Source organism: Lynx canadensis, chromosome C2 (assembly GCF_007474595.2).
Source record: "Lynx canadensis isolate LIC74 chromosome C2, mLynCan4.pri.v2, whole genome shotgun sequence".
Taxonomy (NCBI): domain Eukaryota; kingdom Metazoa; phylum Chordata; class Mammalia; order Carnivora; family Felidae; genus Lynx; species Lynx canadensis.
The window spans coordinates 68,693,616-68,765,704 of record NC_044311.2 but is presented as its reverse complement, the minus strand read 5'-3'; the positions used below and the strand labels follow the sequence as shown (position 1 = coordinate 68,765,704).

Below are 72,089 nucleotides of genomic sequence, written 5' to 3'. Positions count from 1 at the left end.
CAGGCCTGCATGTGCTTTTGTATGAGGCCACTGTCACTAACATTGCCATCATTCCCAAATTGCAACTAGGCCAATACAAAAGGATATTGAACCCTTCAAGAACTTTTGTCAACTAATCTTTAAATGTCCCAGAAGGAACTGATCATCATAATATTATTTCCAAGACAACATGCCCTCAGGATTTTTTCTTTTCTTCAACCTGCTGAAAGCTCATTTTCTTTGATGGCAGCCATCTCTGTGGCCACGAGAACCCCATGTTTCCACTGACAAAGCATTTCTTAAAGTTGGAATGAGGAAGGAACCCTATGTTTATCTTAGAGATTAGTATGCACCATCAAGATTTCCCATATTTGTGAGTGAGGTAGAGGTGTTATTACTAGTCTTAGTTTGATTATATATTCTGTTAAGAAAAGATATATGTGCCAAAAAAAATCTAAGTTTTAAAACTTGAATTAATCTTTTTAGTGTTATTGGATCATTCAATTATAGTTCATAATTTCAGACTAACATAGGCTGATAACATAAATGATTTACTGCTGGAATTTCATTTAAGATGGTATTTCAAATCACTATTGGAAAGAGAAATACTCATGTAACATTCTAATTTTTCTATAAACTTAATAAAAGAGAGCATAAAAATTACATGAAAAATAAAAATTCTAGTTTTATTTAATAGCATTTTGGAAATATTATATTTAGTTTAAATATTTATTTTTTTAAATGTGAACTATATTTCAACTTAATATTTGAAAATACATTGTCATGGCCTGCTGAGTTAAATGAAACACATATTAATATAGATTTTAGCTGAAAGTCACCATACCAAAACCCTGTTATAACAATATGTAGTATAATATAGATGTGCTCTGTTTCATGCTTCTAAGAATACATGGTACCAGGAATATTAACAGAAAATAATGATATAATACACAGTAAATGTTTTAGGTAGGTTTAGCCATATACCTGGTCCTAGACTACCATGACTGATTAACTGAAACATTGTGATAATTTTTAATATATGAATTCTGAAATATTGAAATATTTCTTTTTATTAACAGCTCATTATAGTGTCTATCAACTAAAAATGGCTACTCAGAAGCATAAATTAATAACAGTTTAAGAAAATATTGCTGACTTGGAAAAATAAAACTGAATATTGCCTTATCTCTCAACCTGAACTACACCTTGTAGTGCTAGTACATGGGTGGGTGCCTTCAGAGGCCAATTAATAAAGATTTTCTGGGGACTGGGGCTCAAGCATTGATACTTTGTATGCCCCCACCAGTAACGAATGTGCATCCAAGGTGGACAAACTTACTAAGCCTTAGAGAAACACATCATACTCTTTCACAAATGTTTTGAATGGAATAGAGAGGATTTCCATACTGAGATTCTTTTCTCTTGCTAAAGACTGGAATTGACTTGAGTTGCAAATGAACCAATTGCAGAGATTGGTCCTCTTAGTAACCACAGAATGTGAGATGTCACTTTTTCTGTGCCTACCATTCTTGATCTTTGAAATGAAAAGTTTATTCTAGGTAAAACATGAAATCTGTTCTGCTCTGAATTTCTAGATTTTTAAGCCATTAAAGGAAGAAGCTACTCTGTAACTCAGAAATCTTGAACTGATTAATCTATGCAATCAATTGCCTCATCATAATAATAAACTAAATTATTTGTGGTGGTATTATTAAATAATTCTATGTGGTAAGCTTAAGTCTTCTGCTTACATATTTTTGTCATGTTAAAAAACACAAATAGAAGACTAAAGCAAAAACATGTTATTATCTAGAAAATTTAGATCAAAGTTATTTATTTTCCAAAGGAAATATAACAAAAATAAAACATTTATTGCCTTTAAAATATCTGTAATCTCTTTAAAATATCGAGCTTTCTCAATTTGCCATGTGTGTGAAGCCTGACTATAAGGAATAGAATACCTAGAGATAAAAATTTTACTATGTAAATTTATTCTTTGTATAATGATAAGGTATGGCATATTAAAATTAAAAAAATAATTTTGATCCAGGCATTAATATAAAGGTATCCATATCAAAGGACCTATAAAAGACATTCAGAAATATATTCACAGAATCATTCATTTAACAAATATCTGTGTTGGCACTCTACTGGGCACTGAGGATGAAGAAAGAATGTAGTAATGTAGTACCACTTTCAAGAAATGTAGGACAGATATGTTATATATTTGTATATTCATATGACTCCAACAGAGATATTAACAATATGATTTAGAGCTACAGTGAATATAATGACTGAGTCTGTGTGAATTAGAGAAGATAGAAGAGAAGTAATGCATCAAGGGAAAAGGGGAAAACAAGTATTTTGGGCTGAAGTCAGTAATGGTATAAGAAAGATTTCAACAAATATAAGCAAGCTTGCTAGGTTTAGGGAATTCAGATTTCAGGGTCACTTGGTGCTTTTATAAAAAGAGAGGATTCTGGAAAACAAGGTGAAATGATGATATGAAGATATTTACATGTTAACTATACTTTAAGACTATATACTTGACATTTTTAGAAGATAAAATGGCCACATAAAAATCAACTTTGCATTTGAAATATACATTATCAAGAATATCAGTTTCAATGTTCTTTATCTCTCATTCAAAGACTCTTTTTCCTAAGACTTTGATGCTAGGAAATAGTTTGTCTTTCTCAGCTATCTAATATTGCTTTTTTCTTCTTGCTCAGGTATTAAGATATTATGAGATGTTTACTCATTTGTGCAAATCAAAGTTTCTAGCTGGTATTATTTTCCTTCAGCCTAAAGTGGTTTAAACATATCTTCTAATAGAGGTCTGATGATAATAAATCTTTTTTAGTTTGTCTGAATAAGTTTTAATTTACCTTCATTAGTGAAGGTCATTTTTGCTAGATATAGAATTTTCTCCTGGCTTGCAAAGATTCTGATGAGAAGCCAGGAGTCATTCTTATCTTTGTTCTTATACCCATAATTTGTCTTTGTTGGGTGGATGCTTTTATGATATTTTTATAACTGTTATTCAACAGTTTGATTATGATATACTTTGGTTTAGTTTTCTTTTTACGTATCCTGATTGTGGTTTTACAAATTTCTTAGATCCCTAGTTCACAATTTTCATCAGTGTTGGAAAAAAATTTAGTCATTATTTTTCCAAAAGTTTTTGTCCTCATTTTCAGGAAAATCCAAACACCCATATATTTGACCGCTTGATACTGTCTGGTTAGGTTATATTCATTTTTTCTTCTCAGTGTCTTATTTGCCTTTGCTTTAATTTGGGGCTTCTAGCTGTCTCAACCTTCCTGACCTCTGAACTCTGGTTCCTTAACTCAGTGGCAGCCTTCCTCTTCTCGACATTCCATTCCTTTACTGATAAACCTTCCTGGCGTGTGCTTCTAGGTAGCATGCTTTGGGAAACCATTGGCTCCATCATTATACATTTTGTCCAGTTTACAGCATGAGGGTCCATCCAGTTCCCATTAACAATGTTCAAAATATGAGTCTACTCTTCCTTACATAGTTTTGGTTAAAGTCTGGCTTTCTTTTCTAAACCACATTAAATGCATTTTGGATGAAAAAGAAGATAAAGATAATGATAAAAATTATCTAGCAGTGTGTGAGATAATAGAATATCTATATCTCTGTATAATAATAATATATAATATATGTTAATATAGGGGTGCCTGGGTGGCTCAGTCGGTTGAGTGTCCGACTTCGGCTCAGGTCACGATCTCGCGTCTCGTGAGTTCAAGCCCTGGTTCGGGCTCTGTGCTGACAGCTCAGAGCCTGGAGCCTGCTTCTGATTCTGTGTCTCCCAATATCTCTGCCCCTAACCCATTCGCATTCTGTCCCTGTCTCTCTCAAAAATAAATAAACATTAAAAATTTTTTGAATATATGTTAATATATAATATAATATATAATTTATATTTATATTACATTATATATTATAAATATTTATATTATGTAAAATTTTAATATTTATATTATATATTTATATATTATAAATTATAATTTATATTATAAATGTATATTAATATATAATATAATAATAGCCCCCCTATTCCTGGCATGGGGCTTCTAAAACCCTCATAGCTTTCTAAGTCCATAAGAGCACTAGGGGCATATTTTGTTCTAATATTTGGTCTTTGACCCTGGTTCCTGAATCCCTTGGAATTGCCTGAGTGATAGCAGTATTCTTTGTTCTAATGAGGTGACTCTGGGTGGGCTCCTGGATGGTTCCTGTATGAGAGCAGGTCACCAGGAAAACCAAGCCATGATTAGAAGCCTGGAATTTTCAGTTCTACTTCTCGTTCTCTAGACAGAGGACAGGGCTACACGCCTACATGATGAAGTCTCCATACAAATCCCAAAAGCATGGGGTTTGGAGAGCTTCCAGGTTGGTGAACACTTCATGTACCAGGAGGGTGAGGTACTCTAACTGCACAGGGACAGAAGCTCCAGTGCTTGAGACCCTCCCAGATTCCCCTATGTATCTCTTTATCTAGCTGTTCAACTGTATCCTTTATCATATCCATTATTATGTAATAAACTAATAAACATAAGTAAGTGTTTCCCTGAGTTCTGTGAGCTCTTCTACAAATAATTCAATCTAAAGGGGAAGAGGTCTTGGAAACCTCTAATTTGGAGCTAAGTCTGACAAAAATTTTTGGGTAACCTGGGACCTACTACCTGTGATTGTCATCTGAAGTGAAGGGTAGTCTAAAAAAGACTGAGCCTTAGACCAGTGAGACTTGACACTATCTCTAGGTAGGTAGTGTCAGAATTGAGTTATGTTAGAGGATGCCCAGCTAGTATCACCAAGAATTGCTTGGTGTGGGAAGAACCCCACCCACCTAGTCGGTAATGTGAGTATGGTAGGAGGATGAGAGTAGAGGAGGAACACAGAAAGATTGAGTTTTCCCTACTGACAGACATACTGTCCCTGTGTATTCATAACTCACACAGAGTTAAATGTACACTTAGAATAAGGACTTCTGAGATGAGAAAATCCTTATCATTGTCCAAGAGTATGAGAGGATTCCTAAGTTACCACCTTAATTTGCAACATTGCATAACATCTGAAATAGGCATAAAAGAACTCTGTCATAAGATATATCAAGGATGAATAGTCAAAAAATGAAATACAAATATAAAATGGAAACATCTTCAACTGTCGAGAAGCAGGTCAAATCTAACAAATTTACATTTAACAATCTAACACATTAAAATAGAATAAATGTTAATAATTACAAGTATTGATAATATCTATATTTGTACACTGTCTAGAGATTATAAACAATTTACATACATGATCTCATTTTATTCAAATAATAAGCTGTGAGAAAGGCAAGACAAAGTTATCTCCAGTTTCAGGATTAAATTTGTGATAGTGTCAGAGACATTAGCATATAGGAGAAAAACATAAACCTGGTTTTAGACCTGTATTCAAATATATGTCATGGCAATTTCTGCGTGAGCATCAATTTCACTATCTAAATAAAGTGAAATAGATACAGTTATAAAGCAGGATGTTATGATCCAACTGTTTTAACTCAACATTTTGACTAAGTCCGACATATAATTTATTATGGATGAAAGCTAAATGAAGAAATACATCTTATTGACATAACAGATACCTGAAAAAGTTGTTCTGAATAAAATTAGATTTCGTGGAACAAATAAGCCCAAAACAACACAGGAACTTAAAATGCAGGTTGTAATGAAAATTTATTGAAAAATTCATTTGTTTTTTAGAAAAATTCAGATCAGGAAAATTTTATCCGGGAAAAAATAGACGAGAGAAATAGTAGCCAAGGAAAACTCACAACAGAAGTTGTAGTGGATACAATAAATATGAATCAAAATTTATTTATAGTCTTAATCATTATTGTGAAATTACTAGGTTAGGTAATAAAAATAAACAATAGGGGCACAGTCAGCTCAGTCGGTTAAGAGTCTGACATTGGCTCAGGTCATGATCGCATAGTTGATGAGTTTGAGTCCTGCATTGGGCTCTGTGCTGACAGTGAGGCCTGCTTTGGATTCTCTTTCCCTCTCTCTCTTTCTGCCCCTTGTATTCTCTCTCTCTCTCTCTCTCAAAAATAAATAAGTAAACTTAAAAAATAAATAAACAGTAAATTATGAAGTATGTTCTCTATATAAATTTATTTAAATAATTTAGTGTATCACAATTCTGGAAAATTGTTTCTCAATAAAATGTCACCAATGGTATAATTGTCATTTACTTTTTTTTATATAAACATAAAGACAAAAAACTCTTCTGCTTCATCAGGAGCTCAAGGTGTTTTATACATAAAGACTTCTATCCAGGGTTATTATGAGTAAATAATATAATATGCATAAATGTACGTAGCACAATGGCTGGCACAGGAAGCTATCAATGTGAGATTTAGACCTGACTATCTAGTGTACATTTTGACTCTACCATTTCCATTCCATTTGTGAAAAAATTAATTGACCTGTTCATGTTTACCCCCACAATAAAATGGGAGTAATTTTAGCAGAGATTTTGTAAGGATTGAAGTAGATAGTACATGTATATTATTTAGTATCATTTAAAACTTTTGTTATTGCTACTACTACAACACTATTACTTGAGAGAGACAACTCTGCAATGACTCAACTATCCATGAGTCAGTCCATTTCTAGGCACTTTGATAAAGATATTTGTACATTTTTACACCAACATGATAATTGTGTTAATTACTGTGTTAATTACTCTAGCTTTAGTGTGATCCTATTATTTGGTAGAACAAATATTTCAGTTTTGTTTTTCTCTAGGGATGTCTTGCCTGTTCTTGATCATTTGTGTCACCATAGAAATATAAGATTCAGTTTGACAAGCTGCAAATACATGCAAATGCACACACACACACACACACACACACACACACGCATGCGCACAAGTACACACACATGCACACAAACTCTCCAGGGGTTTTAGATTTGGAATGCACACTCTTTAGGTCAGTTTAGAAGGAACTGATATCTTTAAAATATTTAATCATCTAAGCCATAAACCTGATATATTTAGGTTTTTTTTATTTTACTTCCATAAAAAATTCTGATTTTCTGTTGAGAAGTCATGTGCATCTTTTGTTGGATTCATTCCAAGATATTTACTATTTTATGCTATTATAGATAGTATCATTAAAATTTTTTTCTACTGAAACATTTCTGTTGATATTATATATTGGTTGTCTATATTATCCTGTATCAGGCAAATTTGCTAATTCATTCATTGTAATAACCTAGGGGAAGATTCCTTTGCATTTTCTACATACATAATCACCTCATCTACAAAAAGTTAGGATTTTGTTTCTTTCTTTCCAGTCCTTAAATGTATTATTTGTTTGTCTAGGCTTTGTGAACTAACTAGTGCATCTAGTAAACTGTTAAATAGAAATGGAAGCAGAAATATCATTATCTGGTGCCCGTCAGAGTACATTTTCAGTATTTTACCATTTAGTATAATGTTTGTTGTAAATTTTTGATATTCTTAATCAGATTAAGGAAGTTCCTATCTTTTTCTAGATTGCTAATATCAGACACTATTTCTCGTCATACTGATCATATGATTTGTCTTCTTTCTTCTACATCTATTAAGGTATCAAACTAAAATAATTGATATTCTAATGCTAACTTAATCTTGCATGAAATAAATTCATCTTGGTCTGAGATATTAAGTTTGCTATGCTGTGCTGGATTTTGTTTCCTCATATTTTGTTTAGAATTTTTACATCTAGTTTCATTAATGAGATTGGGTTATAAGTTTTCTTTCCTGTACTGCCCTTGTCAAGTGTATTGAGGTTATATTAGTCACATTGAGTTTGAAAATGTACTATCATTTTCTAGTATACCAAAATTTTGTGTAAAATTGGCATTATTTCTCTATTTCTTTGTTAGAATTTGCCAGTGAGGTCATGTTGACCTGGAATTTTCTGTACAGGAAGATTTTAAATGCAGAATTTAATTTCTTTAATTGTCAAAGGCTATTTTTAGGAGTTTGTTCCTGTATACATTTTTTAATATTATGTTTTTCTAAAAAGTTATGCATTTCATCTAAATTTTAAAAATTATAATTTTTCATAACCATTTATTACATCTTTAACACTTATTATTCTTAATGACAGCATACTTTTACATACTTTTTCTTTTTTTTTTTTTTTGACATGTACTTTTTCATCTCTGTTATGGGCTATGTATCCCTTAAGCCACCCCTCTCCCTTCTTAAAATTATTTGCTTGATTTCTATTATTTGCTGTTAGCCTTTTCAAAGAATTAACATTTCAATCTATTTGGCACCTCTACTATAGGTTTTCAATTTATTATTATCAGCTTTTATCTATATTCTATGCCTCTTCATATTTGGCTGTTTATTTTGTTGTTCTATTTCCAACTTCTTGGGATAGTTATTTGGCTCTTCAACTTTCCAGCCTCCAATGTTGCATAGTACATGCTTTTAAGTCTATAAACTTCCTTCTATTCCTGTTTCAACTGTGTTTTCAGGTTATTATACAAAATATTTTCATTATCATTCAGTGTGAAATTTTTTTCTAATCACTACTGTTGTTTCTTCTTTGATTTAAGGTTAAATTTATTTCTTATTTGGAAAACATCATCATTTTTCTAGTTGTCATTTATTATGGCTGTCCAGTTACTTTGTATTGTGGTCAGAGAACATGTTATTTATTTTGCCAATTCCTTAAAAATTATAGTTTTTTTATGAATGAGAATTTCAGAAATTTTATGAATAATACTTTCTTGCTTGACAAGAAAATTGTCCTAAATATGTTGTGTTCCATGTTCCCATATAAATTTACTTGTTCAGTTTCATTAGTTACATATGCTAACAAAAAAAACCAGATTTCTATAAAAAATAACTATTTTTTAAAACAAAGGAAGTGAGAAAAGTAGTATCATTTGACATTCTTGTAAAACTTTTTACTGTCTCTTAGAATATAACTAAATTTTCATGTTTGTTTCTGCATTCAATATGTTGCAATGTGTTGTTTTCGTTGAAGTATATGAAGAAAGTCTGGCCTCAAACAGACATGCAGTTGGAAAACAGAGAAAGTCATGGAGCCACTGAAAAGGTCTCATGACCAGGGATTATCAGACCACATTTTGATAACTCATCTAGTTTCATTATGTTTTAAATATTGTATAATGTGATTTTCCAATTATATCGTTAGTATTTATGAATCTTTGTATCTTCCAGCCTCCTGGGTCACTCAGTCAGTTGAATGTCTGACTCTTGATTTTGGCTCAGGTCATGATCCCAGAGTTGTGGGATCAAGCCCCATGTCACTGTGCTAAGCATGGAGCCTGATAAAGATTCTCTCTCTGTCTCTCTCTCTCTCTCTCTCTCTCTCTCTCTCTCTGTCTCTCTCCCTCCCACACTCTCTCTGCCCACTTGCATGCTCATGTTTTCTTTCTCTCTCTAAAATAAATAAGATGAAAGAAATAATAAAGATTTTTTTGTATCTTCTTTTAGTGTCTAATTTCTTCTGTTTTTTCTTTGGCTGTATCTATTTCAACAATAGTATGTCTTATCATGTCTGTTTGTTCTTGGTTCTTTCTAATTTAGTCTTTTTTTCTAATTATTACTTCTTTCCAGTTATATCCTGGGATCTTTTATTTCTATTTCATTCTCTCATTTCTGGCCTCTCATTTCTGTCCAGTTTTGATTCATTTTATTCCACCATAGATTCTATTTTTTCCATAATCTTTGTTTATTCTTACAAAAATATTCATTTACAGGTTTGCTCTGCATTTTGGCACGTTTTTCTTGTGTGTCTCAATTTTTGGTAGTTTCTTATTATTCTCTTTTATTCCTACGTATATTACTATGTGTTTGAATGCAATCCAATTCTGTTCTTCCTAAGTGTGTTGAGTTTTATATTTTCAGAAGTTTTAGCCAGGAAAGTGTTTCTAGTTTTACAGTTCCCAAGCTGCCTTTGGGGGTGTGATGTGCAGCCCAGATGCCCAGCAATGAAATGTTGTTACAACTGCTAGTGGTCCTGGTATGAAGAAACCTTCAGCTCTCAGCAATTTTAATTATTTTTTTTTTCAACGTTTATTTATTTTTGGGACAGAGAGAGACAGAGCATGAACGGGGGAGGGGCAGAGAGAGAGGGAGACACAGAATCGGAAACAGGCTCCAGGCTCTGAGCCATCAGCCCAGAGTCTGACGCGAGGCTCGAACTCACGGACCGCGAGATCGCGACCTGGCTGAAGTCGGACGCTTAACCGACTGCGCCACCCAGGCGCCCCAGCTCTCAGCAATTTTAAAGATTAGCTCAGAGGAGTTCCAAAAGGCTGTTCTGGCTCAAGAGCTCCCCTTGTGGTCAACCGAGGCTATGGTTGTGCTTTCACTGGGGGTGTGACCACTATCTGTGCTCAGTCCTCAATTCTTCCCTCTCCCTCCCCACTTTCCGTATGTACTGGCCCCAAAGCCACTGAAAAAGTAGCTAATATGCTAACTTCCCACTTATAGTCTGCTTCCATTGGTTTACGACTGAGAATTGAAAAATTAGTCATAGTCATTTCTCTAGAATTTCTCACATGCATTCTCTCATTCTTTCCATAAATGGCATCAGAACCTTTCCTTCCTTTCATTCCAATTTGATCTATTTCTTAATTAATTTGTGTCTTACTCCCAGTTGTTTTATCTCAGCGTGGGCCAGTATTTTCACTGAATATTTCAATAGCTGCAAAGTCCAACGTCACACTTTATGCTCAGTCCTTCCCAGAGATCCTGTGAACTCACCTACTAAGGCTGACTGTTGTTCTCAGATCCACTGACCAGTTCTTCACTCCATGGGGAGTGATCTTGTTTGCAGTGGGGAGTACTTCTTGGCTGGGTTCCCAGTTCTTAGGACTGCTAAAACCCTCTTCTCTTTTCTCCATTTGCTCCCACGCAGCTGCTATTGAGCTGGCTTGCCCCAATATCCTCACATACCCGGAGTCATAGATGCAGATCCACCTAGTCTTGTTGAAAACTTTATTTTTAGCTTTCTGCTCTGCTATGCTAGTTGCTCCATCTTTGTTTGTTTGTTTAGTGGAGGGGGTGAGAAGATTGTTAAAAAGCATACTGTTGTTATCTTAGCATTTATCAGAGGTGATTTTTTTTTGATGCTTTGCAAATATGGGGAGCTCTTAGGGAGGTGCTTCCTTTCCTTCTTTTATGTAACGTTTGTTTATTTTTGAGAAGAGAGACAGAGTGCAGGTGGGGAAGGGACAGAGAGAGGGAGCAGCCTCCAGGCTCTGAACTGTCAGCACCGAGCCCAGCGTGGGGCTCTAACTTATGGACCATGAGATCATGACCTGAGCCAAAGTCAGACTCTTAACCGACTGAGCCACCCAGCTGCCCCCCAAAGTGCTGGATTTTAAAGTATGTAAATTCTGTATTTGTTAGATAATGCAAGAGTCTTTTCCAAAGTACTTTAAAAATTCTACACTGTTAGCAGCAATGTACAAGAATCCTTTTTCTACAAATATTCTCTTTCACTTGATATTTTCTTATTAAAATGTTTTGTTGTTAAATTAGCACTTTCCTATTTACTTATAACTAAACATCTTTTCCTAGGATTATTGGCCATTTATTTTAGTGAACCAGATTAAACTGCTTTGCTTTAGGTAGGAGAAAATTATAAGGTTTGAGTGACACAGTGGTGGAGGTGGTACCCCTGGAGGGCTCTGTGGTAGTCCCTAAGGTCAGTGAAGCCATCTGGTCTTATATGCTCTATGTTCCCCATGAATCTCCCACCCTTCCTGCAGCATGATTTTGAATATTAAACTTTTATCTTATGAGCAAACTTTTTGGGCTTTCCTTTTCTATTCTACTCTGACATTTTATAAGCATAATCGATACTCCTGTCCTTGAAGTCATCTGATAGACACCCTTCTATGGTGGGGGGCAGTTTCAACCAATTCCCCATGAGAAGTTAGTCATTGTCTTTTAATGGACTATACTGAGTAGTTGTAGTAGGCACATTTCTAGACTAAAACCTGGGAGGTTTCTGTTGAGAAAATTTCTTTGATTTCTGCCAAAAAATCTAGTCTGTGTATATTTTATTTTCCAACATATGTTGTACCGCCTGAGCCTTCAGACAATAAGGGTCAGGTAAGACTGCCTGTGCTGTGGCCCTTTGGAATATTCTAAGCATCCTGTCACTCAGGTTCACATTCCTTTTGTTGACTTTGTTAATTGGACCAACAGGATCTCTGATGAAAAATATGATTTCACCAAAACCCAAAAACCCTACCTGTTTGAGCATCCCAATTTCTGACTTGGTCTGTGACAAATAGTAGGTTATTTCTCACAGTTTAAGGAATGATTTTAAATATTCCAGCTCACACAGTCCTCGGGAATGTTACAAACTGAGCTGAGCTCTGAATTTTAGTTAGAAGTATCAACAACATAGGAGCAACTGTAGCCATAACTCCTCTTGTATATCTTCCTACAAGAAGTCAGCTATCATAGTATCACAAATGCAGTGTCCTTACTTGCTCTGAATTTTTATCAGTTGAAGTCTTACCTTGCTACATTATGGCAAAATAAATACACAACATTCAGATCTCAATAATAATAAAATAAAATAAAATAAAATAAAATAAAATAAAATAAAATAATAAATAAACATCAATAATAAAATAAAAATAAAATAAAATAAACATAATATTTGAACATACACTACACCAAAGAAAATATACTATTGCAAATAAGGGCATGGAAAAATGTTAAACATCTTAGTTTTTTCAGAAATGCAAGTTGAAAGCATCACAAAATACCACTACAAACTTATTAGAATGGCTAAAATTTAAAGTCTGACCATTCAAAGTGTTGACAAGAAAATTGAGCAAGTGGAACCCTCACACACTGTAAGTGAGAATGTAAAATACTGCACCACTTTGGAAATGCATTTGGCATTTTTTTAAAAAAATACACACTGTACTATACAACTCAGTCATCCCAATCCTAGGTACGTACTCAGAGAAATTATAGCATGTATCCATACAAAGGTGTATATATATGTGAATTTCATAATTGTATTTGTAGAAGCCTAAAACTGGGAAGAAACAAACTGAGATATATCTACATAATTAAATACTGTACAGAAATTTTTAAAAATGAACTTTTGATAATTACAACAACATGGATGAATTTCAAAATAATTATGTTGAGTGAAAGTGGCCCAGCAAAAAAAAAAAAAAAGTATGTTGTATAATTTTGTTCATATAAAATTCTAGAAAATGCAACCTAATGAAAGAAAGGTCAGTATTGCTACATATGTGGGGGTGGGGAGAGAGGGAAAGGCGTTGCAAATGAGGAAACTTTGGGAAGTAATGATTATTTTTACTGTCTCAATAATAGTAAATTTAATTTGTATATATATATATATTTATCAAATTGTACATTTCAATATGTATAGTTTATTGCATCTCAAGTACATCTCAATAAACTTGTACTTTTAATGTTTATTTATTTTTTAGAGAGAGAGACAGAGAGACAGAGCACACGAGTGGAGGGGCGGGCAGAGAGACAGAGAGAGAGAGAGAGAGAGAGAGAGAGAGAGAATCTGAAACTGGCTCCAGGCTCTGAGCTGTTAGCAAAGAGCAAGACGCAGAGCTTGAACTCAGTAACCATGAGATCATGACCTGAGTCGAAACCAAGAGTCAGACACTTAACCAACTGAGGCACTCAGGTGCCCCAAGGTCTTTTGGGCACATCATTTGTCTTTTTGTAATTTGCTTTATTTCACTTGGCCTAATCTCACCAATATTCATTCATGTTGTAACGTGTGTCAGAATTCTCATCCTTTTTTAAGGTTGAATAATATTCCATTGTTTGTACATATCACATTTTGTGTATCCATTCATCCTTTGATGAACACTTGGGCTACCTTTTGGCTATTGTGAAAAATTGCTCCTGTGAATTCCAATGTACAAATTACATTTTGAGACTCTGTTTTCAATTTTTTTCTTTAGGTTTACATCCATAAGTAGAATTGCTGGATCATATGGTAATTTTATTTTTAATTTTTTGAGGAAACACCATTCTGTTTCCCATAGTGGCTGCATGATTTCATATTCCCATCGATAGTGCACAAGTGTTCCCTTTTCTCCATATTCTTGCCAACACTTGTTGCTTTCTGTGTTGTTTTTTGTTTTTGATAGTAGTAGATATTCTAACAGATATGAGGTATATCACGTTGTTTTGATGCACTGATTTTGTTTTACATTGGAGAAAATGGAAGCTGAGAAAAATTACAATTTAATCAAGAAAAAAATAACTATGTTGCAGAGCTAAAACGGAAATCTAAATCTGACTCACAGTTTAGTATTTTTTTGTCTATACATTTAATAAGCATATAATATATAAATAGGATCATGTCACTTTCTTGATTAAACCTTCCAGTTTATTCTCTTTCCACAAATAGAACCAAATTCTAGACATGGTCTACAAGGATCTACAAATCTAGAACCTACCTTTCTCATTGAATTTTCTTTACTTCCTTCACTCATCATTCTCAGAAGTTGCCTCTATTCCTCTTTCCTCAGTACACACAAACTCATCAGGGCCTCATCAAGAATGGTGAAGGCTCTGAGACTTTACCTGACTTATGGTTGTACACGTTAGTCTGCTGCACTTTTATGAATGTTGGCAGAAGGTAAGAGATTCTTGATTTAGACTACAAGGATTTGATTACTCCAAGAAATATCACTTACCAGGGTATCAGCACTTGTACTGATTCCCTGAGTAATGACTCCCAAGTCTCCATAAAAAGAAATCCAAGTGACGCTTGCACATGTGGCTAGTTGTTCCAGAGTAATCTCAAGGTTTAGGGATGCACAACTTTATAATGAATGCCAAATCTTACTGATCTTTGCTCCACAGCGTGGCATAATGTGTATTTTACTGAATGGAAAACAAACCTGCCATTTACTCTGGAATTCTGTCTCCTCCATTTACTCTGGAATTCTATCTCCTTCTTCCTCCTCCTCCTCCTCCTCCTTCATAATACAATGCACTATTTATTGCATAAAAACAGTTAATTTTTACCAGTTTGATAATAATTTTAGTAAAAAAATTTTTAATGTTTGTTTATTTTTGAGAGATAGAGAGAGACAGAGCATGAGTGGGTAAGGGGCAGAGAGAGGGAGAGACAGAATCTGAAGTAGGCTCCAGGCTCTGAGCTGTCATCACAGAGCCCGACGCAGGGCTTTAACTCACAAACTGTGAGATCATGACCTGAGCTGAAGTCAGATGCTTAAGCGACTGAGCCATCCGGGTGCCCCTAATAATTTTAGATTCAGGCATAGCTCAACCTGGCTCGTAGAATTGAGACCATCTGCTAGCTACCCTCCAGTTTTCTTTCATGGCCCACAAGCCCCTGCATATTGGGGTATTTGGACCCAAGCCTTTCTCAGTTTTCCTTCTAAGCCCCTCTGAGGCCTGGGTACACGTAGTTTGCTATGCATATATCTTTAAAGATGTGGTATGAAACAAAGACAGTCAGTACCTCTGCTCACAAGACATGCAGAATGCATACAATTTTAATTTCCTTTAATTATCCTTAGAGTATAGTATTTGAAATTTTTTTTGATTATTTCATATCACTAGTGTCCTTTGCCAACACTCCTATGCCCAAAAGACTGTTTAAGCTCCATGAGAACAGAAATAATCTACAAAATTCTCTACATTATTCTTGGAGTCTATAACATGGCACAAAAGTGCTTAATAAATATTTGATATAAGAATGAGTGAACCAGACACTACTGCTATGATTAGAACAAATTTTATCATATGGTTCTGTGATGATTTCTTCTAGGCTTTCATAGAATTCTGAGGTGGTTTTTCTTTTTTGGTTTGTAGTTCTAGCCTGTGGTATGAAAAATGACAGTATGTTATTCCCTTTTTTTCTTTTTTTTTTTTTTAGGAATGTACTTACTGTGTGTTGTACTTTCCTCACCTTAATAGAGAAGCTAATGCAGCATATCCATTATTGTTAAAATAGGCAAATAATTGCACATCTAGATGCATATAATGAGACTAATTTAACATTGTGACGGGCACCTCTGTATGCAATGCTGATTTTTCTGGCACTTGTAGATACAATTCTGTAGTGAATTCCATAACTCATCACACACATTCTGTAACCAGCAACAGCATCTGGATTAGTCATTTTGTGTGTTTTGGAGACAGAAAGTTCTGTATGTGGGATCATCACCATCCCAAATGTTAACAAAATAAAAGAGAACAAAATGTAAAGGTGAACTGCAGTTTAAATTAAAATCGTGTTGTCTAGGTTGATATTATTTTTCTGGGCAGATGGTAAAGGCCTAGTTTTATAGAGAGTCCTGTTTTCTTCTCTGCCCAACTCTTCCTTATAACCCAGTATTGAAATGCCACACACTGCATGGTTAGATCATCTATTTCATATTTTCTTTGTGAGAGAAATATATCTTTCTCTTGGGAGATCATCAACCGGTCAAAATTGTCAAGCCAATCAATACTGTGTGTGGAAAAGTCTGTCTTATCCCAGTGTTTATTCAGCATCTAAAATATGCAAGAAACCATGCTATTTTATTTCATTTAACCTCATGAGATAATCTTCACTACTACTAGTACTATTATTATAACTACTTAACATTTTAAAAATGAAATCAGTCAATGAAAGCTTAGAGAAGTTATTATTGGGGTATTTGGGGTCACAGGGTCACAAAACTAGATGTGGAAAAGTCAGAATTATGTTTTCAGTACATTATACATATTAGGATGAGCAAATGTCATTATTCTCTGATCCCCAACCTGGCTGGTCTGGACATATACTTGAGTGCTAGCGGTATTTCAAATACCGTAAAGTACTCTCTGAATCCTTTCTTATAAGCCAACTATTATAAGAATTTGGTAGACAAAGTCCTATGTATGTATACATTTTGCAAAATAGGCTCCTACTACACATAGTATGTTTTTTAAAATATTATTTTTTTAACTTTTTTTAATGTTTATTTTTGAGAGAGAGCATGAGCAGGGGAGGGGCAGAGAGAGAGGGAGACACAGAATCCGAGGCAGGGTCCAGGCTCTGAGCTGTCAGCACAGAGACTGATGCGGGGCTCGAGCTCACAAACTGTGAGATCGTGACCTGAGCAGAAGTCGGACACTTAACCCACTGAGCCACCCAGGCGCCTCTGCACATAGTATTTTATAATTTTTCCCCACATAAAAATTATTTGGATTTTTTTTCAATGTTATTAGATGCTGCATTTTCTCATGTTATTAGATGCTTTCATCATAAGGATGCAAGACGATTATTAAATTCCTATGGTTGTATCTGAGTTTGATGTGTTATGTTACATAATTACATATTTAAAAATACTGGTCACTTAAAATTATATAAAGGTTATAGAAGTGTAAGCATTTTGATGCACAGTTCCAAAGTCTGCTCTAGAAATTTTGTATCAGTTTACTTTTATGCCAATAATTTTTAAGAGGCTTGTTTTCTGAGTTTTGTAGAAACAGGTATTAATTAAAAGGAAAATTTTTCTTTAGAAAAAAATACAATATAGTTTTGTGATTCGGATTTATTTTATTAGTCCATTGTCTGGAGTAATAGAAATGTTCTATATCTCATTTGCGATCATGGTAACTTTCATCAGAGCTCATGAAATGTAGACCTGAAAGGGTGCATTTTGCTGTATGCTAGCTATAGCTCACTAAAGTAAGTTAAAATTAAGCACACATTTTTAAAATCTCACTCAAGATATATATGTATAATGGGTCAGGTGGAAGATTTCTTCCAGGTAGTCCTCATTCTGGAACTTATTGGAGGGGAAGCCACCACCTCAGGTACTGCAGAGTAATAGTGAATACAGTGAATTACTAAACTTTCAAGGGTTACTTCTATTCACGTTTCATTAGCTCAAGAAAATCAGATGGTTACTCATAATTTTAAGGAGATTGGAAACTATAGTTCTACTCAGAAATAGAACCAGAATGTTTATTTATTTTTTAAAGTTTATTTATTTATTTTGAGAGAGAGAAAGAGAAAGAGAGAGAGAGAGAGAGGGAGAGAGAGAACACAAGCAAGGGAGGGAGGGAGGGAGGGAGAGAGAGAGAGAGAGAGAGAGAGAGAGAGAGAGAGAGAGAGAATCCCAAGCAGGTTCCATGCTTAGCACAGACCCCTATGCTGGGCTTGATCTCACAAACAAGGAGATCACAACCTGAGCCCAAATCAAGAGTTGGATGCTTAGCAGACTGGGCCACCCAGGTACCCCAGAACTAGAATATTTTAAACAGATCTAATGATGACTATATTTTCTGATATTTTCCAATAAAATAAGAAACATTTATCTTCACCAAAGATTATAAACGTTGGGTTTATCTTACTTAAACTTTGAATTTATTTACCTAAAAGTTAAAAATATATATTTCTGATCTTTGAGTTTTACCTTATCTATAAATATATAATGTTCTATAGATTGTCTATGCAGTTTAATAAAATATTTTCTTAATTATCTTTGATATTTTCCTAATATGGGTTAAAACAAAAGCTCTAGAAGAATTTTCTTAATGAATATATCGCCAATATTAGAATAGTGACTGGCACATATTAGCCACCCAAGAAATATTTGTTGAATGAGTAGTGTCAGTAACTCTAGTTATTTTTAGAAGATAATGAAATACTTCCTGTTTTAGTCAGGAAGAAATGGTGGCATAGCTTATGAGTCTCTTACAATATTAATCAATCTAGGAAGCCAGAACAATGCTTCAAACAGATAAAACGTAACCAAAATGGAAAACATGTTAATTTTTTTCACAAAGATTTGTTTATTCTTCTATGTTAGGATGGAGTAGGAAATGTAGGAATGACTAGCAGTCATTTTAAAGATGACTTCATATTTAGTACTTATTTGAGAACAAAGATCTAAGTTTTTTTTTTTTAATTTTTTTTTCAACGTTTATTTATTTTTGGGACAGGGAGAGACAGAGCATGAACGGGGGAGGGGCAGAGAAAGAGGGAGACACAGAATCGGAAACAGGCTCCAGGCTCTGAGCCATCAGCCCAGAGTCTGACGCGAGGCTCGAACTCACGGACCGCGAGATCGCGACCTGGCTGAAGTCGGACGCTCAACCGACTGCGCCACCCAGGCGCCCCAAGATCTAAGTTTTTAGAGATGATTATAGACAGCTACAAGCTTTGTCACAGCAAAGATGCTGTTATAAAGTGTGTATTTTAAATGAGGACACAGACAAAACCAAACCACAGGAGTAAACCATTTTGTTTATCTTACGCATTTGATATTCTGAAATTACCAGTTGAGGGCTGAGTAGTGTGTGTATTCACTCTTAGATGACTTGAAATCTTCAAGATGAGGTCCTGGCTATGGAGCATGGCATACTTCTTGCATTTTACATTCTGTCAGTTGACACAAAGATAAGTTTTATGACAGAGTTTGTTTCCTTTTTAATGAAATTGCAGTGTCTAAACTTAGTATATGCAACTGAAGCATGATATACCACTTATAAAAGGTCAGTTTCCTTGTATGTTATAATGCCACAGAGCTTTAGATTTATTTTCTTTAAGTAAATTGTTCATGAGCAACAAAAGATGTGTTTGATGTTTAAGATTCTCACTTACTGAATTGCAAAGTGAGTTCTCTGAAGGATTTATTTTATTTTTCATGTATGGTAGCCATCATATTTCAACATCTCTGATGTCTCCATTTATTTTTGTAATATAATTGCATATCTAATAAACATGATAAGATTGTATCCTAGCAAAAGCATTAAGATTCACAGCCTGCAGAAAAGAATAATACAGTGTTAAAAATCAAAGGCAAGACCTTATGCCTTGAACAAACCATCCAGATAAAACCGAGGCTATTTTATTCCAGATAATAAATAACCCAATGCCTTCATTAACCTTTATTCTTTTATATTAGCAGTCTTGGCACCATGGCTCTGAGCTGAGCCCAGCAGGCTGTCCACGAAGTGACATTTTAGAGATTGGCAAAGCAATGCACTTTGTGTCAAAGTACACCATCTTGAGTTTTTGTCCTTCACAGCAGGAGAAAGCCTCTCTGGATCCTTTTGTCCTTTTGAGTGCATGTACACATAGACATATGAATATAAGAATTTTTCCTGTCAATATGAAAAACAGATTATTCACCTTTCGTACTTAAGACAGAAAACCAGGTATCTGAAGTGATTGAAAGTATCTTAAAACAAATTCAGCAAAAGACAAAACTTAACAATAAACATGATTGTTTCATACTTTCTTTTTTTTTAATTATTTTTTAATGTTTATTTATTTTTGAGAGGGGTAGAGAGAGAGAGAGAAAGAGAAAGAGAGAGCATGATCAAGGAAGGGGTAGGGAGAGGGAGACACAGAATCTGAAGCAGGCTCCAGGCTCTGAGCTGTCAGCACAGAGCCTGATGCGGGGCTCAAACTCACGAAATGCAAGATCATGACCCAAGCCAAAGTCAGATACTCATCCGACTGAGCCACTCAGGCCCCCCTTATACTTTCTTAAAGATGCATTTCATTAAAGGTACACTAAATATTTAAATAGAACACTTTCTGCTCTGTCATTTGTTCTAATAATGTAAATAATTATTTACAGAAAATAGATAAGCAAGATGTGGCAGTCACAAAACAGATGAATGGAGTAGTATGCAGTATTTGGAAGTGACGTGCACATGGCAACATGGCTGGATCTTAATAATATGTAACTGAATGAAAAAGGGAAGAGAGATTTATACATATAACAAAACATCATACAACTTAATTAAAAAGCATCTATTTAAGACAGCAATACATATATTTTAGAAACAATATATGTGAAACACTTTACAATTATTGTAAAGGTTGAAAGTGTGTAATGGGAAAGCAGAATGCAGATAAAGATAAATGGGAATCGATAGATAGACGAAACAACAGAAGGACCTGTGTGGACCAGTGATGATGATGGGCTTTATTGAAAAATTATAATTAACATATACATCTTCCCGTGAGGTTTAAAAATAAATTCCACTGTGAATTGACCCTGAAAATTATTTGAGACTTTTTTTTCCTTTTTTCCATTTTCTAAAACACATGGTATATTAATCAATGAAAAAAACATCAAATAGACTTGTGTGCAGGACCAAGTGTGGGTAAAATTATAAAATAGGAAAATATTATTTCTTAGGTCATCTCTGAGTTTTTTCTTCACTTCTATGACTTTATTATCAAACAATTCTGCTTCTCCTTCCAGATATCATAATTTAGTAAACTCTTTACTTCAGGATTGTTGAGACATACACACAATCTTCTGAGGAATAACTGGGATACAAGAATAAGGGGAACAAGAGAAGCAAATAATCACATTTACTTACTACCTAATACCCTCTACTATACTATTCACTATGTATTTTGATTTTACATATTTTGAACGTCTTTTCTGTACAAGGGAATTGCTCTATAAATACCACAGCGAACAACACAAAGTCCATGTCAATTTGGAGTTTATTTCTTTGGGGAGACCAATAATACACAAACAAATTTATAGCACTGTGTAGTAGTAAATTCTGTGAAGAAAAAAAAATAGAAGTGATGCATAGTGGCAGGAAAGCTATCATTATAGACAAATAAACAGAGACTCTCTGAGAAGATGACACTGAATAGAGCCCTGAATGACACAGGAGTCCTAAAGCCATCCGATTATTAATGGAATTGAGGTTCAAACATGGCTCTGTATTATAAAAACCATATAGTAAGTTTCAGTTTTCTGACCATAAACTTAGGTATACAAATAATTGTTTCATCTAATTCATAAAACTCTATTTTGAGCTGATATTTCAAATGATGGCAGAAAACAACTTAATAAATACAAGGATAATGGCGATTTCTCTTTTAAACTAAGTCGATGAAATATTGTAATCACTCTAACATCCCTTCTTTCTCCATAGGATTTAACTGAGCAATAGTTGTGGTGAAGTGGGAGTGGGGGAGGAGAGGACTTATGTGGCATTATAGTTTCAAGTGAGTTAAATAAAAGGGTAGTCTCACAATTGTTCCATATTGGCATTCACTACAGTGGATATAAATCTGTCTGGGCCATTGCATTGTCATCCTTCACAATGGCCTTCTTGTTCTGTACTCCTCCCTGGTCTCTGCCTTATGGTTCAAGTGCCTTCTGCTGCCTTGTCCCCTTGTTAAAGTCACAGAACACTCTCATTCTTTTTCTCATTCACTTGTATTTTATGATCTTCTCAGAGGCAGGAAATGCTAGGCCGGGCTGTCTTTCAGGCCTGGTTCAGACCCTTGGCATCTGAACATCCATCTCTGCTCTATATTATGCGAGGTGAAGGGAATTTCTTCAAGTTTTCTCCTTCTCAGGATCCCCAGTGGAAAAGTGGAAGTGTCTCCCCTAATTTTGTATTTGAGCATTCTTTTTGGTATTCTATTATTATTCAATGCCTATTGGCTCCAAGATCTTATTAGTGACAGATGAGATGGTACGTGTGGGACTTTGTACATTCCTGGGAAGCCATTGTTCAAAGAAGAAATTTGTCTTTCTTACTCATAAGGAGATAAATCATAATATTATGTAGAGTGTTGAAAAGAAAGGTTTTAAAAGGTTGGAAATATATGCCAAAAGGAAACCAGGAAAAGAAATATTACCTAGTAAGATGGAAATAATAGATGAACGAAAAATGAATGCAAATTAATGATACCACTTACAAAATGTAGAAATTAAGAAGAAAAATGAACACACATATTCTCACATTTACCCAAGGAATATAATTGTATATTTTGTGATTTAAGATCATTAATATTATCTTTAAACATAAATCAAAGCCACTAGCTATGTCTTAACTGAAAATAAAGTGCTTTACTTTAATATAAAACAATTGTGTCCTAATTCCATGTTTGCTATAATTGATAGACAATACTATATGTCTACTTCACCTCTTGCTCATAACATGATTTTTAAATAGGCATAAATAATGTTCGGTTCTTCAGATCAGCGAAAGCAGTAATCTTGCCTCTAGCATTAATTAATTGGTGGCTTGTAAAGTTGAGAGGCACAATTTCATTTATGTAAATATTCTGTTTCAATTACTCTGGGTTATAGATGAATTGTGAATAGCTTAGTTATATGAAAAAATCAAGATGCACTTTAATTAGTACATTTAGGTCTATCTGTGTAGGGATAAAAAGAATCTGAAAGGCATTTCATGTTTTGTACTCACTTTGAATTCAAAATTTATTTTTTAAAATGTTATTGCTATTGTCAATGCTCACAAAGATTTTATTGTTAAAAAGTGACGAATTCTATTATAAAGCTTTTATAATATAACTAAATCCCTTATTTTATATGTATGTATTTTTCCCAATCATTTATGAATGTGTTCTCTCCTTCAGCTAACATATAAATTTGTGGCGTCAGGCATGATTTCTATGGAACAAGACATACTAATAATAATATCTGATATTTACTGAATGCTTACTATGACCCAGGATTTTTTTCCTAAGCACTTTGTATGTGTTAACTTATTTAATCGTAAATACAATGATGTGAAATATTTACTACTACAATTACTCTCATTTAGCAGATGAGAAGACTGAGGCTAGGAGAAGTTAAGGTTATTATCCAGGTCATATAACTAGTAAGAAGTGGATCCAGGATTCAAATACAGGTTCCTAGCTCCGGACCACAAGACTATACTGTTAAACACTATAAAGAAACTAATTATTATAGAATTACAATACCAATAGCAGCTTCCGTTTAGGTGACAAACACAGTGCTAGAGGTTTTAAATTTTTTTTTTTTCAACGTTTATTTATTTTTGGGACAGAGAGAGACAGAGCATGAACGGGGGAGGGGCAGAGAGAGAAGGAGACACAGAATCGGAAACAGGCTCCAGGCTCTGAGCCATCAGCCCAGAGCCTGACGCGGGGCTCGAATTCACAGACCGCGAGATCGTGACCTGGCTGAAGTCGGACGCTTAACCGACTGCGCCACCTAGGCGCCCCTAGAGGTTTTATATAGATTATTATCTCTTCAATAATTTACTAGGCCTTGGCCTCTTTACTTAAAGCCAGTTGACCATAAAGGTGCATATCTATTTCTGGACCTTATTATTTCTACTAATATACCTGTCAGTATTTACACCAATATCACATTTAATGCTTACAGCAACTTTATAATAAGACCTAAAGTCAGGTAGTGTAAGTCTTCCCACATTTCTCCTTTTGTTTTTATGTTTGTTCTGGCTATTCTAGATCCTATGCATTTCCATTTAAATTTAGAAATCAACTTTTTAATTTTTGAAATAAAGCAAAGATTACAGAGATTTTTTTGGTTATATTTTTTAAAAAAATCTAATGTTTATTTGTTTTTGAGAGAGAGACACAGTGTGAGCGGGGGAGGGGCAGAGACAGAGGGAGACAGAGAATCCAAAGCAGGCTCCAGGTTCCTAGCTGTCAGCACAGAGCCCGATGTGGGGCTCAAACTCATGAACCACAAGATTATGACCTGAGCTGAAGCTGGATACTTAGCTGACTGAGCCGCCCAGGTGCCCCAAGTTTACTGAGTTTTTTAAATTAGGTTGCTTGTTTTCTTATTGTTGAGTTTTAAATGTCCTTTGTTTATTTTGGATAGCTCATTTATATCACATGCATTCTTTGCAAACAATTTCTTCCAGCCTATGTTTTGTTTTCTCATTCTCTTGATGAAGTCTAGCTTATTGTCTTTGGTGTTGTATCTAAGAAAGTGTCACTACACGTAAGGTCATCTACATTTTCTCCTATGTTATTTTCCAGTAGTTTTAAAGTTATGCATTTTACATTTAGGTCTATAATCCAATTCAAGGTAATTTTTGTGAAGGATATAAGGTCTGTGTCTAGATTCATTATTTTGTAAGTGGATGTTCAGATGTTTTAGCACCATTTGTTGGAAAGACTGTCTTTGCTTCATTATATTGCCTTTGGTTCTTGGTCAAAGATCAGTTGACTGTATTTATGGGAATCTACTTTTGGACTCTCTATTCTGTTCTATTGATCTTCTTATCTATTCTTTTCCCCATTCTACATTGTCTTGATCCCTGTAGTCATATATTTAGTCTTGAAGTCAAGTAGTTCCAGTCTTACAAATTTGTGTTCTCCTCTTTAAATAGTTTTTTGGGTATTTTGGGTCTCATGCCTATCCACATAAATTTTAGAACCAGTTTGTCAATACCAATAAAATAATTTGCTGAAACTTTAACTGTGATTTCATTGAAACTATAGATCAAATTGGGAAGAACTGACATCTTGACAATATTGAGTCTTCTGATTCATGAACATGGAATATCTCTTCATTTTTTAATTATTTGATTTCACTCATCAGAGTTTTATGGTTCTTGTCAAATAAGTCTTTTACATAATTTGTTAGATTATTACTGCATTAGATTTATACATAAGTATTTCATTGGGGGGGCACTAGCATAAATGGTGTTGTGGTTTTAATTTCAAATTTTACTTGTTCATTGTTGGTATATAGGAAAACAATTGACTTTTGTGTACCAACTTTGAATTCTACACCCTTGACATAATTCCTTATTAGAAGTTTTGTTGGTCAATTTTTTAGGATTTTCTGCATAGATGGTTATATCATCTGTGAACAAAGACAGTTCTATTTTTCCTTCTCAATCCATATACTTCTTGTTTCCTTTTCTTTTCTTATTATATTAGCTAGTATTTTCAGTACCATATTGAAAGTACTGCTTTTTCTGCATCTGTTAATGTGATCAAGTGTTTTTTTTTTTTTTTCCTTTTTAGCCTGTTGTAATGGATTATTTTAATTGATTTTTGAGTATTGAATCAGGCTTCCATACCTGGGATAAATCCCACTTGGTCTTGGTGTATAATTTGTTTCATACTTTTTAAAAACTTGATTTGCTACTATTTTGCTGAAAATTTTTGCATCTATGTTCATAAGAGATATTGGTCAGAGTTTCCTTTTTTATAATGTCTTTGTCTTGTTTTGATATTTGGGTAATCCTGGCCTTATAGAATGAGTTAGAAAAAATTTCCTTGCTTCTATTCTCTGTAAAAGATTATAGGAAACAGGTATAATTTCTTTCTTAAATATTTGGTAGAATTCACCAGTGAACTCTTCTGGATTTGATGCTTCTTGTTTTAGAAGATTATTAATTATGGGCTGAATTTCTTTAATAGACATAGGCCTATTCAGAATGTCTTTTCTTCTGTACATTTTGGAAAATTGTATCATTCGAGGAGTTGGTCCATTCCAACTAGATTACCAAATTTGTGGGTATAGAATTATTCATAAGATTCTTTTATTATCTTTTTAATATCCATATGATCTACTGTGATTTCTCTTTCCTTCATTTCTGATGTTAGTGATTTGTGTGTCCTCTCTCCCTCTTTATTATTTTCTTTCTCTTCCTCTTCCTCCTCCTCCTCCTCCTCCTCCTCCTCCTCCTCCTCCTCCTCCCCCCCTTTTCCCCCTCCCTTTCCCCCTTCCCCTCCTCATCCTCCTCCTTCTCTTCACCTTTCTCTTGTTAGCCTGGCTAGAGTTAGTTTTATTGATTTTCACCATGGATTTCCTGTTTTGAAATTTTTTGATTTATGCATTAATTCTTATTACTTCTTTTCTTCTGGTTATTTGGGATTTGTTTTCCTCTTTCTAGTTTCCTTAGGTAGAGGCTTAGATTATTGATTTTAGATCTTTTTAAAATATGTGCTCAATGCTATAAATTTCCCTCTAAGTACTGCTTTCACTACATCCTACAAATTTTGATACATTGTGTTTTTATTTTTATTTAGTTAAAAATATTTAATTTCCCATGATATTTCTTCTTTGACCTATATATTATTTAGAAGTATGTTATTTAATCTCCACATATTTTGGAATTTTCAAGTGAACTTTCCATATGGTCTAAGAGCAGACATTGCATAATATCTATTTTTTAGACTTGTTCAGGTGTATTTTATGACCCAGAATGTGATTTTTCTGGGGCAATGTTACATGTGAGCTTGAGAAGAATGTGTAATTTGCTGTTACTGAATGAAGTTGTCTATGGATATCCAATATATCCAATTGATTGATGATATTGTTCAGTTAAACTGTGTTCTTAGTGATTTTCTGCCTGCTGAATCTATTTCTGATAGAGGAGTGTTGAAGTCTCTGACTATGTTTGTTGATTCATCTATTCTTCCTTGTAGTTCTATCAGCTTTTGACTCACATAGTTTGACACCCTGTTTTTTTGTGTACATATTTTTAAAAATTATGTCTTCTTGTAGAACTGACTCTTTTATCATTATGTAATGCCCTTCTTTATCTCTGATAAGTTTCCTTGCTTTGAATTGTGTTCTGAAATTAATATTCACTCCTGATTTTTAAAATTAGTGTTAGTATTGTAAATTTTTCTCCATCTTTTTCCTTGTAATCTATATGTGTCTTTATATTTAAAGGGAATTTCTTGTAGACACTATATAATTGGGTTTCATTTTTGATAATCTCTTCCTTTAATTGGCGCATTTAGGTTAGTAGGATTTAAAATGATTATTGATTTCATAGGATCAATACCTTCCATGTTTGTTACTGTTTTCTATTCATTGCCTATATTTTTGTCTTTCAGTCTTTTTCTCCCTTTGGTGGTTTTAACTGAACTTTTCTTGTGATTCTATTTTCTCTCTTCTCTTAGCATTTTCACTTGTACTTTGTTTTTTTCATTTTTCTTAGTGGTTGCCCTAGAGTTTGCAATATTCATTTAAAACTAATCGAAGTCCACTATCAAGCACTGTGCCACTTCATGGGTAGTATGAGCACCTTTATTAACAAAGTATTTCTAATTCAGCCCTTTTGTTCCTTGTATCATCGCTGTCATTTATTTCACTTATACATAAGCATACATAGGCATGTGAATAATCAAATATATTGTTGCTGTCATTTTTTGATCCATTAAAAGTAAAAAAAATAAAGATTTTTACTTTATTTTTACTTATTCCTTCTTCAGTTGTCTTCCTCTCTTAAGGTTCATCTGACTTTCTTACCTATATTCTTTTCCTTCTTTCTGAGAAACTAACCTTTCTTGCAAGGCAAATCTAGTGGCAACAAATTCTCGTTTTTTTTTTTAAGTCTATTTATTTTTGACAGAGAGAGAAAATGAGTGTGAGCTAGGGAGGGAGATACAGAATCCAAAGCAGGCTCCAGGCTCTGAGCTGTCAGCAGAGCCTGACGCGGGGCTTGAACTCACGAACCGTGAGATCATGACCTGGGCCGAAGTTGGACACTTAACCGACTGAGCCACCCAGGTGGCCCACAATAAATTCTCTTAATTTTTGTTTGTCTGAGAAGGTCTTTAGTTCTCTTCCACTTTGAATAATAATTTTTCAGGACAGAGAATTCTGGGTTCTTAGATTTTTTTCTCACTTAACACTAAGTATTTCACTCTCACTCTCTTCTTTCTTGCATGATTTCTGAGGAAAAGTTGGATGTAAATTTTTTGTTCCTTTGTAGGTAAGGTGAAGTTTTTTTATTCTGTCTTCTTTCAAGATTTTTTTTTATCTTTGTTTTTCTGTACTTTGAAGATATACTTAGTTGGAGATTTTTTTTTCTGTTGTTTTTTTTTTTATTATTATTATTTTGGCATTTATTTTGTTAAGAGCCTCTGAGCTTCTTGGATCTGTAGTTTGTGTCTGACATTAATTTGAGAAAATTCTCAGTCACTGATGCTTCAAATATTTCATCTATTCCTTTGTTTCTTTTTTTGATATTCCCATTATATATATGTTACAATTTTTGTAGTTGTCTCATGGTCCTTTGATACTCTGTTCTTATTTTTCTTCAGTTTTTGTTCTCTTTGCTTTTCAGCTTTTGAAATTTCTATTGATATATCCTCAAGCATATAGATTCTTTTGTCAGCTGTGTTCAGTCTACTAATAAGGCCATCCAAAGTATTCCTCTTTTCTTTTCTTCTTTTCTCTTTTCTTTTTTTCTTTTCTTTTCTTTTCTTTTCTCTTCTCTTCTCTTCTGTTCTCTTCTCTTCTCTTCTCTTCTTTTCAAGAGAGAGGGTGCAAGTGAGTGACGAACAGGGAGAGAGAGAGAGAGAGAGAGAGAGAGAGAAAGGAGGGAGAGAGGGAGAGAGGGAGAGAAGGAGAGAGAAGCAGGTCTCACCCAAAGCAGGGCTCATGTTTTTGCCCAAAGTGGGGCTCGTGCTCACCTGAAACAGGGCTGGAGCTCACTCAATGTGGGACTCAAGCTCATGAACCCTGAGATGATGACCTGAACTGAAGTCAGATGCTTAATGACTGAGCCACCAGGTGCCCAAAGCATTCTTCATTTCTACTATAGTTTTTTATATTCTCTACCATTTGTTTTTGATTCTTTCCTAGGTTTTTCATCTCCCTGCTTACATTGCCCATCTGTTCTTTCATGATATCTAATTTATCCATCAGAGCCCTTAGCATATTAATCATAATTGTTTTAAATTCCTAGTTTGATAATTCCAAAATTATTTTCTTGTCTGGTTCAGATTCTTGCCCTGCCCCTCTCCCCCCACCTTATCTTTCTCTTTTTTCTCCTTTCCTTCTTGCTTTGATTTCATCTTACAGTTTTTTTTTTTTTTTTTTTTTTTTTTGATAGCTGGGCATGATGTACTAGGCAAAAGAAACTGCTGTAAATAAGGTCTTTAGTGATGTGGTGAGTGTTCAGGGAGAGAAAGCATTCTATTATCCCATGATTATGTTTCAGTTTTTTAGGGAGCTTATGCCTCTGGAATTTAAACCTCAGAGAGTTTCTTGGTTCTTTTGTCCCCCTCCTAAATGGGTCAGGTTCCTAGAGTGGCCAGGAATTGGCTTTTTCCCTTTTTGCAGGTCATGATAATACCCTAGCAGGTGAGGCTTTGTTTAACTAGTTTTTCCGCATGCAGGGCTTATTAAGAAGTGTGTGCTGACGTATTTTGAAAATGTTGCTGTTTTTTTGTTTTTTTTTTTTCCCTCTGCCAGAAGTATGAGGGTTTTTTCTTTTATATATACTGTGGTCAGCTCCTGGTAATTCTTACAGTATTGTGAGGACCGCCTATGACTCCATCCTTTCGGATTTTCTGTCAGATTTGTCCTAATTGAGCCTCCAAAAATTCATCAGTTACGGTTTAGGTTTCTCTACCCTGGCACTGGTTCCTGTGGCGGCTCCCCCTTGCCAGTCTCTTTTCCAGTAAGCCACGCCTCCCTGTGTTCTCCTGTCCGGCTCTTTGATCTTGGGGACAGCAGTTTGCTCTGCGTCATCTCTTCTCTTTATAGATGCAGGAAGACTTATTAATTTTTCAGTGTGTTCAGCTTTTTACTTGTTAGTATGGAGTGGTGACTGTCAAGCTCCTCTTGTGAGGAATCAGAAACCAGAAGTTTCTGTTTAGTTTTTTTGAAGATACTGCCAAACAGTTTTAGAGTAGCTGTACCATTTCCCTTCCCATTAACATTGTATAAGCAATCCAGGTTTTCTACATCCTCACTACTGTTGATTGCTCTAGAGTTTATGGTTTACATCTTTAACACATCAAAGTCTACCTTCAGAAGATATGACATTGCATGTATAATGTGAGCACCTTTCACAGTATGCTTCTACTTCTCTCCACCAGCTTTTGTACTGCTGTCATACATTCTACTTCTACACGTATGATAAACCCCAAACACATTGTTTTTGTTTTTGTCCTTAAACAATTGATCATGCTTAAGGGGATATAAATAATTATGTCTTTATATAGACCCATAAAATAACTAGTTTTAATACTCTTCATGTTTTGATTTAGACCCAGGTCCCCGTATGCAATAATTTTCTTTCTACTTAAAGGACTATATTTATAATTTCTTATAGTGTATGCCTGCCAATGATGAATTCTTTCAGCATTTGAATATCTTAAAAACCCTTTTTTTTTACTTTATTTTTGACAGATTTTGTTTTGCTGGGTAACAAATTCTATGTTAAAAATTGGTCGTTTTTATATTTTGGGAGAAGAATGTTGTTTCTTTAGGTATTTAGATGATGTTACTCTCTTGTAAGTTTTATTCGTTTGAGAAGAGATCTGGTGCCATTCTTATTTAGCGCTTCTGTGTGTAATCTGCCTTCCCCTTCTGGCTGCTTGTACATTTTTTTTTTCTCTTTACAATCAGTTCAAAGCAGTTTGATTCCTATATGCCTGTGTATAGTTTTCTTCATGTTTTTGTTGTTGTTGTTGAGTTTCATTGTGTTTTGGGGGGAATTTCTGGGTGTATAGTTTTTAACAAAGTTGGAACATTTTTAGTTATTATATTTGTAGATGTATCTTCTGTCTCTTTTTCCTCTCCTTCAGGGACTTTAATTACATATATAGTTTGCTACCCAGGTTGTCCCACAGTTCATCAGTATTCTGTTCATTTTTTCCCCAAATTTTATCATCTGTCTCAATTCTGAGTTAGTTTCAATTAACTAAGTTTTTCCTTTTAATGGGCCATATTTCCCTGCTTCTTTGCATACCTGACAATTTTAGATATAATGAAAGACATTGTGAAGTTTTTTGTGTGCAGAGTATTTTTATATTTCTAAAAATATTCTTGAGCTTTATTCTGGAATGTAGTGTTGCTCATTGGAATCAGTTTGATTCTTTCAGGTGTTGATTTTATGCTTTGTGGCTGTAACCAGAGCAGCATTTAGTCATTTCAATTTTCCTAAAACTGAGGCAAGACACCTCTTAGTATTCTAATTCAGGATTGGCAAACTACAGCTTGAGTGATAGGGTCTGTTTTTGTAAATAAAGTTTTAAACACAATCATGTCTATTCATTTATCTGTTTTCTCTAGCTGTTTTTGTGCTACAATGGCAAAAAGGAGTAGTTATAATAAAGACTATGTGACCCACAGAGACTGGTTCTTTAAGAAAAATTATGCCAATTACTACCCTAATAGATGCCTCCTGACTTATAAAGTTTCCACTCTATCTCTTGGGAACAAGTATTATCTAGACTCACGGTTGTTCTTCTGGCCTCTGTGATACTCAGTATTGAACTGAATTCTGGAGGGAGGCCCTCTGCATCTCTAGGCTTCCCTCTCTGCACAGCTCTCTCCTGTACAGGATTTTGTCATATAAATCCTGGCCACCGTGGCTTCTTGGGAAGCCCACTTCTGTCTATTCAACTCAAGATGACCATGGGGGCTCTGGTAGGTCTTCCCCTCCCAATTCTGTGGCATATAATCTTTCTCCAGGCAGAAAGCTAGGGCAATCATAGAGATCATGTCTCCATCTCTTGGGGATCCCCTCCTTTGTTGAGTGATGTTTAACATTCTGAGAGCCATTGATTTATGTAGTTTGCCTTCTCTCCCCTCTGCTGTTGTTGCAAATGAAGGCAGTACTTCAGTTCCTGCTATTTGATCTTACCTAAGTGGAAGTGCAAGAATTAATTTCTTTTTCTCTAATAAAAGAATCAATGTGAAAGTCAGATAATAACATTTAATAATTTGGATAGACAAGAGGGTGCTTGTATGCAAGTAGTCTTTGCTGGTTTCATTAAATGTAAGAATATTTGACTCTGATGCTAGCATTGATGATTTTATATAAGCAAAATTGTTTAACATGTGCAATTTTAACAATAATGGAACCATCTTTAAGATATATTCCAAAATACATCATCATTATGTTGTTTTAATAAATGTTTTGGGGTTTTTGTTGTTATTGTTTTCGCTTGTTCTTTACTATCCTTGTCCCCTCCATTGGGAACACACCTGTATTTGAGCAAATTACTTTTCTTACTTCTTAAAAGAAGGGAGAAAACACAATGGGAAAGTGTTTCACTGAGAGACTACTAGAAAGGACTTGTACGATTTGAACTTGCATTAGGTGACTTGCAGAAGATTTGGGAAGCGAAGTTTACTCTAGATTAGATATTTTCGGGAAGTTGAGGCAATTTTATGATAAGTATCTAATAAATATTATCTTCAAGGCAGGAGGAATAAATTAAGGCTAACGATATAATTAGTAAGGAAGCAGCAGTCACTCCTATTAGTCAGGATTAGGATGTTGGTGTTTTTTGTGGCATAGACAGTGATTATATTATCTGTGTTCAGGCATGATTATGAAATGATTTTGTTTTTGTCTTAATTCATCAGTATCATGGAGTAACCTTGTCTGATGTTGATGTTCTATGAAAGTGTTTATATTCAACAGAAGAAAACCAAGCCCTAGCTGTCAGTGCCAGGCTAGCTCCCAGATGTGTTTTTCTCTTTCTTGTGGTGTTATGATGAGAAAGACCACGTGATAGAGTGACAAGAACTCTGCACTGGTATTCATAAGACTTAGGTTAACATCATCCTTCTATCATCTGTGGTCCTAGGATATGTAAGCTAAAATTGCTAGGGTTTAGTATTTAATATACCTCAGGTAAAATTTCTGTCTCTAATTCTTCATAAAATCAGAGGATTGGATTTGATGGTTTCTAAAGTGATTACCATTTCTTGCATTCTACAAATGAGAATTTTGCTTAAAGCTAACAGGATGTTGAATAAAATGAAACCATTGAGGAGTTTTATTTTTTTTTAGATACAAGTTTTATAGTAAGAATAAGTAGCCTCTACGCTGTGTTTCCACCTTCCTGAATCTCTAGGAATAAGTCCATGAGTTAAGCTGCCTCTTATTTCATCCTCCCCAACAATGCCAATTATATTTCATTGAATGACTCTGAAAATAATAAAATTCATTTATTTCCTTTTAATAAGAAAGGTATCATATAATAAATAATCATCTTCATTCCCTTCCCTTACAATCTCAAATCAATATGTTTTATGGGAAATTTTTTCTTTAGTATTTTATGGTCGTGTTTATAAATAAAACAGAAATGTTCAGAATTTTAGAATTATATTTATTACTATGATCCATATTTTTGTCTTTCTCTTCTGTGTAACTACTTGTTCTGATCGTTTCTCACATTTAGCAATGAATCTTTTTTAAATGGTTTATGCCCAGGTAATCTAAAAGGAGAGCAGGTATTTGGTTAGTTGGTCTGTTTTTGCCTTGGCTTTCCCACAAAAGTTCTACTCTGTTTAAAGTCATTGGATATCTCTTATCTCTTTCCTAACTGATATTTTTCTATATTATGGTGTAAAATATTTTTAAAAGCCAACATGTCTTTATGTGTGTCAGAGTCTTCTTTGCGTGATCCTCTAAATACCTAGCCCGAGTTGCTAAGTCAGATTACGTTTCCTTTGCCATAAATGGCTCAATCAGGGTAGAGCAAAGTGTTACCTGTCTGTCTGGTGTGGGATCTTTTCCAAGTTGACAGATGGCTCTGCTTCATCTGTCTGATCCCAGGAAATTTCCTAGGAGAATCATAGATGAATGTTCATAGATACAGTGAGGGGTTGGCCTGTTAAGTAACCAGTGAGAATCTGCTTCAATTTATCTCTTTTCCTTTAACTTATAAAAATTATCAAAAAAAGGGATAATATGATCCACATAAAGTTCTTTGATGAAAGAAACAGATGGGCATGTGATAACTTGGTAACAAATGCACAAATATATTGGAGAATGAAATGTAAAGTTTAGTGTGTGATTTTATTAAGTGCAAATATTTTCATATTTTTCTGGACTGCTGGTTTAACTGACCTCTTTTCTGGAACAGGTTAGCAATGAAACATGGAAGGTCGATACAGGATGTGGTGGCATTTATCCTTTGAAATTTATGATCTGCTACCCTTCTGCATTGTTTTTAGCCTCAAGTGTATTATTAGCTCATCTGTGATCTCAGCATTATAGGGAATCAAAGTTGCACATGGTAGTCCCTTCAAAGAGCTAAAAATATAGCTGGAGAGGTAAAATGTTAAACATAAAAAATTATAAAAACCAAGAATTGCCTAAAAGGAAACAATCACAGTGGGCAATGTCACATTCACAATAATATATGCATTTTCTGAGATCATCCCCACTTGATAAAAGTTTATTCTCTTCTTAAAGTGATATATTATGTGTAGAATTCAATGTCTATGTCTTTGCAGAGCTTTCTATAAAAATCATGGATAAAAATCTGAATATGTGCCTGGCTTCTCCATTTTAGAGCATGGTTACACACATATGCACATGCAGAAAGCCATAGTTACAGAAGAACATATTCATATAGAAATGATTTCATAGAGAAGGTGAAATTTGAAGTACATTTTAAATTATGATGATTGAAGGAGGAAGGAAAGGACATAGGGCATTTGAGGAAGAAGAAATATACAAATGAAGGTTTGGAAATAGGAGATTTTGTCTTGAATGTAGAGGATGATGGAAAGACTGGTCTGGAAGGAGCAAGGGTACATAGGGGAGAAACAAGAAATAAAATTACATAACTGAAACAGTGTTAGTCTTTGGAGGGTCTTCAAAGCTGAGGTTTAATTTTATGAGATAAATACTATATTATCATTACTATTCCATGGTCAAAATATTTTTACCATGAGGGAAATAAATTTCCTCATCTGCCAGAGGAAATGTGGATTGAATGAATTTATATATAAAAGCTGAGATCTGACATAGTAGAGTAGGCACAAGACAAAATTTTGAATTTCAGTATTTTAGTGTATCATGAGAAATTTACTCCAAGTCTCAACAGTCTTTTCTGTGAAAAAATGGGTAATGATAACAATAGGACCTTCTTCTGGTGCAATGTCCAAATAAAAGAATTCATATTAAAATACCTTATCAAGTAATAGCATTTTTTCTGCATTAGTTATTTACCTTTCAGTTAAAAACATTAAAAATCTAGGCATGAATTGATAAAAGCCTGGACAGTGATGGGGACATGAAAACAAAATGCTTGGTTCTGAAGAAACTTTGTTTTCATGGTACATAATTTCTAGTTTCTTTCCAGTTCTTTCATGGTTTTGCTCCAGTAGAGCTCCCAGCCACACAGTAGCTCAGGATCCACGGTCATCAAAGTCCATCAGTCCAAAGCTATGCCAGTCTTTTTAACTGCAGTTTGGTAGGACTACCAATTGAAAAGAGAGAGAAAAGCATCAAAACTAGCTTTTTTCTTATTTAGAATTCCAGAAGAATAATGCTGCTATTGGGAAAAAAAAGTGTGTTGTAGGACAGAGAAGCAGTTTGGGTGGTAAAAATGGGGGAGTTCAATTTTGAATAGGATGTGCTCCGTTTTGGACATATTGATAGTTGCTGGTGGGTCATCTAAGTGAAGATGATCTGCAGTTCATTTCACACAAATTGCTTGTTTGTGAAACAGGGTGGGCTGGCCATGCACAGATTTTGAAGGCAGAGGAAGAAGAATACATTGAAGGCAAGAAAGGATGTTGAGAGGGACACCTGGGTGGCTCAGTCGGTTGAGTGTCAGACTTTGACTCAGGTCATGATCTCACAGCTCGTGGGTTCAAGCCCCGAGTGGGGCTCTGTGCTGACAGCTCAGAGCCTGGAGCCTGCTTTGGATTCTGTGTCTCTCTCTCTGCCCCTCCCCCGCTGGCGCTCTGTCTCTGTCTCAAAAATAAACATTAAAAAATTTAAATAAGAATTACTCACAAAAGAACAAATATTATATGACTCTCAAAAATAAATAAACATTAAAAAATTAAGAAGGGATGTGGAGAATGGCAAAACCAGTAACAAAACAAGAGCTGGAACATTTTTTATTTACTTTTGGGAGAGCCCAAGTGGGGGAGGAGAAGGGACAGAGGATTCAAAGCAGACTCTGCACTGACAGGCTGGCAGCATCTAGTCCAACATGGGGCTCAAACTTGTGAACCGTGAAACCATTACCTGCACCAAAGTCAGAGGCTCAACACACTGAGCCATCCAGGCACCCCAATAGGAAATGGAATCTTAAATAATTTTTTTAAGTTTATTTATTTTGAGAGAGACAGAGACAGTGTGAGTAGGGGAGGGGCAGAGAGAGAGAGAGAGAGAGAGAATCCCAAACAGGGTCCACACTGCTAGCCCAGAGCCGAATGCAGGGGTTGAACTCATGAAATCAGGAGATCATAACCTGAGCTGAAACCAAGAATCGAAGGCTTAACTGACTGAGCCACCCAGGTGGCCCTTAAATAAAATTTTAAAAAGAGGAAGTGGTCAGTGGAGTGAGGTAACAGTTCAAGAAAGTTGAGGACAGAGTATATTCAGTTAGAAATATTTTTTATTTGGTTGGGAAGAAAGAGTTTCATTACAGGAGAGGATTGGGGGTTTAAGACTCACAAATAAGTTTGAGAAAAGCCAAATGGATACCACTAGAATGGATCAAATACAGGAAAACTGGCCCAGGAATCTGAAGAAAGAGGACAATCTGTGTGTCCAGGAGGGGAGCCTCTTATTAAAGTGTATGTGTGCCAGATATATTGTGAGGGGAGGGTAGTAATACTTGAAGGTCTCAGGAAAAGCAAACTTGGCTGCTTGATGAACTGGGAGAGAAAATAAGTAGTTCAGGAGTTGAGTGCCAGGTTGCAGGGTATAAAGTCAAAAGCTCTGATTCTCAGCAGAGAGAGGGCCCTGTCCCCTTAAAGGAAACATGTTAGTGTCTCAGAATCAGTTTTTTCCAGATTCCTATAGCCCCCAGAGTTTCTATAATATGTCTGCAAATGGTGTGCACTCCAATAGAAAAACTATATAGTTTTAAAAAATTCTAACGGGAAAAATTTGTCTATGAAGCATATAGAGGCATAAAAAATAAAATGTGAGATCAAGTAAATGAACAGATATCAACATGGAAAGTTTTGTTGCAGAAAGGCAATGTGAAATAGCAAAAGAGTTCCGAGATTAGGAAGACCTGGACTGCATTCTGGCTATACTGTTTGGATAATCTTCCAAAGTCCATTTATTTCTTCAGCCCTAAAGGATATATTGGTGCAGGCCTTTATAACAAGAGTTTTCTGGGGATATAATAAAACAATGCATGTGAAAATGGTTTATAAATGCTAAATCACTGTACAAATTGTTAGAATGTTTATTACTTTGATGGTTGTTACCTAAGTGGTAGTAGGTGAAAGATTTGACTCAAATCTGAAGGCCTTGGCATTTTAAAAAGTAATTTACCTGAAAAAGACAAGAATAGAAATGACAATTAGAATTCAAATGAAGAGATTTGGGGAAGACATAAGAATTATTGGTCACAATTATTTGCGAGCAAGCCACCACCAACTTATCTTCCCTGCCACTGAACAGAAAGAAGAGAGCTCATATTCACTTGAAAAGATTATGGTCTATAATATTTTCAGGGAAGAGCCTAATTTGCATTACAACATGCAACTAGAGATAAAAAGAGAATCAAGACATAATAATATGTATATGTTCTTTTACATGTATTACTATATTTGATATATTAAAATACTGTGAGGTAAAACTGTTATCCCCATTCTATACATAAAGAAACTGAGGGCAAAAATATTAAATAATGATCCCAGTTTGTCACACATATAGTCTGTGAGAGTTGCCTAATTCCAGTCTAGTTTTCTTAGCGGGGGAAAAAAGCCTGTGCTCTTTCCAATATTCCTTTGGAGACTTAACTTTTAGTTTAAAATTGGGTTTATGTGTATTTCACGTTTTTATTTTGTAACTGAACTAAAAAGGGCTGCTTTTTGGTGAGGTGGATGAAAGCTCACAGTAGCCCTTGCTCTTGGAGGAGACACGTACCCTTCCCTTATTTCTTTCATTTGAGAAAATGCCGCAAGCTACGGTTCCAGTCACTGAAATGCTACTGCAATTTGAATACTTGGCATTTATGCTTCTTTCTTTTTCCTTCTTTCTCTCTCCCTTTCCTTATCTCCCTTCCTTCCTCCCTCCCTCCTTCCTTTCTTCCTTCTTTCTTTTCTTTTCTTTTCTTTTCTTTTCTTTTCTTTTCTTTTCTTTTCTTTTCTTTCCCTCTCTCTCCCCGCCTCCCTTCTCTCCTTCCTTCCCTGATTCTACTCTTTGGGAATCTGTACTGTTCCGACTCAGTGTCGTAACTACTTTCTCCTTCCTGCTAACCTGACTGGCATTGCATAGCCCAGCTACTCTGTGGGTATTATGAAGTTGTATGTGAAATCTCTACCTCACTGCAGTATGTACAGGCAAGACTGCTCTCTCCTGCAGATGTGTGGCGTAAGTTGTAGTTTTTTGGTGCATTGTAAGCATGTTGAAGCAGCAGCAGCTAAATAAACAAACAAATAACTCTAGACTCAATGGGGTACAGCTAAGTTTCTTGAATACCTCTGCTTTAAGTTGTTATCCTTTAGTGGCGTCTGGGCGGCCCCTTGGTTGAACCTCCCACTCTTGATTTTCGCTGGGGTCATGATCTCGAGGTTCCTGGGATTGAGTCTTGTGTTGGGCTGTGTGCTGACAGTGTGGAGCCTGCTTGAGATTCTGCCTGCCCTCTCTCTGCCCCTTCCCTGCTCTCTCTCTGTCTCAAAAATAAAATACATAAACCTTAAGTTGTTTTCTCTCAAATGTGTGTTTAATTTAATTTTGGATTTATCTAAATACATGAGATTTTCCTATGCTCAAGATATCCTGATAATTTGCTACAGGTGGTCAGTATATAACTCTCTTTCTCCTTAAATGGTTCTTGAGTGGATAAGCTGAATATGCTAATTGGGTCCTGTTGGGCTCTAGAAGTAATAGTTAGTAAGAATAGCAGCAGGATTTTTCTCTTCTATCTCTACATTTGATAAAAATATTTTGATATTTTAAAACAGTATTCCTAAATCAAGGCAAAAAATTCATTTAAACTTTTCAGAATTGTTAACATTTGGAAAAGATTCTAAGGAAAAATATGCAAATGATCTCCTTTCAATATCCAAACTTCCTAGACTGAAATAAGAGAGTTGAATGAAAAGACAATACTGGGATATAGCATAATATATACTAAAATATATCATTTCAGGGGGTACCTGGGTACCTCAGTTGGTTAAGCAACTGACTTCGTCTCAGGTCATGATCTTACGGTTTTTGAGTTTGAGCCCCATGTCAGGCTCTGTGTTGACAGCTCAGATCCTGGAGCCTCCTTTGGATTCTATGTCTCCCTCTCTCTGTCTCTGCCCCTCCCCCATTCATGGTCTGTCTCTCTCTCTCAAATACATAAACATTAAAATTTAAAATAAAATATATCATTTTAGAAGCCAAATGCATTGTGTAGATAGATTTCATAAGTACTCATTCAATAGAATAATAATTCTATATCTTATTTAAATTTTTTGGTAAAGAATTCAGCTAACATGAAAATATGTCTTTTTAAAATTTTTTTTAACATTTTATTTATTTTTGAGACAGGGAGAGACAGAGCATGAACAGGGGAGGGTCAGAGAGAGGGAGACACAGAATCTGAAACAGGCTCCAGGCTCTGAGCTGTCAGCACAGAGCCTGATGTGGGGCTCGAACTCACGGACCACGAGATCATGACCTGAGCCAAAGTCGTCCGCTTAACCGACTGAGCCACCCAGGCGCCCTTGAGCCACCAAATATGAAAATATTTCAAAATATTTTTAGTTCTAATAAAAGAAATCCTGTTTTCTGCAAGATTTTAGATATGTTTATGTCATCACCAATATTCTTAAATATTTTTGTTTTATTTTAAGTTTATTTATTCTGAGAATGAGAGGGAGAGGCAGAGAGGGGAAAGAGAGAATCCCAAGCAGGCTCTGCACTGTCAGCACAGAACCCAATGCAGGGCTCAAGCTCATGAACCACGAGATCATGACTTGAGCTGAAGAGTTGGGTGTTTAACCAACTGAGCCACCCAGGTACCCCTCAAATAGTTTTATTATATATTTGCTTCATATTTACTTGATAACAGATCTACCAGGAATTTCCATAATTGAGGTTTTCTTACAAAATACACTTTTAATCTGTGCTAACTCAGAAATAAATGAATGAGTGACAGAGGACTATGCCTTTGCAGGTAGGAAGCAATATTGTTAATTTTGCCCAAAGGAACAGTCGACCATGCCAGGAATGGCTAAATAATTAAAAGGGAAAGATAGAGAACGCACACACCTGTTGTGAGTGATTTGCCAAGTGAGTTTTATTATCAAAAGCTCTTTTCTTGGAGTTAACAGAAGAAACTGGTTGTTTTTGAAGATAAGATCTGGATAAATGGTCAAAAGACGAAATATAACAATATATAGTTTTATAGATCTGCTAGAATGATTTTTAGGTTCAAGTAATATGAAGCTTCTCTGATTACTCCCATCATTTTAGGAAAAATATCCTATTTTCAATTTTTTCACATAGTCATATCAATCAAATTAGCCACCAAAATATTAATTGATTATCTACTGAGGATTTGATAGTTCGTCTAAGACGATATAAACCTAAAAAGAACTATAAGGGCTGAAGGGATTAAGGACTCCTTCAAATGCTCTCTACTCCTAAATTCTACTAATTCATTTTTTTACTGATAGGCTGTGATGATGATGATAATAATAATAATAATAATAATTCAAAAAATAAAATAAAAGCTTATTTTTCATTTACTTGCTTTACTACATATTTATATGTGAAATACAGATTGTATATAATATATACACATAATGTTTGTATACATGGTATGTGTTACATACTAATATTATTTAGACATACACATGTAATTCTAAATAATATCGCTAACTGTAAAAAAAACTGTACACAGTGTTTTGTTGTGGTTGTGGTTATTGATTTGCAGTAAAATCTCTGATGAAAGAAATAGAGCCCCAGCATAAAAAGAGGGGCCACATAGGGGCTTTTCTTTCTCCTTGTTGGGTCATCTACTCGAACTATGCTTCTTCTCCTGCCTTTAACTATTATAAACAGTAACCATGAGATTCAACATTTTTTTTCCCTCTGTTGCCCTGCTCAAAAGTAGATGGAGGCAGAATGGAAAGAATACAAGTATCCCCCTTTCTAATTTATAACATCCAGTAACTTCCTTCTCCGTTCTTCCACAACATACCCCAAAAAAATCAGAGGTGCACATTATATAACAGAATCTCAGAAGGAAGAGAAACAAACTCTCAGAAATATGATAGAACATGAACTTTTGTAGTACATGAGAAAAATTTGAAATATGGTGTGTAGTTTCTTTGTTTTTCTGCAGGATCAAAACTGGATTTTATAGTTTTATTTAGATGAAAGAAAAAAAAAAAAAACGAAGATGAGCCATGTATAATATACCATGGCAGATGGCTTGCTACCGCCTCTCCCAACCATCTGAGTAACTCTATAGCCTGTCTACATTTAATTACCAACAGGCCACACCCTTGTTTTTTATTTCTAATTTTTTGAATATTATTTATTTTTGAGAGAGAGAGAGAGCGAGCTGGCACGAGTGGGGGAGGGACAGAGAGAGAGGGAAACATAGAATCCAAAGCAGGCTCGGCGCTCTGAGCTGTCAACACAGAGCCCAACATGGGGCTGGAACCCACAAACCACGAGATCATGACTTGAGTCATGACCAACTGACTGAGCCATCCAGGCGCCTCCTGCTCCTTCTCTGAGTAGATAAGGCAACATTTTTCACTTATGGGGAGTGTGCCCACAACCTCAGTAAGAGTTGGCTTTCTTTAGTTTCTTTACCACATTGGGTATGCCTTCATGGAACTATCTACTACACATCCAGAGAGAAAATGTGGGAATAATTTTCACTTATATCCTATCACCAGGTTGAGACTTAATTTCTTGGACATGGTTTATTCCTATCTCTGTGATACAGCATAGTACCTTGCACTTCTTTTCTTAGTTAATAACTCTTCTTCCAACCTATTCAAAATGGACCTGTAAAAGCAATGTAGGCCTTAGTGTTTTAAAATGATCCAATTACAAATAAAATTCAATTTAAAAATTTTATAATTATACTTCAATATGAGTTACACTAGGAAGTAACTAGTTATTATATTAAAAAAAGCAAAGCTAACTAAGGACAAATGAATTAATAAACTAAAACAGTACCCTTTAACTTAACATTCTTCCATTGTATAGTTTCATTTAATAAATCAATCTGCTATTGATCAAACACAGATTTAGTGTCTGGTTAATTTTATGCAAAATGTAATATATACATACATTCAGTCAACAGGCATATATAATATTTTAATATTTGATACCAACGTTAATTATTAATTTTATTTAATATTAAATAAATATTAATTTTAATAATTTTATATTTGATTTTAATCATTATAATAATATAATTGAAAAGCAAATATCTATTTTGCATAATATTTCTTAAAGGACATTTTTGGTTAATCAACATTAAAAATGACTGAAGATAATTTGAATGAAGCTTAAAAGCTTTTAGGTTATTTAGCATTGAAAGTGTATCCCTTCTAATTCATTTCGAAAAAGAAAAAGAAGGATACCAGTTCTGTGTTCTGAAAAGAATCATTATTCAAATAGACTAAAACATAGTTATTCACCTGAAATTCTAATTTTTCACTTTATGCAAAGCCAGCTATTAAATCTGTCCAACCCATTTTGGAAAAATAAGATCATATTAAACATTATTGAATTTAATTGCCCCTACCCACTGCACACAGATAGCTAACGGATTTAATTAGAACTATGGCTCTTGATTGCAGGATAAGGGAAGCAAACTAATATTTATTGCATATGTGTTGTTTGCAAGGCACTCACACCTATTTTTCATCTCCTCAAAACAACTTCACCAAGTACATATTATTTTACACATAAGAAGAAAACATCTGAGATTCAGAAAGAGTGCATGATTTGCCTAATATCATGAAGCTATTAAAAAGTAAACCTATTATCAAATCTATGTGTGCCTTGCTATAAAGCCTAACTCCTTGTAGAACACACTACCTCATTCCTAATGTAGTTAATAATGTACCATCTTAAAATCTAACTTTTTGTACATGCTGACATCTCAAGTGGGCTATAAGATCCTAAATGATTTGGAGCCTGGGATTCCAAAGGTGTGAACTTTAAAATTTGGAGTGTCAATTTAATTCTGTTAGTTACTGGCAAGTAGGAAAAATCTATAGATCTCATTTTACTGATACATAAAATGGGATTATGATATTACCCTGATAAATTTGTATTAGTGAATATGACTTTTTAAGTTCATATGTAACAGATATTTACTGCCAGTACAGATGAATTCCTTTCTTATTTCTTATACGTATTTTATTTTATTCTTATTTTTCACTGGGTCTATCATGTACAAAGAATCTATAAGGATAAATCAAAATTATTAAGCATATATCATGTAGTAGATACTTTTGTGAACATTATCTCTTATTAATATCTCATCACAATCCTCTGAGATGTTAACCTGCCCCAGGGTTTATTCTGCTTATCTTCTAAAAATCTGTATTTTCCATGGGCATTTGATCTTTCCTATGGTCTCACAGCTTTAAATATACTTCTAGATAATTTCTGTGAGTTCCAGACTCCATGTATTCAGCTACATACTTGAAATTGCCATTTGAATGGCTAATCGATATATCAAAAATATATCTGACCTAGAACTCTTCATTTTTGGTTCTGTAACCTAATCCTACCCAGCCTTTGTCAACTTCAGTAAATTATACCTCCATTCAACTACTTGTTCAGGCAAAAACCTCAGAGTCATCATGATTCCTTCCTATTACTCATGATCTGACACATCCTACCCAACAACAAAATTTGCCTATGGGCAAAATTTATACTTCATTTATCCACTTCTGTTATCATTGGAATTGATCATCTTGGATCTCTTTGACCTTCCTGACAGGTCTGTTCCTTCTAATTGCACACTTGTAACCCTTTGGCTCTACATAAGAGCCAGAAGGATCTTTTTGAAGACATAAAGTACATGATCTCTGATGGCTTCCCATTGCCAGGAGAAAAATCCAGACTTCTTACCTTGCCCTACCAATTTCTAGCTGATGTGATTTCTGCCCAGTTTTCCCCCTTGTTATATTTCAGCCATACTATTTTTCAGGGAATTTCTTGAATAGACAAGCTCATTTCTGCCTTCAAAGTTTAATGTTTGCTACTATTTTTAACTTGAACACTTTCCAGCAGTTCTTTCCAGCTCTTCACAGAACAAAGTTTCTTCTTACACTGCAGATATCAAACCCATGTTATCTCTTTAGTGAGTCCTTTCTCATGAGATCATCAAATGTGTGGTTTATGTGAGATCATTTCTAATAGTTTCCTGTTTTATCTCATTCATAACACTTACTGCTACTGGGTTATCCATTTTTCACTTGTGTGTGTGTGTGTGTGTGTGTGTGTGTGTGTATTTGAGTATAAAATAATATATAGTTTATGAAAGCAAAGATCTTTTATGTCTTTTTTTTCTCTCAGCATTGCCTTTTACTTTTTGGAGAAAAGGATAGGAGGAAGAGGGAGGAACAGCCCCAGGTTGTTGCCAGAGTGTATGAGACTGGTGTACAAGGATGAGATGAGATGGCCAGGTGGATGAGATGGCCCCCAAAATTCTTTTCTCTATTAATCTCTATATTCGAGTGAAAATGATATGACATATGCATAATTGTCTAGCACAGGGTATTCAATAAATGTCAGTTACCTTTTCTAGCAGGGTTCTCCATAGGCTATACCTAGATGTCATCATTCTTCCTGTTTCAGGGAATGAAGATCACCTAGAAAACTAGGAAACAAAAAGTACAGTTCAGTTTGGGTAATGCAGTTGGCTAGCTGGCTTGGTGCAGGGCCTTACTGTGTCCCCACCCTCCCCACTCCACTCTGCAGGGTGGGGCCAGGAATAGAGTTTCTCCAGAGACTTCCCTGAGGCCTAATCAGCTTGTCCTAGAAGATTCCATGTGGAGGGCTATGGACTGCAATTATCTGGTGCACAGTCCTCTCTTTTCAGTGATGATAATTGTATGGTTACCGATTTCATGGGCTGTTTTCAGGATCTCAACATTGTGCTCAATGTCTTGGAAATCCACATAATTCACAGCTACGATTTGGTCCCCCTCCTGAAATCTTGCTTGATGTGCATCAGAGTCAGGAATCACCTTGGAGATAAAGATCCCTAGTTGTGAGGCCTTTCCTCCTTGGATATTAAATGCCAACTGAGCTCCAGGGGGCTTCTTCAGTGTGACAGTTCCAGGCAGAAACTGGGTCCTGAGTGATGCACCCTCTCATGAGGAGGAATCCATGCTTGGGGATACTTGTAGGCAGGCAGGAAAACCACAGGGTAGTCATAATAAGGAATCCAGCTGTCCATCTCCAGTAATGCCCCGCAAGCCTCAGGCACCTCGGGTTCCTCAGGCTCTGCTCTCACCGCCAATTCAGACTGGAAACCCGAAGCATATGCCCAGATGGGTCGGAAAGGGCAGGAGCCGCACACAGGCCCTCCTCTTCCTAAAACACCAGGATCTTTTATGTCTTATTCCCAGCCATATTGCCAAGTGCCTAGATCTGCGTGATACATACTAGTTCTCAATGGATATTTATTGGATAAACAAATGGGTAGATAAAGAGATGTTATATTCATTCATGAATGATGAGAAAAGGCTGAAGAGTATAACATTCTAAACAGAAAAATTAAGAATAAACAGAAGTCAGTTTATAGAAATAGGTGTCTACAATCTGTGTGTGACATACATTTATCAATGGTTAACACATAAGCATTGATTTATAAAATACGCATTCAAGAATTCTTCAGAGTGATTTTTCCCCCAATTATCAAGATATGTTTAAAGAATAGTGGCTTCAACTTATCTTAAAATATGTGAACTAACTAGACTTTCATATATTTCTACTCAAGTAAGCGTGAAATTAGCTGAGATGCCTTATATCCTTCTACAAAATGTCAATATGAAATTCAAATCCATCATTGAATGTGGCTAACTTGTTCTTTACAGTTGTTGTATTGTGGCCCTAAGTCAAACACCATCAAATAGCTAACATGCCATCTCATTTTCCATAATTTATACTTGTCACCTCAAATAGAAGAGGTACAGTCAGGGTTGCAACATCACTTGGCTTCAAGGATATCTTGTATTCTCTCCTCCATGGAGGTATATAATCAGACAGCTCTGGCAATGATTGTGGTAGAGTCTCATCTTTGCCAAAATACTTTAGTTTGTTGTGCCCTCCCCACAAGATTCCTGCCCAACAATCACATTTATCAAATGTGGTTGTTACCAAGTGGCATAATTAATTTTCTTATTCTATTTCATGTAGGGAAGGCACGGGAAAGAGAAACCTGTTATGATCCATGTAGAAGCATCACATTAAGATTCCAAAATTGAACTGAGGCAGTTTTTTGAGGGTTTGAATTTGAAGCATTTCATTTCTGTGAAGAAAAGCCTTCAAATGACAGAATGAGGTAACGTGGAAGCTGGAGTAATGTTGACAGATGACTTTTGTCTGGCCTGGTTATTCAATAACTATTATATTGTTTTAGGAAACTCCCAAAAGATAGCAGTGCAGTATGATATAAATTCTGATCAAACAGGGGAGAAGACAAGATAGAGGTCACCTGTTCTCTGATATTAATTCTTTGAGTCTTGCCTCACTTTCCCATCCTTAATGAAGTCCATCTCTTTCTCTCTGAACTCCAAAGATAATTAGTTTGTTCCCTTCTATACTACAACTTATCATATTTATATTGTGGTGTGGTCAGTTGTATACATCTTCCATCTCACACTAGCTTATAGCCTTGTCAAGGGAAGGATCTGAGGTTTATTTTTCTTTCTCATGGATACTAACAATAGATCATAGCACTGGAGTTTCAATGTATGTTTAAACAGTAACTAAAATTGCTCTTAATAAATGTTCATGAAACTTTTGTTAATAATTTGTAAAAATTATCTGTTGGCAGAAAAAAAAGGAAGGAAGGAAGGAAGGAAGGAAGGAAGGAAGGAAGGAAGGAAGGAAGGAAGGAAAGGAGTAGGGAAGAAATAACTCCTAGTTAGAGTTACTTTTTAGATAAGAAGGCTTCAATCTAAGGAGTTTAGCTAAGAGCTAAATTTTCCTCATATTTTCAAACCTTTATTTTAAGTCCACTGGAGGTAGGAATGCCAAGTATCAAGATATCAACTAAAGCTTTCATCCACAAGGTGACAGCTTGCTCCTAATGTTTAAGCAATTAAAAGATCTATCTGGGAGGCACTGCTTTGCCAACATGAAAGTCTTCCGCCTCAGTGACTCTGCCACACATTGCAATCCCTACATGAGTCCCATTGATCTCTTAAGAGAGCAACAATTAATTCCAGGTGTCTCTTTGGGCAAAACATATTCCTGGCTTACTTGTGAAATTGCATGTTTTCTAACAAGTCTCTTTGCTTTCCACATTCAAAGAAAGTGCATTTACCTCATATGATGCAGTGTGTTATAAAAGCAAATATTCTATAGAAAGTATTTGCTATAACTCTCCAGTGTCTCCACAGGGAGTGTCTCCCTCTGTGACCTTGGACAAGTCTTTCCAGCCTCAATTTTCTCTCTTTTAAATGTGAATAATAATTTTGCTGCTTATTGCCTTTCCAGAATAGTAGTGATGGGAGAGGGGAAGTGATATAAAATATTGCAAAAATCAGAAATATAGATGTAAGGTCCTAGGAGAAAGTAGTGTCAGATAGATAGACTCCCTCAGAGATACTACATTTTACTGACAAATCCTCAATATTTGTAGCATGTACAGAGGTAGTATTTGTGCCTAAATTGTTTGGAAGTAAGACAAGAATAAAGCATCTAGGAGAGAATGTAAGAAAATAGCATACAAAAAAAATCAGAATAATTGCACTATTTTCCCCTTCTGAAGATTAAGGGTGAAGCAAGAATTTTGTGTATCTTTAGCCTGGGCTCAAAAGCAAGTAGGAGAAAATTTGGCAAGTAGGAAAAAAAATTCCTAAGCTCACTCTAGGAATATACTATTATCTTCTGTGTTTTCCTATCATTTTTGTATATTAGTTATTACCAAAAGCAGTTATTTGGCTAAGAGAAAAGTAAAACAATATGTAAAGTAGGTTTGATGACAAAAATGTAGACTTCTAATGTGTATACTTCATCCAGTGTGTTTTCTATTGATTATCTGAAAAATTCCTTGTATTATTCCTTGTTCAACCTGAACCAAAATAAAATATTTCTGAATAATATGTTTCTAAAAGTAAGAGTTTCAAGGAATTTGAAACTGTTGTAATATAGTCTAAAGAATTTTTACATGAAGGATCAGAAAGACTGGCTCTGATTTAATATTGTAGGAGAGAAACAGTTTAAATGAGGAAGGACACTTCTGAATTCTTGACTTCTAAGATCTACATTGTTTTATTATGAGAAGATATTTGATTTTCATCTTCAATAATTTGCTTCATTTCACATTTTTTTCTTGTGGTGATTTTGATATTAGGAAAGATTAATTACAAACATTAAAATTGATTCCTTGGATTTAATGGGATTTCTTGAAGTGATTTTATTTATTTATTTATTTACTTACTTACTTACTTACTTACTGATAAGTTATAGGCAAATTACAACTGCCCAAGAGCAATCTCTTCCAGTTTATCAGTGCAAGTATCTGTATGGCTTCAAAGGAAGATAAATAGGCCCCCCATTAAAAAAAATAAATCTATGCAACTAAAAATCAAGAGTTTCTTAGGAAAGTTTTGTAACTAAGAGACAAAAAGAAAAAAAGGATCAATAGTAAAGATGCCCAGACAAGATTTTTTAAATGATGAATTAAACATGTCTATAATGGTAAATTCAAGTTAAGAACCCATTTAGTCTTGGTTCAATATCCTAAGCATATTTTCAGAAGGCAAATAAATCCACATATTTTGTTCTCCTAAGTATCCTAAGATACTATATTCTGGGATTTCATAGCTCCTATACTCCCAGTTTCTGGTTAAATGATCTGTTTCTTATGTCATCAGAAATAAAAATTCTGCTTAGGTAAAGAGTTAAAAATGGATACTTTGCTTTTTGCTTCTTATTACCTTTTGCATTTTAACTTATCTCTTTAAAGGAAAATGGCATGTTCTTTTTGGTATCAGGCTACATCAAAACTAATGACTTACCATCTCGGGATGGATGGGGTGAAAGTCATCTTAGAAAGCAAATGGTCTGACAGAAGTAAAGGTGCTACCTTCAGCATGAATTTTTTAAGCACTCTCTGGTTTAGAAGGATATTAATTAACAATTAAATAATTAAAAAAAAAACCCTGAAGGTAGTTCAGAAAGAAAGAGACCATCTTTGAGTAACAGAAAAAAGAAAATTAATTTCAGTTATTGCATAGTATTAAAATGGTAAATCAATTTATTTATCTTTGCTGGAATAAGGTAGTATAATACTAAGTATGGTGTAATGGAGTTAAGTGTTGTTGGTTTGTTATTATATGTTTTATTCTTCATTCATTCAGCAATTATTGAGTGTTTACTGTAAGAATAATAATAGCTAATATTCATTTTGTGCTCACTATGTTCTAAGCATTCTTCTAAGTCTTTTATTTATTGTTTGTTTGTTTGTTTATTTGTTTATTTATTTATTTTTATGAGTTCACTCATTCTGTACTCTGAACAATCTGGGCAATTGGTATGCTTTTTAACACTTTTGTTTTTCAGATAAGGAAGATGAGGCAGAAGGAAGTAATTAGTTTCAAATCACACACATAGTTAGTGTAAAGCCCAAATTCTAATCCCAGAAGTCTGTCTTCAAAGTCCCCAATATCTTTTCTTTTAGGAATAGTGATAGATGATATCCTAGTTCTGCTTTCAAAGAGCCTAAGCTCTGAAAAGGGGGAGGGATGGTCACACATGTGTAATACCCAGTAGAAAATCTCAAGGTAGACAGGAGACATCAGGAAGATTTCAGAGAAATGATGCCTTCAAGGGGCAACATTCTCCCCAAGGATAGAGAGAAGTCAACAAATACACATATATAAACAATTAAACCATAGAAAGTGTTAGATATTATGTTTGCATTATGTATCAATCATAGTGGGAGCACAGAGGAGAATGTAACAAATATCCTAGCAGCTGCAGAGAAGAATAGAAAAAAGAAGGGGCGCCTGGGTGGCGCAGTCGGTTAAGCGTCCGACTTCAGCCAGGTCACGATCTCGCAGTCTGTGAGTTCGAGCCCCGCGTCGGGCTCTGGGCTGATGGCTCAGAGCCTGGAACCTGTTTCCGATTCTGTGTCTCCTTCTCTCTCTGCCCCTCCCCCATTCATGCTCTGTCTCTCTCTGTCCCAAAAATAAAATTAAAAAAAAAAAAAATATGTTGAAAAAAAAAAAAGAAAAAAGTTTCCTGAATCTGGAAAGGGAAACAGATGATCCAAGGGAAAAGTTGAGAAAAGTGAGTACTGAGAAGAAGTAAACAAGTCTGGTGGAGCATGAGATAGCCAGACATGTCTGAGGATAGCAGGGACTTCAATTTACTTAGAGCACAGAAGGGGGAGTAGGTATCTACTTTAATGTAGAACCTCGACATATGGCAAAGAAGATCACTAAGAAAAGGAATAAATGAAATACTGTTTACTTTCCTCTATAAAGATCCTCAGCCAATCACAAACTCTTTCTACAAAAGGAGGGAGAGGGTTTGTTATAACATGAATCCTTAGTAAAAGAACTACTATGGAGTCAGGCCCTTTAATACATAATTTATTCAATCATTTATTCAGTCATTATGTTCAATATCTTTATGTCATTTATGTCTTTATGACATTCTATGTCGTTATGACATTATGTCAATGTCAGTGTGCTAGGGACCTTAAGGGACACAAAGGTGAAGATAAATAGCATCCGTCCTCTAGATACACCCTTAAACCCTTTCAGGCAGAGCCATGGCATACTGGCTTAGTAACAATTCTGATGAGGTGGTGCCCATGCAGACGTAGGTGTTACGTATTTTGAATACTAGTCCTGCTTGCAGGTAAGTCACCTTTTGCTGAAGCACGTTCATAAAATGTTGTAATGGCCCGTTTTACATTTTAAAGGATTATTTGTGTCAGTTGTTAAAGGCAGTCATTATTCAAAAGTGAATAATAGAAACTTACAATTAAGTTTTATTAAACAATGAAAATAAATACTCAAAACTCCTTGCTTTTTAAAAATATATTTTACTCTTTTCTATGCTCTTGAAGTTATTGTTTATTTTATCTGTATTGTAGAAATACTATGCAGGGATGTGCTACTTACCATTCATCTCTTTCCAACTTTGCATTCAGTGATAAATTTGATAGATGTTAAAAAATAGTTAGGATTATTTGCATCATGAATATAATCAAATCTATAAATTAGAACTCTATTTTTCCCCTGAAATCTGGTTGTTAAATATTTATCAGCACATAACTGCTCATTCATAAAATAGCAATACAAAGTGTATCACTGTGTGTTCTTACCTGCTCCAATTAGAGTAGACCAGTACCCCAGTCTGATTTCCTCAGAAATTAGAAGCTCATGCTCCCCACCCATGTCCCTAACATCAGCAAGTTTAGACTAACCTCTAGCACCATCCTACCATATATTCTGAGTTTCCTGGCATATTGGTTCTCAACCCTGGCTATACATTGGAAACACCTAAAGAGCATTAAAAATTTTCCAATTCTTGCATATATCAGAGCATTTGATTCAGATCATCTACCAGTAAGAACTGGAATATATATAATCCCAAGGTTATTGTAGTTGTAAAGCCAAGGCTGAAAAAGTACATCAGAACTTACCAGTAACATGGGTGTTGCTGGAGTGAGTCATCTTTTGTTGCTTAAAGAGAATGTATTTCACCTCCCACAAAGTAAGCATGGGGGAGAACCAAGTGGTGGTTAGAAATGACCAGAAGCCATGCTTAAAACAAAACAAAACAAAACAAGGATTCCCACCAACTGTCCCATCACCCTGTTTCCTCCCTAGCCAGGAATAATGCCCTTTAACAATCGCGTTTTGTTCAGTTAGTGAACTGAACACTGTAGGCTAAGTAAGGGCTGCCAGGTCAGAATAGGTTTGGTGCTGGTTCCCTCAAAGACTACTTGTCATCATCTTCCTTTGCTTCTTTCCAGAGAATCTATTTTAAACTTTTGAAACATAAAAGAATCTGGGGCTCCTGGGTGGCTCAGACGGTTAAGCATTCGACGTCAGCTCAGGTCATGATCTCAGGGGCTGTGAGTTCAAACCCCACGTTGGGCTCTGTGCTGACAGCACAGAGCCTGGCGCTCTCTTTGAATTCTGTGTCTCCCTCTCTCTGTCCCTCCTCTGCCCCAGCTCACACTCTGTCTCTCTCCCTGTCTCTCTGTCTCTCAAAAATAAATCAACATTAAAAAATGTGTTTGAAACATAAAAGAATCTAATTATATCCCATTAATCGAAACAGAGGGCCCCCTATCCTGGCCCTCCCTCTTCTAGGGAAAGCTACCTTTTAGTATTACAAGGTGCTGTCCTTTTCTTCTTTCCTAAGGGGAGAATGTTTTTAGTAAATCCCAAGAAGCTTTATGATCTTCATTTTTCTTTGGTAGAAAAATAACACAAACTAATCTCTGAAAGAAAAATTATTTTAGAGAAATTTTAAAAGGTAAATTTATATATTTCCATCTCTTTCCACCTTGAAACCACTATTCACCCTGGCATACCTGTTTCTTTGTTATACATATGTATTATCATCACTACTTAAAAACTATCTCCTTGTGGACAAATTTTACGGTGTCATCGATCACCACCTCCTACTGTTTACAATTTTAATATGGCAGAAGTGATGGGATATCACTTTTATATTATGTTATATAAAACTCCATCTTGCTAGCTCATTTGTTCTAGTCAGGCTGCTTTCTCTCTCTCTCTCTCTCTCTCTCTCTCTCTCTCTGTGCATTTGGAAGAGTCAAAGTACTGAATGTTGCCAATAACCATCTAAATGGGGAAGCATTTGCTTCCTTAGTCAATCTCCAGATAAGAACCTAACACTGGCTAATACATTCATTGGTTTTTTTTTTTTAATACACCCTTTTTAAAAAAAAGTTTGTTTGTTTGTTTGTTTATTTATTTATTTATTTATTTATTTATTTATTTACTGAGAGAGAAAGAGAGAGAGCAGCAGGGGATGGGAAGAGAATCTGAAACAGGCTCTGTACTGTCAATTTGGAGCTGACACAGGGCTTGAACCCACAAACTGTGAGATCATGACCTGAGCCGAAATCAACAGTCGCATGCGTAACTAATTAAGCTGATTGGGGTCTGTTGATACTCCAAGCAGAGGATCCAGCTAAGCCATGCCTAGGTTTCTGACTTGTGAGAGAATATACAAATGTTACATTTACCTACTAGTTTGTAGTAATTTGTTAAACACAATCACCTTTAAAATAATTGTCCACCTCTTCAGTGTGACATCCATCTTGCCAAACAGTTGACCCAACATTTCCTTCTAGCTTCTCCTGTTGGTCAACTGATCCAAGCACCTATGAAAAGCCCATGCACATTTATACTTCCATTTCCTTGCTTATGTTCTTCCATCTGCTTAGAATGGCCTTCACAGTTTTTAAAACATGAAGAGCAACCATTTATCCTTGGAAGCCAAATATAATAACCACCTCTATGCTCTCAATAAAAGCACTCTCACCCACTACCCCCTCAAGGTCGACTTAATTGGCTCATCTTTTGTGTGTTCATAAATTTCCTCTATACCTGTCTTATAGGGTTTATCATATTGTGTCAGGGTCAGTTTTTGTGTTTTGTTTCCTTTTATATTGCGAGTTCCCAGATAGTGAGCACTGGGTACTATTTATCTTTATGTCCCCAGAACCTAGGCTAGTGCTTTGACATATATCTGCCATCCCATAAATGTGTGTTAAATTGAATTGAACTGAATTTATCCTGCCATAGTTCGAAAATGTCAATGTTTGGCACATTGTAGGCACAACAAAATCTTAAATGAGTATTCTGTGTATAATTGCTTATATTTTTAAACAATATTATCTAAGCTAAAAAAGAATCACTGGGGACAGTAGTCTGCTTTAATGAGATAGGGGCAATTCAAGCTACAGAAATTACCTAATGGATTTTGCTGATAACATTAGGGGCTGGCAATTCCATTTCACAATTATATGATGCTTAGAGAAGAGTTGAATAAATACCTAACATTAGGATGCAGAAGAAAATGAAGCAACTAAGAATCTGATAGAGAAATGTATGTAATTATGTTTTTTTGAAAGAAGGCAATACATTGAGAATCAAACCAAAGAAATGAAAAGCTGACTTCCAATTATTCAATAAAACGTAGTGTTTTGCAATAGACAAGCTGCCAAAATACTTTCGTGTTAGGGATAGGTAACCTCTAAAATGACTTGGCAATATAATAGTGTAATATAAATTCATTGCAGAAAATGAAAGTGGAATATAGGGAAGAGGATATAATCCTAACAGTGTATTAAGATGCTAGACATAATACTCAAAATCATGTAAAGACTAAAGGATAATATATTTGAACCAGGGGTGTTCATGTCTCCAAGGTTTAAGAAGCTTTTCATTGAAAGTAAAAGAAAAGAATGACATAATTACTGTACTGCTTGAATACCTGGACCAATCTGAACTCAAAAGTTGGAAATAATTTGTAGCAAAAGGTGAGGTATGGCTAGAACCTTCCGGAATATTACTACTCTTCATCCTCGAAATTTTCAGTCATGTGTTTCCCCAGAATTTCTGGTAGAAGTCCAGTAGCTCCAGTTAACATCAATATAACCTTTGATGAAGTGAAAAACTCTAACATGCATGCTACTTTTCTCAGAGAGGATTGAGTCTCTGCTTTAATCCTGGAATGAATACAGAGACTCCTACCTATTTTGAAGCCTCAGTTTAAACGTGCACTTCTGAGTCCTGTAACCTGCTGCATCTGTCATCCTGGGCAAACGTTAAAAGTCTTTTAATTTTCAGCATTTCCATATGAAAAAGAACGATAGCTTCTTGTATTGGGGCTATTAATGGACACTTGATAGTTTGAATATAAAATAAACCTAACACAGTCTGATATGTAGTAGGCTCTTCAGATATATCTGTTCTTTGTCTTGTCCTTGTATGTTAGGTTCTTAAGGGAACTGCACTGAAATTGGGGTTTACTATTAAAACTCCAGGTTTATAAAGGTCTTGGCCTTACATGTTCAGGGTAAACTTGCTCCCATGTTCTCCCTGCATTTTAGGGCTGAGCTGTCTTTTTTTCCATTTCTGCTTACACCTATCTTTTGGGATTGATAGAGTAAGTCTTTGGAAAATGCTTTTATTTTGTTAAATGTTCTTTCTGAGTTATTTGAGGGTGCTAGTAAAAATTTAAACTGAGTTGCAATATTGTAAGTTTTAACCGGCAGCTGAGTTAAAACAAATTCTCTAGGTTCTATCTTTCTTTCTAGGTCTGTATCCCTCTATTAAACTTAGGAGGTTTTGTAGAGAGCCGATTGGATCAGGAACAACAAAGAATCTCCAAATGTGGTACAATTTGACCCTCGGAGTATAATTCTTGTTAGAACTAGCAGCCCACAAGAGGTAATTTTCTGTGTATCAGGAACTCTTTATCATCAAACACAAAATAAACACTAAAGGTGTAGATTCTTCTATGTTTGTTTTTTTGTTTGTTTGTTTTGTTTTACCCTTCAAGGAACAGAAGATACAAAAGATAACTGTCAGTTTAATTCTATTTCTTATTTTCAAAAAGACCACAAAGAATGTTTGGTTGAACTATTTTTTCTTAATTAAAATTAGTTTTTTATCTTATTTTAAATCATTACTTTTGGAACTGGACAATAATTATGCCAGGTCTGGTTCTTTTTTTTTTTTTTTTTTTTTTTTTGTCCTCACTCAAGACAGTCAAATTATAACAGAACTCATCCAGGGGCGCCTGGGTGGTTCAGTTGGTTAAGCATCTGACTTTAGCTCAGGTCATGATCTCATAGTACATGAGTTTGATCCCCACATTGGGCTCTGTGCTGAAAGCTCAGAGCCTGGATCCTGCTCAGATTCTGTGTCTCCCTCTCTCTCTGCCCCTACCTTGCTCACACTCTGTCTCTGTCTCTCTCTCTCAAAGATAAATAAACGTTAAAAAATTTTTAAAAAAGAAAAAAAAAGAACTCATCCATCTACCTATCACTGAGTTGCATTACTTAAGCTATAGGATTCTTAACACTTAGAAAAATTCAGTTAGTTCACCTATGCCATTATGTTTAATCAGTTTGGTTTTATTAACAATTTTAATAATATTTTAAAGGAATTCTAAATTTAAAATTAATGATAAGTTAATGGTAATTAATTATTCTCATGAGTGAGGTTTCTGACACATTCCCGAGAAAAAAAGAAGAGCATGATATTCATCTCACTTGGCTTGGCAGCATGAAAAATATAGAAAGATTACCCAATTTAGATTAAGAACACCTTGGTTCTTCTGTGTCCAACATTACTGTCTGTGTGATTTTGGCCAAGATATTTAAATTTTATAAAAACTGCCATGCTAATTTCAGCCCTGCCTACCTCACATGATTTCTGTAAATATCATAGTTTAAAGTATAGTATTTATAAACAAACTTTAAATCGCAATGTGTATGAATTTAAAGGATTATTTTTGTGATCGTTTCTAAGTATAGACTCGAATTACATTTGTTTGATGTATTTTGACAATCAAGTTTTCTTTCACAAATTGAAATCCAATTAGATCTCTGCAGACCATTATGAACACAGGGACTTATTTGATAGAGTTATTTGATTTATTTATATAAATGTACAATTCAGAGTGCCATTGTTACAACTTATTGAAAAAGAGTAAATATGCAAACACTATGAAATATTATGTGACACAAAACCAACATTTAATATCCGCTGCTTTATTTTCCCTTCTATTATTTATTTAGCATTTTCCTCTATTGTTTGTAAATCCAGTATTAATGGCAGATATATATGTCTCTTGGAGTTAATTAATGGTGCCAGGGAAACACTATATTCTTCAAGTATAAAACAGTATTAGTATTGCTGTACTACCAATAGGATATATTCACATAATTTTACAGTATATAGAGTACCTGAACTAGGTCTTTATAATCACTGTAAATGAGGAAGTTGTGACTCAGAAGTTATATCAATTACCTAGGGTCAATCAGTTGATTATTTGATAGATATAGATTGATAACTGGGTTTTAGTCTACCTTTAGATAAGTAAAATCATTTATTCCTCTATTTTGAACAGCAGATCCTAACTTGAGCTATCTTAATTTGATTTTTTTTAAAAAAGCTATCTTAACTTGATAAAATCAGCCAATATATTGTAATACTAACTATTGGTGAGCAACATTCGCTGAAAGGATAGGTTATTCTTAAAAAATAGTATCCCATCTTTTTAAATCACAGGTAGTACTTTGAAACTCACTGAGTTCTTTAATAAAAATGTATTAAGATCCAAGCAATTTGCTAGTTTCTTGGGAGAACATAAAGGTAATCTATCTTCAGATAATATAATTGAGCTGATTCAAAACAAGAAATATATTGAAACTGCTCAAGATGTTAAAAGTTAAGTACCAACATAAATAGTCCAGACAAAAGTGTCATAGGATGGTATAGGTAAAAGCCTGCATCTTTTTTCTGTCACACACTTGAAGGAAGATAATTCTCTCATATGCTTCCTCTGTGAGTAGAACAAGATTTTTAACAGATTACATCATGCATAAAGCATATAGAAATTCCAGAACATCTTCTGTAATACATCTCTCTTTTTCTCTCTGCTATGATTCTTTATACACAAATACATCAGGATTCCATCATTGGAAACCATTGTCTTTGGTTTCTAGTTGGGTAGAATAAAAGGTTTAGAAGTTTTAATGAAGTGGACTGACTTAACATTGTAGAGGTTTTAGGTGAATTGGAAACAGTGGGTGACACATTCTGTGCACAAGTTCATCTTCCACAAAATTATATGAATAGGAAGGGTAAGTGCTAACTTGCCCAATATTAATGTCTTATAGAATGTCTTCCCAAAGATAGGAAGATGTCCTCGTATGGTGAAGAATCTCTGGTGAATTGAAAACAGTCTATAAAAACCATACAAATAAATATGTAAGCATTCAGCTTGATAAAATATTGATCAGTGCTAGCTACCAGTCTGAAGCTGTGCCATGTAGCCACAATCACAAAGCTTGACTGAAGACTCTGATCAAGCCAAAGAAAGGATTGTTGGCCCAGCCATGATGAAGCACTGGCAGAACAGTATTGGTGGCCAATGTGTTGAATTGTCATAAGAGGATTTCTCTCCAGCGAAGGAAAGTAAATGATAAGTTCCTCATATTGTAAATTATAAGGTTCTGGCACTCAGCCTAGTTGAATCACTGTATACTGCCACATTATGCAAAAGGCAGTAGGAAGGCATGCACCTGCTCCTTTGTCACCGAGTTTCCTCCCAATAAACACTATTTATTCTAGGACTGTTGTTAGTGTTGCTTAGTCATTCATCTATGTGTGCTTATCTGATAGTAATAAGAATGGTATATGTTAGGGATGCATGGAAAATCTATTTTGGTGCACAGATATCCTGTTTGGTTGGGGAGAGAGAAATATTTGTATATAAACGACTGTTTGTTATGAATTAGGGCTACAGATTCATGTAGGATTAGCCTGTTGTTATGAAATGTCATGATTGGACCTCTTACACAAACTTTATTCAACACCAAACTTTAAGACAGGCAATTTTCGTTTCTGTTCTTTGGTGAGGATCAGGGTCATTTGTGATAGGTTCCAGCTTTATAAAGGAGCTAATTTTATAAGTTACTAAGTAATGTATACCCTGGTCTTCTTCTTTCCTCTCCTACAACTTTTGATCTATAAAAACTGAAAATCCAGTTCACTAATATGTGTGTGCGTGTGTGCACGCATGTGTGTTTATGCATTTTACTCTGCAGCTCTGCACCTCATTGGGTTTTTAATTTATCATTATATTTCACATTTAGAATTTTCATTTGGTTAAGTTGGAAATCTTTTGTATAAAATTTTAGAGGTTCTTATTTTCTGCTCATATTTTCAAGTTTGTATTTAATTTCTTGAAACAATAAGCATGGGTTTTAAAATTACTTGTCTGTATCCCTGGAGGTCTTGATTCTGTCCCCCTGGGGATGAGGTGGCTACTTCTCACTCATGGTGAATAGTTTTCTTGGGGCTAAAAGATTTTATCTACTAGCTACTCAATTTTATTGTAAAATTATTTGGGGAAATTCTTTGTGACCTAGGATTATGATGGGTTTATCCAGAGAGAATTTATTTTGCTTTTATATAAATAAAATAACTTGCTTTTGCCAGTTATTTTGGGCCCATCCAGTCAGAGGTCATATTAAAATATATTAACACTTTGAAGGTTTTGGAAACTAACACACAGTATGAATTTGGATTAGATTGAGGATTGGCTCTCAGAAGTAGGTGTTTTCCACCATTGATTGCTCTTCTCAAAAACAAAGTATATCTACTATATCTCCTAATTTCTTACTTATAGGTAAAAATGGCATAAGCAAGTTTGAGAATAAACACAATTGATTCGTGGTCAGTATTCAACTCAGCTGATATTGACATCAGGCATTAAGACATTGCCTAATCCAGCAAGTCAGGTGAGTTTAGGTAAGATAATTTTTTCAGTATTTTAGTTTGGCTGGACTATAGCTAAGGAGATCAGTAGAATTCTATTATGGTAAATCAGGTGAGAAAGAAAGACTTTGCATTACAATAGTGCTACTTGGAATTTATAGGAAGGAGCAGTATGAGAATCAATCAGGATCTGAATGAAAAGGATTCAGTAAATGATATTATCAAGAGAGGGAAGAGTCAGATATAAATAAATCTATCATCAGTAACAAACGATGGCTTTAATCACAAAAATGTCACACCATCAAAATCTCTATATTATCAACTCATCAAGACTAAAGGCAAGTGGATGAAGATAAGTGATATTAACAGTTGTTTTGAAGCAGTGAGTTATTTCTAAAAGTCTAGGAGTAGAAAACATTAAGACAGGATCTTGATGCAGCATATTTTCTGTTTTCCAATATAATATGTATAAACATATGCATATGTATTTTAGCATGAAGATAAACAAAATCCTTTAATTTCATATTTATTCCTTTTCCTTAATCAGTAATTTGTTAGCAAACACTAAGGAGGTTTTGAATTATGGGGTAGGGGATTGTATACTGAAAAGTCTAGTCAAAACAAATACATTTCCTCAATTGCATTTGTAAAATTTGAATTATTATTATGATTGCTTCTACTTCCACTCAAAGTTAAGTTTTAGACATACCTGAAGAAGAAGATTAACACTTCTTATAGGATAAAAAGGAAGAAAAAAATCATCTAAAAAAAATACACACAAAATTTTCCCTACTTAGTAAAGCAGCTGCTGCTCCCACCTGCTGCAGTTTATCATTGAATAAAAATTAAATACATGATACCCTGGAGGTAATTTTTCAATTACATAAAATGAATAAACCATGATGATAGAAGAAACTGCCAACACTTAACCACACCAATACATGTACAAATAAATTATTTATATTATTTTATTGTCTTCCAGTTTTATTTTAAGGCAGAGTTCACAATTGGGCAAAAGCAAAAGATGAACACTTTTTGGTACCAACTATTAATTACATGACAATCAACCTAGTCATAAGTGGCAATGCAAAGTTATCCTTAATATTGCTGGAAGTAACAGATTGAGTATATGCCCTTTGTGCTTTTGTTTTCCCTTTTGTATTTACCTACCATATGGCTTGTGGCAATCCGGGAACAGTGAAGTGATTATCCTTACTAACCTTAAAGATAGTAATACTTAATGAATGTGAGTCAGATATATATTTGCATGAAATCATGACGTTTGTCTTGGTCTTATGAAAGTATTCTTTTTTTTCCTCTACATCTTCAGCCCAACTACGGCTTAGGCTGTCTCATTTCGAAAATGGATTATTCTGTCCTTTTTCTGTAAATTCAGTCTAGCAATGGTGTGCTTTAATACATTCAGTAAAATTAGAGTTGCTGTCCAATTTATAATCTCAATCACAGAAATTTTTCTCCTAATGTGTACTTTCCTTTATTTTGTTGCTATTTCACACGTTAACAGTGCTTCCGCTTTCAACAGTGATGGCCTAAAGAAAGGGAGAGTTGTGAAGCTACTTCCCCTTTTTCTCAACCACTGTTCATATAAACCTTTTATCCACCCCTGGTACTGGATGCCATGGAGTAGGGGACTTGTCTACAGTTTTACTTCATTCGTATAAATAACAGTTGACTGGTGATTCTAGCATAGAGGGCACATGTTGTTTTCTTGGACAGCACCCCATTTTACTTCACCAGTCCAAAAGGATCCAAATGAGTAGACTCATTTCCCTTCATTTCCTGCCCGTTCTCCCCCTTACCTCATCACCTTCATTGGTACAGTATTTGAGATGAGCTAAGTAAATATCAAGAACCACAGGGTCCATTTGGTTGTTCCTATACATACCCATTTTGGGGCTAGGAGGATGACTCCATAATCTTCTTTCTAGGCAAAATGTACTATGGCCTTTTCATGGTTAACAAAGGGCAGTTTGGAAAATGTCAAGCTTAAAAAAAAAATCCCTGGATGGGGAGTGAAGGCAAGTTCTGTAATTGTTCCATAGATTTACTCAAATCATCAGGTAATACATATTGAGTATCTTATTCTATTGATTGAAGAAGATGGGGAAGAGGGTAGACAATCTATCTTAAAACACCAAGAAAGCTAACCTTTCTCAGTGATACATATATCATTCTATAATATAATTTTCACTGCAAATAGGTTGAAAAACATCTGATTTTTCAATTTGATGAAATGCTGTTGTTAATGATGTTCTTGTTGGAAAGCTGCAATGATTGGACTGGTAGAGGGTGTGAAGAAAGAAAAGCATTTTGGTGGTCTTATTTAACATATAGCACCATGTCACAAATGCTTATGGAGTCAGTATATATTCAGTTACATTCTATATTCATGTACTGTATCATTATATTAAAACTGTTCCCTATTCCTTTAACATATAATTACATTTTTGTAATATAAGTCATTGCTATGATTTTCAGAAATCTGTACTTTGTATTAGTTAAAAAGATATAGTCATCAGTTGCCCAGCTTTCTTAATAAACATATTTCAGAGTTCACTCTGGGTGCCTTCCAAGTTATTTTCAAGATTCTGATTATTAGTTCACATTTGAATTTATATTACCCTTCAACCTGACCTTTGCCATAAGAAGTATTTCCTATTTGGAGAGGCGTACTTGGTTAAATCCCATTTTTTTCTTATTTAATATCTCAAATAGATATTGCTTCCTACAAATTGCTGATGTTACTTTTGGAAAGAGATGCAAAGGATTCAAGGTCACCTTGGGAACTTTGAAATAATTGTTTGATTATTTTCTACAAGCAATTTAAAATACCCATGGTTCACACTGCTAAGTACGTGACCTTTGTGTCACTTTTTAACTCCCATAACCATTTGGTCAAATTTGTCATATATACCATATCCATATCAGGCATATGTATATGTGGCCATGATGGATACATACAATTTATTATACTAATCAATCACATCAGTAAATCAAATACATTTATATAATAATTTAGTAATTCAAGAAAAAGAGGTTATTTAAGCTTGACATTCTAGAGAATTCATTAATTCCATTAATGAATATTAATGATGATGAATATAATGATAATACTTTAAGTCCATTTAAAATAATACTTTAACGGGGCGCGTGGGTGGCTCAATTGGTTAAGCATCCAACTTCGGCTCAGGTCATGATCTCGCGGTTTGTGAGTTCGAGCCCCGCGATGGGCTCTGTGCTGACAGCTCAGAGCCTGGAGCCTGCTTTGGATTCTGTCTCCTTCTCTCTCTGCCCCTCCCCACTTGTGCTCTGTCTCTGTGTCTCTCAAAAATAAATGTAAAAGAAAAATAAAATAATATCCTAAGATTTGTTCATAAAAAATATGTTGTCATTTTGTATAAAACAAATGGTCAGGAGGGAGATTAGCTATTTATGTACCTTTCACAAAAGGTGCAGTTCTTTCTCACCTCTGCCACAGTCCTGGAGCCCCCGATTTTACTGCCTCCATTGCTCCAATCTCAGCATCAACCACCCTCCACATGCCATTCCTGATGCCATGTATATTACATAACAGGATGAGAAATAGGGAGTATTGGCTTTTAATAGTCATAAAAACTCCAAGTTCAGATCTTTCCAACAATGGCTGTAAATCAGAATTATATGTACAGTGTCTGAAAACTCATCCAAAACTTACTGGAAAATAAGGCAACATGTAGGTGATGTATTTTTTTTCAGTGCTGTACTAAGGGGAAAAGGACTGAACATTGTTTAAATAAAGGAATTTACTTAGTTTGATTCACCATTTACCTTTCAGACATGTTGCAAGTTATAGGGAACACATAAATCTTAGGTATTGTGTTTCAAAGCCCCGGAGAGTAATGTTAGTTAGAAAACCACAGGCCCAAAATGATGTCATTAAACCAAGGTTTAATATCTAATTTAATGGCAGTTCTCAATGCCCCCCCCCCCAATGTAAACTTTATCCAAAAAACTGGAATTTCATATCAACACTGGGAGTTAAGCACCTAACAGATCCTTTCTATTCCACCTAGGAGAATGACCTTGCCTAAAGCAATGAATTCCTTTTTAATAAATTCCCTTTTCACAGCTTTTCTGCTTTAAAAACCTTAGATCTTGTACAGCTTCTTGGACCTCCCCTTTACTTGCTAGATGGGATGCTGTTGGATTTATGAATAGTTTTAATAATAAAGCCAATTAGATTTTCAAATGTCCTCACTTAAATGTTTTTTTTAATAGTAGTAACCAATTATGTAACCTACCCACTGACCCTATCATCCTAGAAATAGCCTAACTTTTCAGCTACTCTTCTTGAATCAGTTATATTGCCATTTTACTGAAACTCTCATAGAATTCATGAGTTAAATAAATTTTTAACATTTTTTTTCATATATTTTCCTGAGAGTCACTAGGTTAAGCTATTTGAAAGTTATATGACATCTGAACCACATTATAAGGTTCCACATTTGGAGACAAGTATATAGTCCATAGGTTTTCCAGGGTAGCATAAAGAAAAACAGCAAAATGATAAAGTCTGTGAAGGTTGTGTTCTATGTTCTTTCACTGGTACCTAGTTCGTGTCTCAGCCTTGTTATAGGCTGTGTGTAATATACCATTCCTCATCTTCAGGACCCATCCAAACATTGCTTCCTTTGAGTCTTACCTTATTCCCATGAGCCTGCAACTGAGGAATAATTTGTTTCTTGTTCTTCCAATCTGATGGTATTTTACTCCCATTTCTATTGTATTGTAAATTTAGTTCTTATGTCTTTCTCATCAAACTATCATTTATTGAGCAGACATCCGCTCTTAATTCTGTTCAGCTGGATAGAGGAGAATGTGAGCATAATAAAAGTATACTAACACAGTAACTCAGGAGAGAAGGAATAATGAAGGAATACAGTAACAATGGAAGGGATCAAATCATCCTATCAGCACTAAGACAAGTAAGTCAACCTGGTAGAAAGACAATGGAAGGTTGTGCTGGAAGCCAGGGGGGCGGGGCATGGAAAACACTAATACAACAAATGGCCAAATCAGAAATGACCTTGCATACAGAATTACTTTTGATTAGACAAACTGACTTCAGTATCTTTATGTCAGATTCCAAGTGCTTTGCCTTTGTGAAAATATAAAAGCCTTTATCTAAATAAATTGTTTAATGATATAAAATTTCACCAAAGTCAACATACTATATACAATTTTACTGTCTGACATTGTTGAAAAATCTTAAAACATGCAATTAAACCATAAATGCACTCCTGACTTCCTAGTGAGATTTAGTAAGAAAATAATTTTCAGTCATAGTGTAGCTTGGATTGTTTGTTATGAAGAATTACATTTCTCAATTTAACTCCTCATATGGGATGAAATGTTAATTTTTTTTCACCTCTTACTTGAGGGAATATTTCAGATTTGCTGAAGAACTACAAGATAAAAGAAATAGACAAACTTTTTTATAGAATTTTTTTTCAAAGGAAAATTTATTTTTGAAAGTATGAGGTTTTTTTTTTTAAAGTTCATGTGAATTGCCTTCCCTTTCTGTGTCAGAGTCCCGGCCTGCTCCTGTGTTGTGCTTTACTTTTCTTTTTCTAGCCCTTTCTGCTTTCCTTTCATCTTTCTTCTTGTTAAGTTGTGTCTTCTGTACAGGATTAGACCTGAAGGTTTTAACGTTTTTTTCCGTTTTTCTTAAATCAAGTGTGGTTGCAATCAGGTAACTGTTTGGAGAGGTAAGGAACAGAAAGAAAGGAGTGAAGGGAAGGCCATGCTGAGAAAAAAGACCAAGACAGGAACAGAGAGAAGCTCTGCTAGCAATTAACACAGGGTGTCCTTTTCGCTTCAGGATCTAGAGGAGTGTTCGATGAAAAAAGGAAATGACTCATAAGCTACGTCTGAACTCTTTTTATTTATTTATTTATTTATTTATTTATTTTGCATGAAACAGCCTCAGTTAATGGGATGCCTACATTTAGAGATTTGAACTCTGCTTTAGAAGCAATAATGACCTAGTCCAAAACTTTTAGAAAAAAACAGAAAAGGAAAAAAACTGGAAAATTCTATAGTCAGCTCCAATTAGAAAGATCTTCAAAAGTTTATTTCTCTTAACTGTTACTAAGGAAAAAATATCTAAATTAGTGCTCTAGATTACACGTGCATCTTCATTTTCCTAGTGTTTCTTCTCTTATTTATATTCAGTAATCCTAGACTGATTTAATCCAGTCTTTTTTGTTTGCTTAATGAGAAAGGAAAGGAATGCATTTTAGCTTTGCTTTGTTTGCAAAATTCAGCTGCTGACCTACCAGCCTTCCTTGTTTTCTTATATATATGATTGGTAGACTAGATGTCAAGAATTCTTCTGACCCTCCTCTTCAGAAGGAGGGAATTTATTTATTAATTAAAGATAAGGAATCTGATTCTGGTTTCACCTTGACAATCAGATGCACTCTGGGAGGTCTATGAGAGTAGTTTTCAGTGGGCTGATTAGGGTAATGTTGAGACAGGAAATTTTAAAATGCTATACTTAGAAATGGGTCAGGAGAAAGAAGGAAATATATTTCTATATTGAGGAAAACAAAAGAACTTTAATCAAGAGTTGTTTTCCCTGATCCTTTCTGAATAATAACTTGGAAATTTCATCAGCAATTAATTCTGTTTGATTCACTTTTTTAAACTTGTATGTATTTTGCAAACCTAACTCTGAAAAGCTATGTGAAAACTACCATTACAGAAAAAAAACAATTTAAATCATATAAACTGTGTGGTGCCTGGGTGGCTCAGTCCGTTAAGCTTCCAACTTCAATTCAGGTCATGATCTCACAGTTCATGAGTTCAAACCCCGTGTTGGGCACTGTGCTGACAGCTCAGAGCCTGGAGTCTGCTTTGGATTCTGTGTCTCCCTCTCTCTCTGTGTCCCTCCCCTGCTCACACTCTGTCTCTCTCTATCTCAAAAATAAATATTAATTTTTTAAAAATCATATAAACTGTGATACTAGAGAACAAGCATGAAAATAAAGGACTCAGGGTGATTCCAAAGTTGGTATATTATGTAGAACCTTTCTTTTCTTCTCTTTGCCTGGAAAGAGAGTGGCCACCAACTATTAAATTGAACTGTATAGTGTTTGTGTTTCATTCATCCCTGTTAGTTCTGTTCCTCCTTATTATAGAGTAGATGCTTTGAATAGGCTTTGATTAGATGCTGCAGATGCATGCTGAACTTCCATGATATGTGATAGCTTGTCAAAGTCCTGAGACAATCTTAATCTGATCCACTGAGGGCTGGCTTGTGAGAATGAGTGTTGGTGAGCAATCCTGGCTCACTGTCTAGAATCTGCAGCTCAGCATGGCTTCATTTTATTCTACTTGTTCTGTATACAGTAATATATGTAACAATAAAATCTTGTGGCTTTATGTGAAATTGTACCCCCAAAGAAAACCAATCACCTTTTCTGCGCTTAAAAGTGAAGAAATCTTGAGGGAAAAAAATGGATAGCTTTAATTTAGATAAGAGAAGTTTTGGAAAAATAAAAAGAATATTAGCTTTGCTGTTGCTCTGATGTAGAGATGGCAAATATGCCATAACTTTTGTATGCAAACAAAAGAGAGAGGAATAGAGGGAAAGGGAATGATATTTGTAAAATTATCTTTCAATTCAAACAACACACAGTTTTTGAGTCTGGTGGAAAAAAAAGCTATTGAAACTTGAAAAGAAGAATTGGATAATTGTATGAGATTTCTAAATGAATTTTGTTCTATATTTATAGAATACTTAATTGACTAAAAGGATCAGTTGATATTTTCACTTAAGCTTCATGTTGTGGAGGAAGTAATATAATTTTTAAATAGTCTTCATAGATTTGGGGCTTTAATAAGGAATATAGCCTTTATGTATGCCAACTATTTACTATATGTATGTACACGCATGCATTTCCTTAGAAGGCAATAAATTAACCACAGTTATTTGACCAAAGACTTTAAAACCCATATAGCTGATACATAGCTATTACAAGTGATTATGGTACCTTCCTCTACCTTCAAATCCAGCAACATTTCATCTTTATGACTGTGAGTTGGAAAAGCCTGCATTTTTTGGAAAGGTTTCCACTTTTAAGTACCCATGCTATTAGATTGGGCCAACCTGGAAAATGTATAATGATCTCCCCATTTCAAGGCCCTTAATGACATCTGTAAAATTCCTTTTCCCATGTGAGATAATATTGTCACAGATTCTGGGGATCAAGATGTGGAAACCTTTAGTGGGAGCCATTATTCTGCCTACCATAGAAGTATTTAATTTATATTCATATATGAGTTTAGTTTGTACTTTTATTTTCTGTGCCGAGCAGATTTTGGTATAAAGACTAATTGATGACATTAATTATGGTAGCTTCAATCTTTTCATGATTAAATTTACTTGATAGAACTCATCTATAATATGGTGTATGCCCAATGACTTTTGCAATGTTGGTGATAAATTTTTCAAAGCACTGCATGGGCACTTATTTAAAAATATATGTACTGGTTGTCTGGGCACCGTTGTATTCAGTATATAAAAATCCTTACCTTCATGGAGCTGAAATAAATAGACAATAGATAAGAACAGCAAGAAAATATGTGTTATGTAGTGGTAGCTGCTAAAAATAAAAATAAAATAGAGGATACTAAGTTAAAAAGTGACAGGAGATTCTAATTTTAGGCAGGATAACTAGGGAAGGCTTCCTTAAAGATAACATTTGAGTAAAGCCCTAATGAGTTTGAGAAATGAGCATGAGAATATCCTGAGAAGATCATTCTAATCAGAGATCATTCTAATTAGAGGTACTCGGATGTAATAGAAGGGGATAAAGTCAAATAATGGGGAGTATTATTCATTTAGAAGTCTGAGGTCATAGGAATGATATTATATTTTACTCTGAGAGAGATGAGTTAACATTGGGAGTTTTGAGCAGAAAAGTGAAGTGACTTGACTTTAGTCACTTTAGTTAACAAGATGATATTGACCTCTCTGAGACATTGCATGGTAGGTAGACAAGAGTGGAAGCAAGATAAACTATTGAAAACTTAAATTCAAAGAGATTATAGCTTAGACCAGGAGTGCTAGCAATAGAGTGATAACATATGATTGGATTTCAGGCACAGTTTGAAGGTAGGGGCAACGGATTAAATGCAAGGTAAGAGAAGAAGAGGATTCAAGGATGACCACAAGGTCTCTAAGAAAAGAGAGTAGCAATTCAGTGAGATGGAGAAGACTGTGTAGTAGGTTTGGGGAGAATATCAGGAACTGAGTTTTGGATATGTTAGATTTCAGATGAAAGAAGAGGTCTAAGGACTGAGTCTTGAGAACCTTAAACATTTGGCAATCAAGGGGAAAAAAGACACGAGCCACAAAAAGACTGAGGGATAGTGGTCAGAGAGAAAAATAGGCTTGAAGCCAAAAGAACATGTTTTAAGTGAGAGAGTGACCGGTTGTGTTAAATGCTGCTGAGTCATACAAGAGTGGAGAACTGAGTGATGAATCTAACAACATGGAGGGCTTTGTTGAGCTTGCTGACAAGGGTGTATGGAAAAGTGAGGGTAAATCTTGAGTTGAAGCAGTTTCAAGAGATAATGGGTAAGAAAAAATTTCATATTGTAGCAGAAAGAGGGGAAATTGCTAAAGCAAAGAGTAGGAGTTAAGTAACCCTGTGTTGGGCACAAGTAGAGGGTACCACAGTGAGTAGTGTGGAAAGCACATTCTTAATAATAGGACAGAAGTTAGAGATTACAGGCTCAGTTGATCATAAGTGAGTAGAAGGGGTGATACAAACTCATGAGAGTTCTCTGCCAGCTACTTCTGTATTTTTAGTGAAATTATTGCCTGATTATATTTTTTATTTTTTTATAAATTAAGTTCACTTTTATTTTCAGAAAGGCTTCCATGCTAATGAAATTTTCAAATTTGTTATAAAATCATATTTGAAATTTCTTGTATTTTTTTGTTACTGTATCACCAGTTAACTATGAATTTATATATATATATATATATACATATATATATATATAATTTTTCAGTTTTTATTTTTATTACCCTATTCAGAAGTTGCCTGTTGGAGACATTTTAAGATGAACCAGTAGAAAATGATTTTAAAACAAATGTTTTAAGTTATCCATATTACTGACAAGTTTCACACATATCCATAAAGTAAGAAAGATATTAACAGACATGGGTGTATTTTTGTCCCTTGACTCATTGTTCCTGAAAGACAGCTGACCTCCAGCTACACATAAAAGTTGAAATCAGAATTTAAACAGCATCTCAGTGGTTTAGTCGATTGAGCCTCCAACTCTTGATTTCCGTTCAGGTCACCATCTCATAGTTCGTGAGATGGAGTCCCGTGTCGGCAATGACAGCACAGCCTTAGGATTCTGTCTCCCTCTCTCTCTCCCCTGCCCTGATCGAGATTGGTCTCTTTCTCAAAATAAATAAATGTAAAAAAATAAACAGCATCTTAGATGACCTTAACATTCCTAGTTCTTTCTCTCCAAAGCAGGTCAAAAATTCACCATTCACCACCCTCACTTTTGTTTTGAAGAGTCTTACTTTGCGAAACAAACCTATTCAGTAATATACCAAAAACCAACTATATCATAAGAATAGTCCTCTGTGAATAAGTCACAGGAAGTCCTTTACTCTCATCTTTCTCTGTTACTTTTGTCCCACCTGCTTACCTACCTAGCACTCACTTCCACACTGCAGATGGTGGTGACGTTATGGTACTTCTAGTCAGTGCTTTGGAAACCATAAGTCAGAAGTCCTTGTCGTGAATTAAGAAGTCAGCCTGTACTTAGCATATATTATCAATACCTATGTGGCCCTGCTATTCACTGTGGAGTCCAATTCATTACATAGCAGGAATGATCAGTTCTAGACTTCACATCACAAATAAAAGGAGCTTGCATCATATCCCACTACCAAGTACTTTCTTGCCTCTGTGAATACTATTTCTTTACATGCACTGGCAAAGGTATTACCAAATTTCTCACTTGCAACAATCATCTGTAACACCAACCAGAAGGCCCATGCAATCAATATGATTAAACACACATACACCCACTTACACACACACGCACCACACATGCACACCATTTCTACTGTGATTTTGTTGACATTTAATTCTCCTTGATCCAAGATTTAATTAGACCCAGGACTGAAGGGATTTAGCTTAGAATAACAGGTCCAGAGTTCTATTCTAGGAAAAATGTTCAAATATACCTAATAATAATAAACAATTAACCATGAATGTCTTATTTATGTCAAGGTTTGAAAATTGTGCTTGAATACAATGTAGATTGCTCTCTTCACTGTAATTAATTTTACTGTTGATTCTCTGGGCTGCTTCTTCACAATGGAGTTTTGAAACAGAACGGCACTTGCAAGCCAGCATTTGCCCAGCTGTGCTGTAATTGTCTTAAGTGCGAGCTGATGGAAGAAAACCAAACAAAAGACTTTGTCTTCAAGCCAGACATTGAAATGAGACTAGCCAAAGCAAAAATGACATTGGGAGTAAAAACATAACCCATTCCAAACTGAATGAGTAGACCATTTGTGTTTGAAACGAG

The 72,089-nt window shown here is 34.9% G+C and overlaps 1 pseudogene; it reads right to left on the bottom strand.

The window, feature by feature from the left end:
* Positions 1–45,744: 45,744 nt before the first annotated feature.
* Positions 45,745–46,168, bottom strand: LOC115522858 (annotated as a pseudogene).
* Between the last annotated feature and the right edge of the window lie 25,921 nt (positions 46,169–72,089).